The sequence below is a fragment of the Pinus tabuliformis genome, chromosome 4_2 (assembly GCF_031772625.1).
Source record: "Pinus tabuliformis cultivar Carrire ecotype Pingquan chromosome 4_2, CPIR1, whole genome shotgun sequence".
NCBI classification, from domain to species: Eukaryota; Viridiplantae; Streptophyta; class Pinopsida; order Pinales; family Pinaceae; genus Pinus; species Pinus tabuliformis.
In genome coordinates, this window is record NC_142304.1 from 322,423,324 (window position 1) to 322,495,412 (window position 72,089).

Genomic DNA, 72,089 nt, shown 5'->3' on the forward strand with positions numbered 1-72,089 from the left:
ATAAATCTAATTTATTTGAAAATATAACAACTATACCTAAAAAATAATATTAATGTAAACTAATTATATATCATTTCAAAAAATATTAATTTAATATTAAAAAAAACCATTAAAATCGAGAACTGCCCGCAAAGTATGACTCCAGGCAAATCTAATGTGATCTACTAAAGACCTTTGTACCGTGGATACAAATATTTTATGTGTGGGAATTTAAATTGAGCATTAAAAACAAAAAATGAACATTTACTTTCATTCCGTAGTTTAATTAATTCATTCCGTGAAAGGGACAATAAGGTGTTTTCTATTAATAATATCTCTGAGACGGAGACACAAAGATCGGGCAAAGAGAAACATTTGGAAAATAAATTAAAGAACATCGAATTCCGACAATTGACGTGATTTATCGTTCGTCTAGTCTCGTCCTTCTTCTGCTTTGTGTGGATTGAGCCAATCAGTGTTGTTGGTCGATCCCATAGATCAAAGTACATATTATCATTATAGAATAAGACTCTAACCAATCAGAATGTAGAAAAATTAGATTTAAAAATAATAATAATAATAATAATAATTTTTTCAAAGGTAAACATTAGATAACATCATTTAATTTTTGATAAATTTAAAATTAATGTCAACATCAATGTTTTTTGAATAAGTTATTACCCTACTGTGACAGAGAATAATAATAAAATAAAGGGAAAGAGAGTATGCCGAAACAAAAATATAAAGATTTATGACCATAAGATTTGGTGTACAAGAAAAGTTAAGTTGATCCAGGTGGATATTGATGGCCACCCGCCAATTCCACTTGGACCCCCACCATTGCTTCTTTCAGTTTTTTTTTATTTTCCTTTAGTCGTAGCACAATTTACTATTTTTAGTAGTTTTTCGGGTCCTAAACTTCCGGAGCCGTTTTGAGGCCCTAAACGATGTTTTTTTGGAAATCTACTGTTAGCGGTTTTATGTTTAAAAACATCTTTTCTGTCGTAGTCCTCAAAGAGATCTTTCCAACGGGTTATCATGCACGTCAAAGAAAGATGATATGACCGAGTCGCGACCTCGGGAAGTTGGCTGCCCAACTCACCCCAACGGGGCCTATAAACTCTTGGTGTTACATCTCCTCTGGTTAGGGTTTTGGTTGTTTAGGGTTTGCTCTTATTGTTCAATAATAAAAAGGACCTTGAGCCTCATTTTAAGGTAGTTCAGAGGCATGTAGCCACCACATCTCTTCTAAGAGATAAGCTACCATCGCCTGAGCTAGTTTATTTCCATTTCTATTTGTAAGCATATTTCAATATTCTCCATTAATGAAATGAAGTATTATTTTTGTTGTATCTCTGTATTTGTGTTTATTTTTGTACTTTATTGTGTTCCTGTTTAAATCTGAATCAGTGGTATCAGAGCGGTTTTCTCTTTCTCGGTTTTTCCTTGCATGTCCCAAACGAGGTCGGGATATAAGGAGTTAGGGCTTGAACTAATCGAACCTTTGTAAGACCAACCTCGCAAATCCCGACGGCCTCCCATGGCGGATGAAAAGAAAGATGAGGAGGCAGGAGATCCTATCAAAATCTTGCTCGAAGAGGCCCTCGAGCGACAAAGGAACACGATGATGGACAACTTTGCCCAGATCCTTCAGCGGCTACCCAAGGGTGACACATCTACTTCCAGCAGCTACTCTGGAAGCGCCACACCCTTTAAGGTACAAGTTAACTTTGACATTCCCATATTTGAGGGTCAGATAGATGTAGACGTTGTAGATAAATGGTTAAATCTACTAGAAGGGTATTTTTCTATTCATGATTTTTTCGGCCGGGAAAAGATTACTTTTTCTCTTCTCAAAACCGCCTCCCACGTCAAGGACTAGTGGGAAACCTACTGCGAGCAGAAGGATGAAAGTACAACCTCACTGTTTTCAGCCACACCCACTTGGAATTCATTCTGGACTGCCATGAAGGAGCAGTACTACCCTTTCGGAAGCTATGAGGATCAATACATAAAGTGGACCACGCTGCGGTAGGGAAGGGACCAAGACGTTCCAGATTTTACCAATATTTTTCATACTCTTCGCACAAAGTTGGGTATCAAGGATTCGGAGCAGCATTTGGTACTCAAATACCGTGGCTGCCTACACAGGTACATCCAGGACGAAATATAATTCCTGAACATCTCCTCGCTCGACATGGCATACTAATATGTCGTCAAGATCGAGCAGAAGTTTAAACAGAAGAAGCGAGACTTTGGATATGCGAATTTGAAGCAGGGGAAAGGTGCCCCCAAACTGCAAAACAAAGGACAAAGCCAAGGCGGGGCGACTGAGGGAAACCCGCCAAAGCCGTAAGCAAAGAACAGCGCCGCAAAGCAGAAAAAGGACATGGGGAAGTGGTGTGAGTTCCATAAGAGCTCCACTCACAACACAAGTGAGTGTCGGGCCAAGCAATCACTGGTGGCCAAGCCAAAGGCTTCAGAATTAGATGCATGTTTTGACTCTGAGTTAGAACCTGAAAAAGGGAATGACAAAGGGAATCATATTATCGATGCGGAGCTCAACGCCATCATTGCCACCACGAAGATCCAGAGGAGGAGGAGTGCCTCTTCCACTCCCAGATGTGGGTAAAGGGCTCCCCGCTACAGTTCATTGTCGACAACGAGAGCCAAAAGAACCTCATTTCGGTAGAGGCCATGAAGCAACTAGGCTTACCGACCACAACACGTCCACAACCGTACACCATCGGGTGGCTTCACCAAGGACAGGATCTTCGCATGAGCCAGTAGTGTCGCCTTCCATACAACAACAAGCCCTTCACGAATGAGGTATTGTGTGACATTGCTCCCCTTGATGTTTGTGATGTATTATTAGGCCAGCCATACTTGTGGAAGCGACATGCTGTGTATGAATCAAGGCCTCATGTTATTATTGTTACTTTGGGAAATAAGTTGTACAGGATACAGGAGGTAGCACCGCCTACCGCCATCTCTTTGGTTATTGCAAAGAAATGCAGTAAGCTCATTTCCAAAATAGGGAAATTTGTTTTCCTGATGATACGTCCTTAAGGAAAGAAGAATATGGTGGCCACAACCTCTAGACATGGCCCCTCCGCACGACAACTACAGATGGACAAGGTCGTGGAGGAGTACGAGGACATCTTCCCCTCCCTCGCAGGGGTTCCTCTGCACTGTCAGGTCAAGCACTCCATCGACCTAACCTCAGGTGCGTCATTGCCCAATGGACCAATCTATCGACGCTTTGTTATGGAGAACGATGAAATCAAGAGATAGATTCAGGAGTTGTCGCAGAAAGGTTACATTCGACCAAGTTCATCACCTTGTGGTAGTCCGATCGTGTTGGTACAGAAGAATAACAGGACTTGGAGAATTTGTATTGACTATTGGGCGTTGAACAAGATCATTGTTCGAAATAGGTACCCAATCCGACGGATTGATGACCTTTTGGACCAACTGAAGGGGGCAAGATATTTCAGCAAGATCGATTTTAAGTCGGGATATCACCAGCTACTAATCGAACCCTCTGATGTGTGGAAGACTGCCTTCAAAGCCAAGGAGGGCCTTTTCGAATGGTTGGTTATGCATTTTGGGTTGACAAATGATCCTGCAACCTTCATGAGGCTAATGGATGACATATTGTGGCCATTCACCAACTCATTTGTAGTGGTATACTTGGATGACATCCTGATATTTAGCTAGAGTTGGGAAGAGAACCTCCACCACATCCGACAGGTTCTCCAAACACTGCAACAACACAAGTTATGTTCTAATTTGGAGAAATGCACTTTTGGCATGACCCAGGTTCAATATCTGGTATACATTATTGATGAATGGGGGGTGCATCTAGATCCAGCCAAGATCGAAGTCATTCGGGATTCACCATCTCCAACCACTTTGACAGAGCTTCGCAGTTTTTTGGGTCTCGCCAACTTCTACCACAGGGTCGTGTTGGGATTTTCTCATATCACTTGGCCCTTGAGTCAAGTCACCAAGGGAGGAGAGAAAGCAAAATTCTTTTGGTCTGAGCCTCAACAGAAGGAATTCACAGAGTTGAAACATCGCCTCTACTTAGCACTAGTGCTCGCATTACCAGACTTGCAACAACCATTTGAGATCGAGACAAATGCCTCTAACTATGCTATTGGGGCAGTCCTTACTCAACACAGGCATCTAGTGGCATATCATAGTGAGACACATTCAAACACAGCCTGGAAGTATCCCACTTATGAAAAAGAGATGTATTCCATTGTGCAGGTCTGCCGACAATGGACGCATTACATTTTGGGGAAGGAAATGGTCATCCACACAGACCACCGACTCCTGCAGTTCATACAGACCCAAGGGAAGTTGTAGAATGATCGCCACCAGAAGTGGTCAACATACCTGCAACAGTTCCATTTGAATATCAAGTATAAGAAGGGCAACACCAATAATGTTGCAGATTGCCTCAGTCGACCATCGATCATGGTGTTAACCATCGTGCTCAACTCTTGTGGGCACAAGACTTCTAGTTGGCCACTTCTCTACTAAAGTGACCCAGATTCGACCACACACACCAGACACTCTTGGAGGGTCAGCATGTTCCAGATTTTCACCTCCAGGATGCCCTGTTATGCCACCTGGGTCACCTTTGTGTTCCTTCAAGCAAGCGTGCCAAGATGATTTGGGAAGCACACTACAGTGAGGCTGTCAGGCATTTGGCAATACTGCAGAAGTATTTCTACTGGCCGAATCTTCAACAGGATGTCGAGAAGTACATCAGATCCTGCACTGCCTGCGCCATTGCCAAAGCGACCATCAAGAGGCAAGGCTTATATACCATTCTGCGTACCCTAGTCGACCTTGGGAATCCATTTCCATGGATTACATGTCGGGCCTTTCTTCTACTAAGCATGGAAACAATTGTGTTTTTGGGGTCATCGACAGGTTCTCGAAGATGGCCATTATGGCGGCCTGCAAGAAGAATATCACAGCAGAAGCCACTGCTAAACTCTTCTTTGAACGAGTGTGGGTACACTTTGGGATCCCAAAGTCTATCATCTCAGATCGGGACAACATACTCCTCAGGTCTAGTCTCTAGTTGATGTTGGACACCAAACTCACTAAGTCCACAACCTTCCATCCCCAAACTGATGGCCAAACAGAGGTTGTCAATAGGATGATCGTACATATTCTGCGCATGTACAACTCAAAGCATCCACGCACATGGGATGAGAGCCTCCCCTATGTTCAGCACAACTATAACCGGGCTCTCCACAGCTCGACTGGCCACAAACCTTTTCAAGTGGGCTTGGGATTTCAATCACTATGTACCATTGGTGTGCCCATGCCATTTGCAGCTACTCAGGCAAATTCGACTCATGTCTAGTCCGAAATAGATAAGGCAAACAACTTCATTGAGCACATCCAACATATTCGCTAGCAGGTCCACGACATTGTGGAGAAATCAAATGCCAAGTACAAGTAGCGACATGATCAACATCGGGTGCCACACAAGTTTTAGGTGGGCAACAAAGTCTGGTTGCATTTGCAAAAGGAACGCCTTACCGGAGCCTATCGGAAACTTAGACCACTCCGATATGGTCCTTTGTTATGAAAATAATTCATAGCAATTAGATAAATAAAATAAATATAAATATTAAAATAATTAAATATTATTTAGTTTAATTAGTCATTAAATTAAGTGAAAAGGCATGTCTAAAAGACATGCCCATTCACGAAAGGTCATCTGCTGAGGTATAAAAGCAGGGTCCTCATTGTAACTTTCAAATCATCTTATATCTTATACAATTATATATATATATATATATATACAAATACCTGTGTGTATTTTTACATTCAAGTCTACAAGCTATTAGTCTTTTGTGCTTCAGCATAGTTTTTATGCTACAGTGGTATCAGAGCCATGGCACACGATATAATCATGCAGGCCTTTGAATGCAGTTCGCCTCACAATGTGCCATTACATTCACATCGTGAACACGTTGAACATTTTAGTGAAATTCAAGAAGCATTTCAGCATTTGAAAAAATCAATTGCAGAAGTTACAAATGGAGATTATCATGAGCAGGAAGATGACTTGCATCCATCTGAAAACTTTAAAGAGAAGGAGCGTGTGGAAGAAGTCCAAACAACAGATGGTCCAGAAGGAATGGAGTCAGTTAAAATGGGAATACTGATTCAAGATTCGGAGCATGAACCTTCAGTAGCCAAAACTGTACAACTTGATGAGGTTGCTGGTCATTGATTTGTCAGGTAGCTTATCAGTGGTATCGGAGCCATGGCACACGATATAATCATGCGGGCCTTTGAACGTAGTTCGTCACACAATGTATCGTTATGTTCACGTCCTAATTATGTTGAACATTTTAGTATTCAATAAGCATTTCAGCATTTAAAAAAAACAATTGCAGAAGTTAAAGCATGTCAAGAGGAAAATGCGAAAGAAGAAGAATTCGATCAAAATGTTTTTAGTGTTGAATATGACAATGATATAAATAAAGTTGATGATATGAATATGGAAAATTTTGAAGAGGGGGTTATGTCAAATACAGATTATGATCCTAAAAACAAAGATCCACATGAATATGATGATGATCGCAACCATAAACATAGAAAGATAGTCACTCAGTTTCAATCTTTTTGGGATGGTAAAGAGGATGATGAGACAAGACCTATCAAGAAGCGAGGCGGGCTTCCAGGTAATGGTCAGTCATTGCAGGAAAGCGATAACCATAATAGTCCCTCATCTGAACCCGAGATTGATCTAGCGGTTAGAAAACTAGAAGCACAATTTAAGAGAGGACGCAATACGCGAGCAGAAGAGAACCACCTGCTGAAACAGATAAAAAAACTAGAGAAATCAAGAGGACAAGTTTTGAGCGTTGAAAATTGGAATTTGAAGAGGAAATTGAAAGATATTTGGAACGAAAGGCTTGCTTTTATATCAGATACTACTCGTATTCGAGTGAAGGCAGGAGAAACCAATCTTCTACGCGTTATCAATGCTGCAATGAACAATGACCTATTCTTCGCGGTGGCAAATCATTCAATGACCGTTGTAGCTGTGGATGCTTTGTATACAAAGCCTGTTCAGACCAATTTTCTGATGCTCGGCCCTGGGCAGACTACAGACGTACTTGTTACTGCTGATCAATGTATAGGCAGTTACTACATGGCTGCGCGCGCATATTCCAGTGGGCAAGGAGTTGCCTTCGATAACACCACAACCACTGCCATTTTGGAATACGTTGGAGTTAACTCCACTTCCTCATCTCCACAGATGCCCGATCTACCGTTCTTTAACGACACTAAATCTATGACACAGTTCAACGCGGCTCTGAGAAGCTTGGCCTCGCCCCAGCACCCAGTCTCTGTCCCTCAGACCGTTAAAGAGAATCTGCTCTACACTGTGGGAATTGGGTTGTTCAATGGAACAAGATTGGAAGCAAGTATGAATAAATTTTCTTTTGTTCTGCCATCAACAGTGTCAATGCTTCAAGCACACTATTTCGGCATAAAAGGCGTATTCACCGACAACTTCCCGGATAACCCTCTGGTGCAATTCGATTATACCGCAGAGAACATAAGCACAAGCCTGTGGTCTCCTGTAAAAGACACGAGAGTGAAAGTGCTGAAATACAACACAACGGTGCAAGTGATACTTCAGGGAACGAATATCGTTGCAGGTGAAAGCCACCCCATTCATCTCCATGGCTATGACTTCTACATCGTAGGAACAGGATTTGGCAATTATAATCCAAGAAGAGACCCAAAACACTTCAACCTGGTTGATCCCCCAAAGCGCAACACTGTAAACGTTCCGGTCAATGGATGGACGGCTATAAGATTTGTAGCCGACAACCCTGGTGTCTGGATGTTCCATTGCCATCTGGATGTACACATAACATGGGGTTTGGCCATGGCCTTTGTAGTTGAGAATGGACCAGATTATGGATCAAGCCTTCAGCGGCCTCCGCGAGATCTTCCACGGTGCTCAGAAATTGACCAGCAACTTATCTTACCCAACGTCGACAGCGGCACAACGAGTTAATTGCTTTATTCGAGTCACATTAAACTATTTGTTTAGGACTTTTCAAAGCCATTCGTACACCATATACTTTTCCTTTCCCGTCGAAATAAAGATTTTGCAAAGCCATTCGTCCTCATCGTTTTTATTCATTCAGGAGAAGATAAATTCTTTTCCTTTGGAAATGAATGCTCCATTTTATGTTCTTTAAAATAACAACTATTATGCCCACGGTCAAAACGCTGGGTCATACCTACATGACCCTCGGTGATACGACGGGTCCGCTAAAAATGGTCCAAAGCATAGTCAATCGTTGCACCGTTCAGGCCACCATATGCACAACCATTTTTAAAACAACCGTATGGACTTACGAGGTTAGTTGGATTAGTTGATTATAAAGTTAATCATTATATTGTATAGTTTATAATTATAAAATTTTATAATTATTAATTATATGATATAATTCATTAATAAAAAAAGAAGCTATATAAAATAATAATAATTATTATATTGAAAAAATAATTATTATTAAAAAGAAATATATAAAAAAAAATTGAAGTTATAAAAAAATAAAATAAAATAAAAGAGTTAAAAAAAATAGACTTGTAAAAAAAAAATTGAGTATTAATTAAAAAAAATAAAAAATTCCTAGGTAATATTATTGATAAAAAAATAAAATAAAAAAAATAATAATAAATAAAAAATTTAAGGAAATATTACCGATGAGCTATAAGAAGAGGATGGCCAGACTATATATATCGAAGACGACATACACTAAGTGAAGAAAAACCCAAGCATTAAAGCTTTGAGGACAAAGCTTCCGAAGGAAGAGGCTATGTTATGAATATAATTCATAACAATTAGATAAATAAAATAAATATAAATATTAAAATAATTAAATATTATTTAGGTTAATTAGTCATTAAATTAAGTGAAAAGGCATGTCTAAAAGACATGCCCATTCACGAAAGGTCACCTGTTGAGGTATAAAAGCAGATTCCTCATTGTAACTTTCAAATCATCTTATATCTTATACAATTATATATGTAATAATAAATTATTATTACAAATACCTGTGTGTATTTTTACATTCAAGTCTACAAGCTATCACTCTTTTGTGCTTCAGCATAGTTTTTATGCTACATCCTTACACCATTACCAAGGTTGTGGGGGACAATGCATTTAAGCTCAACATTCCCCCATTCCTTGGCCTGCACCAAATGTTCAATGTGGATCGCCTTCGGCCATACTTTCCACCATTACTAGACACATCCGACATCGCAAAACAACTCACACCAAAAGAGTTAAATCCATATTGCATGGAACAAGCTGCAACTGATTGGAGCATGGACACGCAGGTCAAGCACACTCGCTAGCAGAAGATCCAATTGTATCGAGTTGTCAAAGCAGGCCAACTCCTTCACCAGGGCAAGTGGCTCATCAGGGACCAAGTTCAGCAGAAGTTTCCTCATCTCATGGAGGAACTCAACGCAATGAGGACCATTGCTTCCTAAGGGGGAGAGGAATGATCGAGGTGGATATTGGTGGCCACCTGTCAATTCCACTTGGACCCCCACCGTTGCTTCTTTCAGCTTTTCAATTTCCTTAATTGTAGCACAATTTACTATTTTTAGCGGTTTTTTTGGGTCCTAAACTTCCGGATCCGTTTTGAGGCCCTAGACAACGTTTTTTTTGAAATCTACCACTAGTGGTTTTTTTTTTTGTTTAAAATCATTTTTTTCGTCGTAGTCCTCGAAGAGATCTTTCCAATAGGTTATCATGCACATCAAACGAAGATAATATGACCAAGTTGCTACCTCGGGAAGTTGGTTGTCCAACTCACCCCAACCAGGCCCATAAACTCTTGGTGTTACATCTCCTCGGGTTTGGGTTTTGGTTATTTATGGTTTGCTCTTATTGTTCAATAATAAAAAGGCCCTTGAGCCTCATTGTAAGGCAGTTCAGAGGCATGTAGCCGCCACATCTCTCTAAGAGATAAGCTACCATCGCCCGAACTAGTTTATTTCGATTTCTGTTTGTAAGCATATTTCAGTGTTCTCCATTAATGAAATGAAGTATTATTTCTGTTGTATCTCTGTATTTGTGTTTATTTCTGTACTTTATTGCGTTCCTGTTTAAATCTGGATCATAAACTGCAACGTTTAATCAAACGCTTATAAATGCAAATATATTTTTACGTTCCCGATGAGGTTTCACTTTACCCTAATTTAAAAAGGCTCATACATGTAATACATAATGACCAATACCTATGTTTTCTGGATGCTTTTCAGAGGCTTGTTAACAGAACTAAAAGCGAGGAGTACATGCCATTCTTACATTCATTATTCAACTTTCTAAATGCAATGGCCTGGCTTGCATACTCTATGGTCACACGAGATATCTTCATAGTTGTAATATTTTTTTTGCCTGTTTTGGTTCAGTACCGATCTATGTATAAAATTATCTTCTCTTATTTTGGCTTCTTTCTGACATTGTAGGTACCCAATGGTATTGGGTCTGTTATGGGAATGATCCAACTCATCGTGTACTTCATCTATCAAAATTCAAGGGTGGTTTCACCTGCATCTGCTGAACTTTCTGAAACCAAACAAGACAACCACGCAACACTGGTTGTTGCGGCAGATGAGAAAAAGGTGGTGGTCGAGAAATTAAATGTGAGCACGATGGAGATTGTTATGGAAGGCCAAGTGTGAATTTAGTCTCGTCATTTTTATATGTCACCACGGATCCAATTGTATGTGTTTGTGTTCGAACATTTGTAACCACAAAATATTGAATGGCGACTGCTTACCAATAAATCGCACCAACGAAATTTCGGTCGAAGGAAGAGCATGCAAGACATTTGCACGTGTCGCCTCTTGCAACTGTAACCCTATTAATTGTTTAATAATTGAGCATATTGCAGTAAAATTTGTTTCATAAACGAGCGTAAATCCGTTTAGTTTTTCTTTTTGGTGGTTGAATTGGAACTTTACCATACATATACCCAAACATAAATAAATAAAGACGTAAACATAGGCGTGGTTGGCATCGCTTAAATTTGATGGAAATGGTAGTTATACGGTAGTCCATCCTGAACTTTTAATGAATAAAGCGTAACTTTGGACTGGCCGATGGAGGGATATTAAAAACTTAACAAAAAAGAAATTGGATATTAAAAACTTAAAAAATAAGAATTACGTAATTTATTTGTGGTGTCTCTTCCCACTGTAACTAAAGTTAACTAAGCTCGATGCTGGCTTCTGTACATTGCTATTAATATGTCAAAGTACATATTATCATTATAGAATAAGACTCTAACCAATCAAAATGTAGAAAAATAAGATTTTTTTTTTTTTTTTCAAAAGTAAACATTAGATAACATCATTTTATTTTTGGTGAATTTAAAATTAATGTCAACATCAATGTTTTCTGAATACGTTATTAACCTATTGTGGCAGGGAATAATAACATATTTATTTTATTTGTTTCTTATAAATATAATTTTTACATAGCTATTTATAATTGCAATGAGTAATTGTTTATCTTAATTTTGAATTTATAAGGTATCATGAAAAATCAAATCTATCAAGGTGTAAATTTGTGGAGATTTAATCCCTCTTGACACATGATAGATTTAGAGTTAATATAGATACACTTTTTTTGCACTTGTATACAAGTTTACATCTTAATGATCCCTTTAAACATATGATAACTTTGAAGTTAAGATGAATCTAAGTTTATTTATAAATGTTAAAGGTTAAAACATGTGTTAAGTCTCTTCAATGACGAAGTGAAATGTTTGTGAAATGTCTTTCATGATGAAGGAAACTGATTCCAAAAGTTAAATACCTTTCTTTAGGGAAACAAACCAAGGCTATCCATCCACTTAGAGTTTGAAATTAAATTGTTTATACTAACCTAACTAACAAAGGCTTTACATTGAACCGGAGTTTGAAACTACGCTTTTAACATTGACATAGTTGACAAAGGCTCTACACTAAATCAAAGTTTAAAAATATGTAGTTTAAACTAATTCAATCTAACCGCGAAATAATATTACAATGGAATTTACCTATGAAGTCTAGATCATTTAATTTGTGTAGAATTTAGTCTTCATCAAATCACTAATTCAAATCTCACGATAAAAATTCAAACTATCCATACAAAATTTGAACTTGAACCTGTCAAAATTATAATAACACCATCTCACAAATCATTCTTTTATACATGACAAAATCACAATAACACCATCTCACAAATCATTCTTCTATAAGTGACAAAATCATAATGACATCATCTCACGAATCATTTTTCTATCTCACCTTAAAAGTAACCCAAACTAAATTTCACCTAAGCTAAAATAAATAGAGATTGCCTTAGTGTTTAGATAAAAGCGTGGTCCGAGATGTCGTCTTCAAAATCGCTACCTGCCTTAATTACTTTCAGGGAAAAGATGGAATCAATCCGAAAGGTAACAAAAGAGTGGCAGTTCCAAAAGAGACAAGCGAATAAAAAAGATCTTCGGGAAATTCAAATGGAGCTTGACAGTGCTGCGGATTCCATGGCTAACGACTCATTAACTTTTGAAATGAGATGTCGAATTAAGGATCTGTATAAGAAAAAATTGGTGATAATGAAACAAGAGGAAACCTTCTGGAGGTTAAAAAGTAGAGCGACATGGATGAAAGATGGAGATAGAAATTCAAAATTTTTCCATAATTATGCTAATTTCAGAAGGGAAAAAAATTCGATATGGAAAATCAGCGATGGTAAAGGGGGCTTTCTTTATTCTCAGCAGGATATAACAGACGAGGCGGTGGCTTACTTCAAAAATCAGTATAAAAGATCGGAAAAATGCAAAATCCAGGACATTTTATGGGGAATTGAACTATTCCCTCGCATGTTTGATGAGGTTTCAAACGAACAAATATTCAAGCCAGTTTCAGAGGATGAGTTGCTTACTACTATGAAATCCTTCAAAAAGGACAAGAGTCCTGGTCCAGACGGCTGGACGGTAGAATTCCTCATTCATTTCTTCGACATCATAAAAGCTGATCTGTTGCGGATGGTCGAGGGCACCAGAATGGCGGGCAGCATTAATCAAAAACTCACCTCTACCTACATAGCGCTTATTCCCAAGAAGGGGGATGCTCAAACTTTTAAGGACTTTAGACCGATCTCGCTATGTAATATTTCTTACAAGATTGTTTCGAAGATTATAGCTGAGAGGATCAAAGGAGTTTTATCAGAGTTTTTAACAAAGGAGCAGCACGGTTTCCTGAAAGGAAGAAACATACATGATGCTGTGGCAAGTACTCAAGAGGGTCTGTACGCCATTCATTCAAAAAAATGTGATGCGGTTATTCTCAAAATCGACCTCTGGAAGGCATACGATTGCCTGGATTGGGGCTTCATCAGGTGTTTGCTGGCAAAGATCAGTCTGAATTCCAATATGATCAACTGGATCATGGCATGTGTTGAGCCAGTGGACCATGCAATTATCATCAACGGGATTCCATCCCCATTCTTTCGTGCGGAAAGGGGTCTTCGTCAGGGATGTTCACTCTCCCCGCTGTTATTTATTTTGGCAATGAATTCTCTTAGCCTGCACATCAATAAGGCTGTCAATGAAAACATGTGTCGCCCCCTTAAAATATGCAGAAACATTTCAATCTCACACAATTTATTTGTTGATGATATCATATTATTTGGCTTGCTTTGGAGGGTCACCTGGATATGCTACTATGAAATCATAAAAAACTTCCAGATGGCTACGGGTTTGATAGTTAACAATGAGAAATCTGCAATCTATCACAATGAAACAAATCAAGAAGCTGTTGAATGGTTATCTGATCTTTTCGGAATAAAAGTGCAATCTATCAGCTGTGGTATGAAGTATTTGGGTTTCCAGATCAAAGCTAATGGTTACTCAAAATCTGATTGGGGTTGGATCCTGGACAGATTTTACAGGAGGATATCAGCTTGGGAATTCAGGTGTCTATCCCTGGCGGGAAGAGTGGTTCTTGTGCAATCAATATTGAACTAACTCACGGTTTACTGGGCACATTTATTTTCTATCCCTGCAAGTATTTTTAAAAGCATGAATAGACTGTCAGCTAATTTCATCTGGGGAGGACAAGCAGACAAGAGGAAATTCCATCTCACAAAGTTAGCCAGTATCTCTTTACCAAAGAGCATGGGGGGTTGGTGTTTACTTGATATGCACCCTTTCGGAAGGGCCCTGTTGTGTAAATCGCTGTGGAGAGCTGTTCATGGTGAAGGTCCATGGAGTAACATGATTCAGAAGGAATACTTAAGAAGGAAGAGCTTAACTTTCTGGCACAGAAAATGAATGATCAGGGCTTCATATGGTTCCTCAATTTGGCTTAGCCTTCGTAAGATTGAAGCTTATTTTCTAAAGAACTTAATCTGGCATTTTCAAAATGGTAACAAAATTCTTATTGGTAAGGACCAGTTTAAGAGTAGCATCGGGGAGATTAATATCCCTGAACCTCTTTTGAATTTCCTTCACAGAAGAGGATATTTCTATTGGGATAAGCTGATAGATGATTGGCAGGGACCTATTCCTCTGTGGAAAGATGCAACCGCACTACAGATGCCTCAGAAGATCGCATTTCAGTGGGATTTTATAAGGGCGGGCCTTAGAAACTGTGGTATATTTCGCACTGTGGACTCTGATTACCTAATATGGAACCACTCGAAGGAGATGAATGTAATAAGAGTCAAAGAAGTATATCAGCACATTGTTGACTCAAAGCGATCTCCACACAATCCTATCTTCCCACTAGTTTTATGGAAGGATGGCTGCCCATCGAAAATGATTCATTTTGCATGGCTTACCTTTCATAATAGGAATTTAATCTGGGAGAATTTGATGAAGCGAGGATGGCACAGACCGAGCTTATGTCCACTATGCAGATTAGAAGGGGAAAATAATGTTCACCTGTTTTTAAATTGCTATAGATCTTAACAAATTTGGCAGACTCTGGAGAATTGCTATGGAGTCCAACTCAAGGCGCATGCTTCAATTAATGAAATGATCGTTTGGTGCAGCGTATAGAAATTAACTTGGAGAAGGTTCTTCATCCTTTCCCTGTGGAACATTTGGAAATGGCGTAACAACATCATTTTCAACGGTACAAAAATATCCAGCTCAGAAATCATCTTTAAAATTGTTGCTGCTTTCGCAGCGCTCCCACAGAAATCTATCAATCATAAAAGGGTCGATTCCTCTGACCAATCTATGGAGCGCTCTCCCTTCCCTAAGGCGTTCTTTGACGGTGCTGAACAACAAGGCACATGCGGCTGTGGGATCCTGATCATGATAAATGAAAATACACAGTTCGCCATTCACTGGAACTGGGGGAGAGGTTCCAATAGTAAAGCGGAGGCCATGGCTCTCGCTGGGTTATTAAAATTTTTCCTCTTCCTTGATCTTTAGCATGTTTCGATATTTGGAGATTCGAAGGTTATGGTTGACTTCATCTCAAGAAAAAATCATATTTCAGTGCCACATTTGATTGGCTGGATGGATAGGATCAATTTCTTCTGGGACTCTATGGTCGGAGGTTCTATTCACTATATCCGCAGGGACAAGAATATTCAGGCCGATTCACTGTCTAAAATGGGTCTTCATGCTGCTACAGGTTTATGGTTTCTGCAGATTTTCTCTGAGGGGGAAAGCTATCATATCCAGGAGTTTAATCTGCCAGATTTCTAGGTACATTTTTGTTCTTCACAGGTTTCCCTTGGCGCATTATGATCATATGCGACTGCTTTTGCATATCTTGTGTATATGAGTGGTGTTATGATGCTATTGAACATGCTTATGTTTCCTGTTCTCTATGATCAACTGGTTTTTATTCATAGGAGGTCCCCCAGATCATTTTGTCACAGCTTGATAATCTTATCATATAACTGGATTTCTCCCATGCTGATTCCATTTTAACTAAATTCAATAGGTCTTTTTTCGATGTAAATATTTAAACTCTTATATCTCTCATATAATATAATATAATATAATATCAGCTTTTCTTACTGAAAAAAAAAAATGTCGTCTATCTCCTAATACGGAAGCCATTATACTTTTTAATGTTAGAAGTCGCTTAAGGAAGCCATTATACTTTTTAATGTTAGAAGTCCCAGAAAAAGCGATATCTTCTGCCGCCGATCCAAAATTTAGGTGTAGCGTAACATGCTATTCGACTCGTATTCATTTGGTTTCTTTCGTCTGGATTGATATGAAAGACTAACAGATCGAGGAAAGCCGAAACATACTGTGGGAATTGCAGAAGCGCGGCGTAGGCAGGCGTGAAGGGCATTGGAGACTCTGAAGGACGAGCATAAATGCGATAGCATCGCCGATTGAATTGAATTATAATGGATGCGAATAAGAAGAGAATTGGGTCGCTGGGATGGCTGACAGAGTCGGGGGTTATGCCCAAGAAACAGAAGGCCATAGAAGGGGTGGGCGTGTCTTCGCTTTTAGAACTGAGGGCTCAGCTTTACAAAACCCAAGAGGAAGCCAAGCGCAACAAGGACGCCGCCCCTGACGTTGATTTGCACCGCGCAAGGAAGAGGAATAATGCCCCTCACGATATCTTCTCCAACAAGAACTCCGGCGTTGAAGATCGAGCTCACAGGTACCGAATTATTTCTTTCTAAAATTACTTTTCAATCCTTTGCTGTTACAGGGTTTCTTATGGTCCTTCAACATGCCATCTGATTCACCGTTCTGATTTTCAAACTATTTTATTTATTTTTAATTAAGCATACTTGGGTGCTTGGATGTCCAAAGATTTCATCACGTATCGTTCTTCTGCCACAGTAACCCTAAAGCCACAAGAGTTCATGGACATTTGATTAAGAGTTGATACTAAATACCATATAGCATATGACCCAAGTCTATCTCACCAGTCACCGCACGAGTTATTAAATACTCTCATATAGAGAGATTAAATTAGAGTAATCACCTCTGAAAGCCCTAGAGTAAAGTGTCAGGTACTTTGAGAAGAGGGGGAATGATAAGATGGTTAGGTATTTTAAGAAGAGGGGAAAATATAAGGTTTTTCTCCTTTGGCTTCAGTAAACCCGTTTGACTGGACAGGGTAGCACTCCTAGTTTATAAACTTGGTACTGAGGCCACTCAGCTTGCTCATGATTTTATCTACAAAGATTTCATTAGCATGGTTGAATACCATTAACACCTTCTCTGCCTTAGAAGTTAGCACAGAGCCAGTGTTGCTGGGTTAACATGACCGACACCTGTGAAGGTTTTGGTCAATTGCTTTAACTTGATGAGAATGCCCACTAGGTTTTGAATCTGGGTCATCATAGTGGCAAGCATTCTAACTTGCCACTAGAATACAGCCCAGAAGATTGGTTTTGGTCGGTTTAGTTAAAGTGATTACATAAAAAATACACAGCACACACTCATTAAGAGTTTGTCATACTAGTGATATGTATAATAAAATTACATATGCTAAAAAAATATTAAAAGAACTGAACATAGTTAGAGTCATTTAAAAAATGGCCTCCAAGAAAGCCACAATCTTCACACGAACTTCTTTGAAACCGGCAAAGCAAGCAAAGGTTTCCATTAGGCACAAGCGATCAAGTATTGGAGCTGAATTCCTATAGTACTGTCAAGAAACAGTCTGGATATAGTAGACGGTAATGAGTCCTGTTGAGGTTGAGTGTGATCTGACGAAGATGCCGACCAAAGAGAAATAGCTGCATGCTTTTTGAACAAGAGGGTCTAAAGTCTGAACAAGAGTTTGTTAATTTTAGGTATGTTCTATGCTTAGCGCAATTTGTTTCAATTTTCACAATTAGCTCAATATCTTTTCCAGATTAGCAATCACATCAATATTAAAGTAAACTGCAGATAGAACATAAACATAAATTGCACAAGACAAGCCAAGACAAGAGGACACAAGATGTGGCGCCAGCCAGGGACAAACCCCAATGTGGGGAAACCCTTGATCAATTCTTCTTATATGTTCTCCAATAGTTCAACAGAGAGAGATAGAGAGATAGTACATTTACAACAGAAGTCAACGCTTTGACTTATCTAAGTAAGAGCATAGATCATCTCTAAGTAGATGATACATGAGGTAGCTGAACTCAGTTGAAGACATGTTGCTTCAACTAATTCTCCAGGTGACTCCTTCACCATGCGACACCTATCATTGTGCTTCTCCTCATCATCATGCTGCACTTCACTGTGCTGCACCCATCATTACTATGCTGCATCTTATCATGCTTTACCAATCATGACTGTAGCCATCGCTGTATTGCATGATGTGCCATTGCTGCACCATGTTTGCCATACTGTTCCATGTGCTTGCTGCACCATGCTTGCCACCATGTGTTTACTGCACCTTGGTTACCATACTATTGTTTCATTGTTAGCATGCCTTTGCTGCTGTCCCATTGTGACATTGCTGTCCCATGCCATCATTGTAACATTGTTGCTATCATTCTGTCATTGTAACATTGCTGTACCATGCCATCATTGCTATGCTGCCCATGCATCTTGCTTATCGTACTGCTGTCCCAATTGTATTGCTGCTGTCCCATCACTGCTGTTGCTATACTGTAACTGCTGTCCCAATTGTGTGCTTTCACTGCTGTTTATACTGTGCTGCAATAGCCCTTACAAACCCATCTAACAGTCCACAAACAACTCAAAAAGACTGTGGCAAGCCTTCATGAGACTCCACACTTAGTACATTGCTGTTCTGGGCATATACTAGCCCTTAATCCTCCCTACGCAGACCCTAACTGTGGTGCTATGGCCTGTGGCCTAGCACACAGTCCACCTGTAGCATACGACCAACACCATACAAGAATTCTGTCCACAAAACAGTGCCCAAACAGACCTGCGAGAGAGGTCTCCTAATTCGGTCTTCCTAGCAAGCAATTTGGCCTTCCTTTCAGCAACTCGGTACCCTATTTAACCCACAAACTAGGGCTTGCTAGGACTGCGGCTAGGGCTTGCTAAGGCCTCCTCCATAGCAACATTAAACTTCATCCATGACAAAGGTAAGGGGTCCTTTAGGTCAACGTATAGATCCCTTCCATAGCTTCGCTGACTTGTCTTCTTTGCTGCGGCTAGGGCAACCTCCTTTCCTCCAATGTCTAGGGCTTCCACTCCTAGATTTTTCTTCCACTAAAACCCAAAGCGAGTGGAGAGAAATCAAACGAGAAGTGTGTGTGAAATGACTCTCAAGTCATCTCCTTTTATACTAAAACGTTGAGCACATGTGGGTGTTATTTAGTTGCTGGCCGACCTTGACAAATTGTCTTATAACACAAATAAATTCATAACTCCATGAATACACTTCTCAATGGGAGGAGTCCAAGAAAAATATCAGCTGCCATAAATAAGATGACCCACATGGAGTTTGGACCTAGTTGCCAATTTTAACACTTCCTCTCAACTAGGGAGAACTCCATCCGCTGATCCATCGGCCAGACTGTACTATCTCTGCCAACAATGACTTGCATTGCTTGGCTTTGCTGAACCATGAAGAAGACGAATTGATCGAGAATGTCTCATACCATTCTCTACTGACCCGAAGTCAGTTCTGTATGAAGAGTGTGTCATACCACTCTTATTGATCCCAGATCTGTTCCAAGAGAGTGAGCCTTACCACTCTTACTGACCCGAAGTCAGTTCCAATTGATCTCAGATCAATATCAAAAGAGAGTGTCTCAAACCACTCATACTGATCCCAGATCAATGGAGGTCATCCTAGCATAGGGAGTACGGTAGATACAACGATGCACCCATCGATAGTACTATTATGGTCCCTAACCCCATTTCCCTACTCATTGGCCAGATGAGAGGTACTTCCCATGAGTCCCAGACTGCATGGGTAGGATGCCTTGACAGGAGAACCACTCATCCTGTCCATAAGTCACCACGGGGTATCACAGGGGAAGGCTGAACCATTCACCCTGTACACAGCGCACCATTACGGGAGGGTGAGGCGCCCTATGGTCGCTTGTTGCTCCAAGAAGTACCCCAAGCCCCCCGGAGCTCCCAGAGCTCAATGCATGCATTATGCAGGACCCTCATAAGAGGGTCTCTCAACAACTCCAAGTTGTTCGGGAAAGTCACAAATTTGACCTTTCCCTGGGGCTACGACAAAATGTCTGTGACCTGTACATCCGTCTCAATGCGATGGAGCCTTCTTGCTCATCAATGTACCATATCCCAGATAAGGTAGTATTTGATGTCTATATGCTGGAGCAATCATTGAATACAAGTTTCCTTAACAATCGAATCCCCCCCCTGCCACCCCTGGTTGACACAGAAGATCATAGTGGTATCCATCATGTGTACAAACAGCTCATTGTAGAGCTTCCACAACCATGCAGCTTCACACGAGATCATACTTGTAGCTATGTATTCGGTCTCAGCGGTGCTCAAAGCAACCATCTTCTGCTTCTTGCTTATCCAGGATATCAAGCAGAATCCAAAGAGAGTCAGCGCCCAAAAGTGCTCTCGCGATCCTCCACACTGCCTGCCTAATCATCATCAGAATAATCATGCAGCTTCACATTTCCGGCAGTGTATCTCAATTCATGAGAGATCGTGCCCTGAAGATATCTCAGAAGATTCTTGGCATCAATCTAGTGAGGCTCAACTGTATATGAGCTCATCATGCTAACTGCAAAACATATATCCAGATGGAAGTTCTCCAAGAACATCAATGCGAATGAGTTTATGAAACTCAGAGGCATTTCCCAAATCTGGTTTGGCATCACTACCACATAACTTTTGAAAGTTAAACTCCATTGAGGTAGTCACGGGCTTGCAGTTCACTATTCCAAATCCAGAATCCAACTCCTTGGCTCTTACTTTTGCAAATGAGAGGGTTTGCACCTGTCAGAAAGAAGTCGTCCTCATAAGGTGCTAGTATGAGAGGTCTATCATCCACAACCTTCAAGCAATGGTTTGGATCGACTTCACTCCTAGTGAATCTCAACTTCATCAGACATATATCAATCCTCTCATTCTAAGCCTGGGGTGTTTTGCCTCAAGCCATAGAGGGCTTTCTTCCATCTACATACATGAGATTCCCAATCATGAATCTCAAAACCCTCGGGTTGTTCCAAACCAGTGGACCTGCTACATTAGGGGAATGGTCCCCTTGTAAGATTTTCCTCTAATACATCTCAGACATGTACCTTCGTGCTATTTTTGAATTTAGGTATCCCTGTCACCATCTGACTCACATCAGGTAGGGTCCCATAATAAGTAGACTCTGGTGTTATAGATGAGATGTGACAACTGACATGATCCCCAATGGATCATCCTGCAACTCAATACAAATTGCCAACCCTGAACCCATGAGTAAAAGCATCTTTGAAAATTCTATTTTCAAACATCTACCTTTCCATCGATGAATGCCACCCTGAAACCTTTGACTTCCATTGCCGAAATGGACGCCAGGTTCTTCTTGCGATCAGGTACATAAAGAACTTCTTTTAAATGAATCGAGTTACCTTCATTCAATTGAGAGGTAACATTCCCTACACCCTTTCCGGGATAGGTGGCATCAACTCCAAGTATAATTCCACGATTATTTCCATCTCTACCAAATGAGAGAGAGCACCCTTCTATCTGTTGAAGTGTTTTGAAGCACTACAATCAATAAGCTAGATTCCCAAAGACTCTGAAGGAGAGGGCCACTACAAGATAACGCTTCTTTATCTTATTAGAAACAACATTTGATTCTTCATACATGGGGTTCCTTGCTTTCTTTGAAGAGTCAGCTGTTTCCTTGATGACTTGCATTACCTGTCATTCCTCCGATTATTGAAGATGCCCCTAGAATGATTGTTATCATCATCAAGTGATGTGCCCCTATCTCGGACACTCCTTTGCATAATGGCCGAACTTATTACAAACAAGGCATCAGCCTTTCCTTCCACCCTTAGATCCGTACTTCCCATTGAGCCTTTTGTCCTTTCCCAACTGTCTTCGGTGATTGCTCTTTCACTCTTGCTTCGGATTTGTCTTCACCTCAGCTTTGATACCATGTTAATTTTAGATATGTCCTATGCTTAGAGCGATTTATTTCAATTTTCACAATTAGATCAATATCTTTTCCAGATTAGCAATCACATCAACATTAAAGTAAACTGCAGATAGAACATAAACATAAATTGCAGAAGACAAGCCAAGACAAGAGGACACAAGATGTGGCACTAGTCAGGGACAAACACCAATGTGGGGAAACCCTTGATCAATTCTTTTTATATATTCTTCAATAGTTCAATAGAGAGAGAGAGAGATAGTACATTTACAACAAAAGTCAACACTTTGACTTATCTAAGTAAGAGCATAGATCATCTCTAAGTAGATGATACATGAGGTAGCTGAACTCAGTGGAAGACATGCTGCTTCAACTGATTCTCCCAGGTGACTCCTTTACCATGCGGCACCTATCATTGCGCTGCTCCTCATCATCATGCTGCACCCATCATTACTATGCTGCATCTCATCATACTTCACTAATCATGACTATACCCATCGCTGTACTGCATCATGTGCACCATGTTTGCCATACTGTCCCATGTGCTTGCTGCACCATGCTTGCCACCATGTGCTTACTGCACCTTGCTTACCATACTGCTGCTTCATTGTTAGCATGCCTTTGCTGCTGTCCCATTGTGACATTGCTGTCCCATGCCATCATTGTAACATTGCTGCTATCATGCTGTCATTGTAACATTGCTGTACGATGCCATCATTGCTATCATGCTGCCATGCATATTGCTTACCGTACTGCTGTCCCAATTGGCTATTGCTGCTGTCCCATCACAGCTGCTATCCCAATTGAGCCATGCCATAGCTGCTGTCCCAATTGTGTGCTTTCACTGCTGTTTATACTGTGATTGGTTAGGGCATCTGGTCATGCTGCAACAGCCCTTACAAACCCATCTAACAGTCCACAAACAACCCTCAAAGACTGGCACACCTTCATGAGACTCCACACTTAGTACGCTGCTGTTCTGGGCATATACTAGCCCTTAATCCTCCCGATGCAGATCGTAACTGTGGTGCTATGGCCTGCGGTACACAGTCCACCTGTAGCATATGACCAAAACGATACAAGAATTCTGTCCACAAAACAGTGCCCAAACAGACCTGCGAGAGGTCTCCTAATTCGGTCTTCCCAGCAAGCAACTTGGCCTTCCTTTCAGCAACTCGGTGCCCTGTTTAACCCACAAACTAGGGCTTGCTAGGACTGCGACTAGGGCTTGCTAAGGCCTCCTCCATAGCTGCGTTAAACTTCATCCATGACAAAGGTAAGGGCTTCTTTAGGTCAACGTATAGATCCCTTCGATAGCTCTGCTGGCCTGTCTTCTTTGCTGTGGTTAGGGCTGCCTTGTTGTGTATAGATTAGGGCAACGTATAGGAGCAGTTATGGGCAGTGTATAGGAGCAGTTATGGGCAGCATATAGGAGCAGTTTTTGACTTTGTATATGACCCTCTTTACTGCGGCCAGGGCATCCCTTTTGCTGTGCCTAAGGGTTGTCTCAAACCCTTCCAAAACAGTGTATGGATTAGGGCATGACTGCGTTTAGCTAGGGCTTGATATGACCTGCGTTTAGGGCATGATAGGACTGCGTTAGTCTATGAATAGACTGCGGCTAGGGCTCCAAGATTAGGGCTATTGAAGCTCCCTTAAATAGTGGACAGATCTCCCTTTGAACTGCGGCCAAACCTTCACAAGACCTGCAGCTAGGGCTCCAAGATGACAGCGGTTAGGGCATCCTTCTTTGCTTTGTATAGGGTCTCCTTCTAGACCTGCATTTTTCCCTTAGAGATTCTTCTTTCCACTAAAACCAAAAACAAGTGGAGAAGAAGAAATCTCAAGAGAGTTGTGTGTACAAATGACTTGCAAGGCACTTGTATTTATACCAAAACGTGGAGCATAAGTGGGGGCAGTTTAGTTGCTGGCCGACCTTGACAAATTGTCTTATAACACAAATAAATTCATAACTCCATGAATACTTATCGGAATCGGATGATCTTAGATCAATCCTACACCTCTCGATGAGAGAAGTCCAAGAAAAATATCAGCTACCATAAATAAGATGACCCACATGGAGTTTGGCCCTAGTTGCCAATTTTAACAGAGCTCCAACATCTAGTTGGTCTTCCCATCATGAATTGTCTTTTTCTTGCACACATGCAAAAAGGGAACAACAATCAACGGTACTATCAAAGTTGTCAAATGCAGAAACTGTTGCGATGACCAATCAATCAAAGACAGCAGTGAGGATTGCATGGTTGTAAAATTGAAGAAAAAAGATGATTTGAAGTCCTCAAACAAGTGCTCAACTGTTGCCATTACCAGTCATCAATCGAACCACAATAAAACCTGATAGTAGGCACCGATACAAGATTGTGCCTTTATGCCTCTTCACTTTACAGTGGCTTGCTTTGGTATTGATATGTAAATACCAGCTTATGTACACTGTACAAGACACAATATCAACAATGAAAACCATACTTGAACAATATTATACAGCTTTGAACAATCTCTAAAGAGAAGTTCAAGACTTCATGATAGTAGCTTCTGGCTATGTAGAAAAATTGTTGAACTCAAGAAATCAACGCCTACTAGGAATTCTCATAACAGAAAAATTAAAATTTAGACCAAAAAAATTACCTTGCCAGTGCCCATAACTATTTAATAAAATGATTGATTTGAGGAGGTGTTAAATCTATTCATTTTTTCAACATTATCTATTTTGTAACTTGACATGGTTTACTCTGAAAAATATGAAGGTTTTGTTTTTGGGCACTATGTCTCCCCTATATCATGAAGGAGCAGCCTAAAAACACTTTATTACTGTCATTCCAAAACAGAGGGAATATGAGTTTTGACTAAAAAATGTTCAAAAACAACAAATGAGAGCTTGAGGACAGCAATCTTATTCAAGATCAGTGGACAACGGTGTTAAGGAGCCTGTCCATGATGAACGAGAAAGTGCCTCCGAGCCAGGGCCATTTGGAATTTTCCTTTTATTGTCCATGAGCAATGATACACATCTCTGTATAGCTCACTGCTCTGCATTTATTTCCTGAGCTTAATAAAATGCCCATTAATGTGGAAATCTATGTAATCAGATTTTGATCTATACCCGTAGAGTTCCTGTGAAATGCAATGCATTGTTCGGCCTGCAACTACAGTGTCTGAATGATTACTTTTATCCGGTGATTTCCCTCATCCTTCTTTCCTTTTGCTCCTTCCTCGCTGTTTCAATTTCATGACTCTTATGTGGGTCATTAGTTTATTGTGTGCTTGACCATTCAGGGCTATGGATATTTTCATGAAAGCTACAAGAATATTAGCCTTGTAAACACAGTGTAGGCACCCTGCCTTTTTCATTGGTTTGAGAGAACGCTGGTTTGTCTCATTTCCTGAGTTGAATTGGTATTGCTTTGCAGTTTTCCTTTTCCCACAGGCTGTCCACAACATTTTATTGCTTGCTGGGCATTTTCCCTCTTCCACAGAGCCGTGCAATCAAATCTACACTTTGCTGAATTTACATATCTTTGGGCATTTTATCCATTGCCTGGGTGAATTTATACTGCCATGGGCATTTTATTCACTGCCTTGGTGAATTTTCATCCCCTTGGGTGTTTTATTCACTGCCTTGGTGACGCTATTCACTTACTTGGCTGATTTTACCTTGCTGGATGATTTCCTTTCATTGCTGGTTTGACTTCTGTTTGTTGATGTTGTGGATGGGCAGAGTTATAGTTGGTTGGTTGGTAGAATTTACCTTCAACAAGCAAAAATAATTAGCAAAGGAAGAGGCTATGGAAGCTGTTGCTATTGTAGCTCTTGAAGACGAATTGTATTCAAATTACACAAACAAGCAACAAACCAGATGTGGATCCATCTTGAAATATAAGGATAAAAATTTTCATTCCACAGGCCAGACAGGCTATAGTCTCTTTTATGGATCATATGGTATCAGAGTAGGGTCATCTGAAACCTTGAAGCAATTACCATGGGCAGAGCCTTGAAGAGGGAGAAGTTGGCAAAACTGAGAGATTTCAATAGCCAGATCCAAGACGAAAGTTGTTATTGGAGGCACAGAGCGGATGAGTTGGAAGAAGAGCTTGCCAAACACCAAGGATCCTTCACCAGCATGAGGGCATAATTAGATGAAAGCAAGTTGCAGCTCTTTCAGTTGGGGGAGAAATTTACTGGGCTGTCTAATTGGCAAGAAGAGAGGTTCATTGTACAATGCAGTGTTATACCAGGATTTGGCAGTGAAGGAAGAGGCCTTGATGATGGTACAAGAAATTGTCGACAAGACCAAGTAAGCTCCTTCTGTTGCCACCATGGAAGCCAGCACCATGGGCACATTAAGCATGGTAACTCACCTTCGAAGACCCTTCATCAAGTGATCTTTGGTGACTCTAAGAAGCACAATAGAGGCATTGGTTCAAAGCTCATGAGGGAAATGGGATATGATGGCCAAGGGTCAGTCATGTAAGGCCAAGGGATTTTGATCCCCATAGTAGCTCAACAGGGGCCCAAGCATGAAGGCCAAGGATTTGTTGGACAAGAAGTTGGCACAATTTCAGCTCAAACAACCTTTGTCAAGGCAAGAAGAATCAGAAAAGAAGCCATTCACATGGATGAAAAGGCAATTGGAAAAGGAGTGTGCAAGCCACTTAAATTTGCTTGTAGAGGCTTGGAAGAGGGTAGTGAAGAGATGATTCCCCTCGTCCAAACTTGCTCCAATTCTTGAGAGTCCAACCAACCAAATTGGCAAACATCACCACAAACCAAAAATGTATGGCATAAATTGTCTCTATTTTAAGAAAAGGGGTCATAAGTCTAGCAGTTGTTGGCACTTCAGAAGGTCAAGCAGTCCATGCAGGAACTATTGATAGTACCATAGATTGATTAAACATTAGGAGGCCAAATATTGGAGGCTTCACCTAGAATTCCATCCTAAGAATCAAACAGCCAAGAAGAAAGCTCAGAGAGTCATGGTTAATGGTAAGGATGAGTTGCTTTCACTTGCAACCTAAGGAGTAGCGACTGTCCAACGACTTATTGCAGTAGTGAATGCCATCTCAAGCCATCCGATAGACAATAGGATTATGTGAAAAGGCATCCTTTCTTGGATATTTGTCAAAGTCTACTTGATGATCGAAGAAGAAGATTGAAGGGAGTTGAAGCTTTTGGAGACCAAAGGCCCACAAATGGGAAGGTGTGATCTGAATTGGGTTCTTGCTAAACTTTGTAATAAGCACCTAGTTGCTTTACATTTTGCAAATTTTGTAACTATATCCTGTTTTATTTTTTGTTTTTTTTGGGAAAATTGGAAGTGGAAATGAATCATTGTGTTGGTTGGCATTTTAAAGGTAGCCCATCAAAACAATAAAGGCTATAGTGAGGACATCAACAAGGGAGATGCAAGGAGGGCAGTAACAGAAATGAGAGCTCAAAGTGGGCAGTTGCTTGAAGATTGATGGACGAAGGAGTAAAGGAGCTTGCCCATGGTGAGTGAAGGTGCCTCTAAGCCATGGGCATATACAATATTTTAGTTGTTTGTGAGTAACAATACACATTTCTGTATAGCTCACGGTTCACCCCTCTGTAATTATCTCTTCAGCTTAGTGAAATGCCCATTAATGTGGAAATTTGTGTGTAATTTTCCTGTTTCATGGCTCTTGTGTGGGTTCATTAGTTTATTGTGTGCTTGAGCACTTTTGGTTATGGATGTTTTCATGAATGCTACAACAGTCTTAGTCTTGTAAACACAGTGTAGGTACGCTACTTCGTTCATCTTTGGTTTAAGAGAACATTGGTTTGGCTCACTCCTTGAGTCGAATGGGTATTGTTTGTCGTTTTTCCTTTGCCCACAAGTCATCCACAACACTTTATTGCTTGTTGGGCATTTTCCCCCTTCCACAGAGCTGTATGTTCAATTCTACACTTGGGTGAATTTACATACCCATTATTCATTGCTTGGGTGAATTTTCATACCCTTGGGCCAATTAATTTTCCTGGGTGAATTTACACCCCCTGGGCATTCTTTTCACTGCCTAGGAGAATTTACATCCCTATGGGCGTTTTGTTCACTACTTGGGCAACCATATTCACTTACCCAGCTGATTTTGTTTTGCTGGTTGATTTGCTTTCATTGCTAGGCTGATTTTTGCTTGCTGGTGTTGTGAATGGCCAAAGTTATAGCTAGTTGGTGGGCAGAATTTACCTTTGACAAGCAAAAATAATTAGCAAAATAAGAGGCTACAGAAATTGTTGAAAAGGCAGTTAATTCAAATTACACAACCAAACAACAAACCAATTCTGAATCCATCTTGAAATACAAAGATAAAAAAATTGATTCTGCAGGGGATTCATTTTGACAAAACAGACAGACCGTAGGCCCACAGATCATCTAAGGCTAGTTAGCAGGTACATGCGTGCATGCACCCTCTCTATAAGTCAAGAGTGATGTGCCTCCTCCTTGAGAATTGTGATGCACCCTCACTAGCTTCTACATGACACAATATTGTAAAACTACTAAACTATTATAAAACAGGTGCCTAGATCTATTACTGTTGACGAATATTTGAGGTACTTTCACCAACACTCCCTCTTACCGAGGAAAGTGTTCTCCACCACACCAGGTTGCACTCTTAACAATTTGAATTTCCCTTTTGCAACTGTCTTGGTCAAGATACCAATGATTTACTGATTTGTTGAAATGTATTGCAGAACCCACAACTTTTTCTGTCTTTGAAGAAATAGTACTGGGTCTCAATCATAGTTTTTAAAACCGGAACTGGTGACCGGACCGGTCCACCTAATGAACCGGTTTACCGACCGGAACCGGTCTAACCGGGACTGGTCTAACCGGGACTGGTTTGGTCTAAACGAACCGGTTTTAAAAAAACATTAAATAATTAATTTTTAATGAAACAAAACTATTTTTAAGATGTAAAACCATGATTCCAAGCCAATAGAGACAAAATATGCAAAGTTTGCTCATTTATATACCATGTAAAGGTGAATATATCAAAATGGCACCGAGTGCAATACATATCATCGACAAAATAGCAAAATACATAAGAAATGAGGCTCTAAATGGCCTATAAAGTCCAAAAACAATGGTGCAAGCTATGAGGCCATTGGCCTACAGTCCTTCCAATTTCACAAGTTCCTTTTTCACACCCAAATGTCAAAACCCTAGAGCCTTTGCTCATGTGATGAAGTCCATCACTGCTTCCAAATCACTGTAGCAACATTTTGTGCAAATAATGATCTTCATTATTCAGGCCTTAGCATTAGATTTCAGAACCTAAGTGTTCATAGTAGTAAATGCATATGGCATCAATCTTCAATCCAACATGTCCTTTATGTCTTTGGCCTGCTGCAAAAGATTTGACCTTTTCAAGGGAGGACCTTTGATTTCTCAAGTTTCAACTGAAGAAGTACTTGGTCTCATTTCCACTGTGATAGAACTCCCTTTACCACAATGTGCTTTCTCCAAAGGCATGCTAGTGAAAGTGGTCCATTTTCTATTTCAAGGGTGAGCATCACAGATACAGTTCTTCAAATACCCATCAGTAATCATATGCAATGCAAGATTCACAGTATAATATTTCCACACTTCAGTCTTTCAGTATATGAGTAAAGATCTCACATTTCTTATATGTGGCTATGACTTGCTTTGAGCCACAATCCATATTGTACTTCTTGTCATTTCTTCTTGCTTTAGCACTATTTCATTTGGCATGATTGAAGACTGTTCATCGTTGTCCTTAAGGATTTAAGGATACCTTACAGTCCCTGATTAATCTATAATGAGTCTTCAAGTTCAAACTTCAAGATATACTGAGACCAATAGTTCTGATTTTCTGCAGACCTATACCGGTCCACGGACAGTCTACAAGAATGAAAAATCACTGATATTAAATTCAGTGATTGCTTCATATGTTTTACTTTGCAGACACATACTGTTGATGTAGATTAGGCCTCATATTCATCATAGAACTGTAGAACTGCATGTACATCTTGTAAACCTTGACAGCCTTCTAACCAGTCACCAGTGGTATTTTATATGATCAGTAAACTGTTTCGTTTGAAGAGCATGCCTAAAACCGGCCGGTTTGATACAAACCGGCCGGTTCCGTCCTAAACCAGCCGGTTTTCCACCGGTTAGGGCAAAAACTGGGCGAAGGGGGCCTTCCAACCGGGTTTTTTGGCCGGTCTAGACCGGCGGCCTTGCTAACCGGCCGGTTAGACCGGTAACCGGTTTTTTAAAACGGTTTTGAAAACTATGGTCTCAATATGCTTGGATCGATCATGATATATTGGAATTTTAGAGAGTTTGATACAACTTCGATTGTCACAATAAATCATGGTAGCATCCAAAGTCTTATTTGTTAGTTCTGCTAGTAACTTGCAAAATCAATGGCTTCACAACTAGCAGAGGTAGTTGCCATAGGGTTTGCCTCTGTTGATCTAAGTGTTACAAAATTTTGTTTCTTGCTGAACTAGGAAACCATGTCTGGGCTTCAACTGAAGCAACACCTTGAAGTGCTCCTCCTATCACTAGCACTTCCTGCCCAATCAAAATATGAAAAACCTTGTTAGCACCACCTCTCCATCACTGACATATCTTAGTCCAAAATGCAGTGTGCCATAAGTATCAAAATACATGTTTTATAGCAATGTTGTTAAAAGCGCGATCGGGATTAAATCGGCGCCGGGAAAAAAGCGGAAAAAATCGGCAAAAGCGGGAAAAAAGCGGAAAAAAGCGGGAAAAAAGCGTTTGGCACAAAAATATTCATTTTTTTTCATTTTTTTTCAATTTTTTTAATATCCAAACCATCTACAACATAAAATAAATACATTGACACATAAATATGATAAAAAAACTAACATATAAGATGTTTAATATCATTTCTAGCGCTAAAATCACACATAACATTGAATCATGTCCTGAATAGTAAGTCCTGACTCCTGAGTCCTAACTTAGCCTCAAAATATCAACAAAAAATATGATAATGTATCTCATCATGTCATAATGTCATATACAATAAAATGAAAGTCTAATCCTATTGATTTCCTCTGCCCCTCTTGCGAGAAAATGCCACAGCTTTCCCTTTCCCTCTAGATGTAGATGCTGGTGCCCGTGCAGGTGGAAATGGCAGTGGAGTCTGATGCGCTCTAGACGTTGAAGAACTAGAAGTAGGAGCTATAGGAGGTAGACCACGTCCTCTACTGGTGGCAGGGGTAGCCCGGGCAGGTGGTGTCACCTGGAAACATTACAATCTCCCAATCCTGAAAAACTGATAAGTCTGCTGGATTTTAAATGAAATCTAAAATTCTACTTTCTCCATATGAAATCCAATGAGGCTGGAACCACTCTCAAACATCCTGAGTCATTTCATGGTAATGTTAAAAATTTAAGTAAAAGGATGAAAATAAAGATTAAGGAGAATGTCACTTTTACTTTAAGAATTTAACATTACCATGAATAGCATATCCATACTAGGGCCTAGACTTGATCATTAAGCTACCCCACTCAAAAATTATTTGTTTCTTTCAAAAAACATTGCATGAAAAAACCCAAAAAAAGTTATAAAACTATGTTGTCCTGAGCCCCCACGATTTTTTCGTTAAAAATCGCGCTTTTTTCGAAAAAATCGCGATTTTTTGAAAAAAGCACGATTTTTTCAGTAAAAATCGGCAAAAAAAAAGTAGGCGATTTTTTCGTATAAAAATCGCGATTTGATCGGCAAGATGAAAAAATCGCGATTTTTTCAAAAAGTTGCGATTTTATCGCGATTTTAACAACACTGTTTTATAGCAACCTAATGAACTTTCTTGGGGTGCACCATGTATTGACTCAAGGTGATGACCCCAAAACAAATGTCAGGTCTCGTGTTTATTGAGTAATGAGGAAACCTATCAATATCCTGTACATAGTTGGACCAATAAAACCAGAATCAGAACCATCAAAGGACTTTAGAATTGCTACCATAGGAGTAGCAATGGTCTTGCAGTCCATCATCTGAAGTTCCTTGAGAATCTCAACTATGTGCTTATCCTGTTCAAAGAAAACTTCACCTAGGCCTTCCCACACTTCAAGACCCAGAAAGTAGTGTGTCAAGCCCATAGTTTTCAAAACCGTTTTAAAAAACCGGTTACCGGTCTAACCGGCCGGTTAGCAAGGCCGCCGGTCTAGACCGGCCAAAAAACCCGGTTGGAAGGCCCCCTTCGCCCAGTTTTTGCCCTAACCGGTGGAAAACCGGCCGGTTTAGGACGGAACCGGCCGGTTTTAGGCATGCTCTTCAAACGAAACAGTTTACTGATCATATAAAATACCACTGGTGATTGGTTAGAAGGCTGTCAAGGTTTACAAGATGTACATGCAGTTCTACAGTTCTATGATGAATATGAGGCCTGATCTACATCAACAGTATGTGTCTGCAAAGTAAAACATATGAAGCAATCACTGAATTTGCTATCAGTGATTTTTCATTCTTGTAGACTGTCCGTGGACCGGTATAGGTCTGCAGAAAATCAGAACTATTGGTCTCAGTATATCTTGAAGTTTGAACTTGAAGACTCATTATAGATTAATCAGGGACTGTAAGGTATCCTTAAATCCTTAAGGACAACGATGAACAATCTTCAATCATGCCAAATGAAATAGTGCCAAAGCAAGAAGAAATGACAAGAAGTACAATATGGATTGTGGCTCAAAGCAAGTCATAGCCACATATAAGAAATGTGAGATCTTTACTCATATACTGAAAGACTGAAGTGTGGAAATATTATACTGTGAATCTTGCATTGCATATGATTACTGATGGGTATTTGAAGAACTGTATCTGTGATGCTCACCCTTGAAATAGAAAATGGACCACTTTCACTAGCATGCCTTTGGAGAAAGCACATTGTGGTAAAGGGAGTTCTATCACAGTGGAAATGAGACCAAGTACTTCTTCAGTTGAAACTTGAGAAATCAAAGGTCCTCCCTTGAAAAGGTCAAATCTTTTGCAGCAGGCCAAAGACATAAAGGACATGTTGGATTGAAGATTGATGCCATATGCATTTACTACTATGAACACTTAGCTTCTGAAATCTAATGCTAAGGCCTGAATAATGAAGATCATTATTTGCACAAAATGTTGCTACAGTGATTTGGAAGCAGTGATGGACTTCATCACATGAGCAAAGGCTCTAGGGTTTTGACATTTGGGTGTGAAAAAGGAACTTGTGAAATTGGAAGGACTGTAGGCCAATGGCCTCATAGCTTGCACCATTGTTTTTGGACTTTATAGGCCATTTAGAGCCTCATTTCTTATGTATTTTGCTATTTTGTCGATGATATGTATTGCACTCGGTGCCATTTTGATATATTCACCTTTACATGGTATATAAATGAGCAAACTTTGCATATTTTGTCTCTATTGGCTTGGAATCATGGTTTTACATCTTAAAAATAGTTTTGTTTCATTAAAAATTAATTATTTAATGTTTTTTTTAAAACCGGTTCGTTTAGACCAAACCAGTCCCGGTTAGACCGGTTCCGGTCGGTAAACCGGTTCATTAGGTGGACCGGTCCGGTCACCAGTTCCGGTTTTAAAAACTATGGTCAAGCCAATATCCTTCATGTCACATTTGCTTACCAACTCTACCTTGCACCATTCTATGAGTTTCTCTGAACTTATTATAAGATTGTCTACACCAGACTACAATAAGCAGATTAAACTGGTCAACCAAATAGTAAAAATTAGAAACTGTGTTTGTTTTAGTGAATGTGAAGCCTAAAATATACTCATTGATCCTGGAGTACCATTCACGTGGTGCCTATTTTAACGTATAAAGGGTCCTTTTCAACTCGCGAACATGGGTCTCATGGCCATGCACCCCAAAACCTCTTGGCTGGTTTATGTATATCTTCTCCTCAATCAACCCATTAAGAAATGCTTTCTTTACATCCCTTTGATATGAATTCCAATCAAAGATAGCCGCTAAAGACATTAATCTGATAATACCTAGCAACAGGACCAAAAGTCTCCTCATAGTCAACTCCCTCTTTATCAGAATACCCTCTAGCCACAAACTATGCTACATGCTTAACCTTGTACAACCACCTAGAATCAATTGCTGACTTACCCTTTGGTATAGGCACTATCTCCAACAGCTCCAAACGCCATGTCCAAGGGTGATCAAGTGTCAAAGATGGTGTAGGAGCATGTCAAGTCCATGGTTTGAGGTTTGGTCCTCGACTTCACCTCATTGCCTCTGTGGGGTCCTAAGATCCAATTGGGGCACCACAAAGTGGTCTCTATGGGTCCCCAACTGCTAAAAGTGGCTTCCTATGCTCCAATGTTGAGGGCGTCTTAGGTGCAACAAGCCCTCCTCCCTAGTCTCTCAATGTGAGACCATCCTCCTCTGGGCTTTGAATTAGTTGCCACCCATCAAACTGTGTCAAGGTTGGTTTGGGCGCATGCTGGGCCCAACTGTGTCATCTTGAAGAATCATCAAATATTGAACAAAGTCCACCAACGTCATGGGTGTTGGAGGTGCTCTAGGACACGTGACATCCAATATTGTTGTTTGGAGGCCCAAGAGTCTTAATGGTTCATTTGTTTGTGCCACTATACTTCTTTGAAAGGCATGGGTACCTGTGGAGTAGGTGCCCAAAACTTGCGTGGTTGAACCACTTGACAAGAACACCATGTATTCTAGTGAAAGCAACCAATCATTAGGGACAATGATCATTAATGCGTCTAAATGAACCAAACTTGAACGTTAAGGTCATTTTAATACTTCAAACAAGGATCCCCTTCCAAAATCAAGACCTTGGTCTCACAATATTCTCCATAGGTAGGGGTGCCTAATGGTCAACTCTATTAGGTGTTTCCGGCCACTAAGAGAAAGTAGTATTTCCTTGGTCCACCCTTCAGTTGATAGGTGTTAGTGAATGGTAATGATGGTAGCAAAGGGGATAAGACTTCATGGCCAAATGTTATGGCCAAAGGGACCAGCTGATGGATGTGTCCAAATTCTGTGTGTATAGATGTGAGGAGGGAGCATTTGTTAATGCATGAGTTACCAACTCGACCTTTGTTTTTCCATCCCTCTTGTGCACCTTTGATTTCTTCTTGATTTTTCTTTGTATTACTGCTTATAGCTCAAGGGTTAGAGTTTGCTTTGTATGATGTAGCAATTTAATACCCCTTTAAGATGAGTCAGTTTATTGCTCATTGGGGTTGGGACATGCAAGGATTCTTTCTTTTGATGTGGTGGAGCAATAAGTGCCCAGGAACCAGGTGATGACCATATGGGTAAGGTAGAGCTCATGCTAGGCTTTTGCCTACGTGCTAATCTTTACATCCCTGGCCATCTTTTGCATTTTGATTTTCCTTTTTTTTCATTCTGATTTTTATTTTGTTGTGGCCATGATATACCGTTTTTGTTTTTTTAGCTGCATCAACCTCCTAGGGCAATGTTTCCGAGCCCTACCCAAGTATGTAGACACATGAGTGCCAAATGCCGAAGAACCAATGACAAGTTGCACCCGAAGAATGGAGGTGAGATGTGGGCTTGTAATGTAAGATGGAAGGTGTTAAGTATGACATATGGGAAGATGGAACCAATGTTTTAAAACTCCGACTCCGACTTAGAAACAACCGAGGGTCGACTCTGACTCCGACTTGGCCAGTTTGATTTCAATGACTTGGTTGTTGTAAAAAATACATTAAATATTTGTTTTTTATTTATAAAAAAACATTATTTTAAAGATTTTCGTTCATGTTTCCAAACACAAAGCTTTAGAATATAGAGAGAAGACAACATATATGATCAAAGTAGGCTGTAACATAAAAACTATGGCTGAAGCACGAAGACTGATAGCTTGTAGATTTGAATGTAAAAATAAACGAGGTATTTAATAATAATAATTTATTATATATAAAAAGTTGTATAAGATGATATAAGATTACAATGAGGACCTCGTTTTTATACCTCAACAGGTGACCTTTTGTGAATGGGCATGTCTTTTAGACATGCGTTTTCACTTAACTTAAAGACTATTTAACCTAATTAATATTTAATTATTTAATCTTTATATTTATTTTATTTTATTATTTGTTAACATAGCCCCTTACTTCAGAAGCTTTGTCCTCAAAGCTATATTGCTAGGAATTGTCTTTGCGGTTGTCGTCTCGGCATATGGAAGGCGGAAAGTTGGCTTAGTGTCTATAATTCACTAATAACTCTAGTTTGAGTCGAAGTTTTATTTTTTTTTTTTTTCAACTATATATATATAATTTAATTTAATTTATTTTTTAAATAATAATTTAATTAATTAAATTATGTCATTATAAGATCATTATTAATGTCCATTTTACATTAACCTCGGCATATATATATATATATATATATATATATATCTATGTTACTTGGGAGCGGGAGTGACATTTTCAGAAGCTCCCGGTTTGGGAGCGAATCCCGGAGCGATTTTTTAAATATATATATTTTATATTTTTTAATTTTTGATACATATATGTCAACAAAAACATGTAGAATGATGAATTAGATATAAAAAACATAGATTGATCATTGAACCATATCACATCAATCATCTAGAAGTTATAATTTTCATCAACCATGTCTACAAGTTAGTAAAATACATATTACAACTGCAACATATTGAGTCTCGTGAATCATGATTCATGAAATTCAATCTTAAAGTTTCAACTTCAAGCTTTCAGAATTGAAAATTCAATATATAACATTTATCATCATTGATCACCAAAGTTGTAAGCTAAGTTTAACCATTACAAGAAATAATATCTTAGATATTTCTAAGTCCTAACTTCTAAGTGCTAACATGAAATGAAATGTTATAAAATGAAACATGAATAATGAAATGAAATGAAACAACTTTAGTCTTTCACGAAGCATCATATTCATAATTCACAATCATTACCAATGAGTTATAATTGCCAACTTCAAACTTCAAATTTTCATTGTCACAGTCATATATTGTTTACAAAAAATATCATTATGATATGAAAGAGTCAAGAGTCAAGGACTCTAGACTCAACAATTATGAAAACTAATAGAAACTAGAAAAGACAAGTAAACTGTAAATCTACATGTGGCCCTTGCCACGAGAGTCTCCAGGAGTATAAGCAGGTCGTGGTGGTCTTCTAGGAGTCTCCCGCACAGATCGATGACCAGAACTAGAAGGCACATGCCCTCCACGTGAGGGTGTAGATGGAGGTGGCGACAACAAAAGAACAAGACTCGGAACTCGAGCATTGCTACTGGATGGTGGAGGTGGCATGGCTGCTGCAACTGCTTCATCTTCATCCCTTATAAGTTCCTCATCCAGTTCTTCAAGATGTATAGTGCCATCCTCCAGATTGTCATCCTCTGGGTGATTGTCCCAAATTTTATATGTGGGATTCTCATAAGCCCGATCGTAGTAATGACTCAACAACCTCAAGTTGTAGTGCACATAAACCAAGATTTCTACTTGGTTTTCATTGAGTCTGTTTCTTTTCACATTATGTATGACGCTGTAGGTGCTCCAACACCTCTCTGCAGAAGAAGTATTTACAACTTGTGATAGAACTTTTTTTGCCAATTTTGGCAAAAGTCCCTGGCCGCCATATGTTTCCCACCATGTGAGAGAATCAAATTTGTCTTTGCCTTCCATTGCATGGAAGTTACCAAACAAACCAGTGCCACTGAAGTATTTGTCTATTTCAAGGTGCACAACTGCACATTTCTCCTTGTCAGGTATCAACTTTTCTAATGCTTGCAAATATCCACTAGTTACCTCTGCATCTAAATGGGGTTGGGTCCTAATCCCACCCCTTGGTGCAGGTTGGCCCAACCAAGATGTAGAGTAGTATTTTGGCGTAAGGATATACGCCAAGCAATGTAGTGGAAGATTAAGTCTATTCCACCGTTCACACACACAATCATGAATCAGTTTGTACAAGTCGGGATCTCTGTTATGAACAGTATCTTTTATTTGCCCCAACATGATATCCATCTGCTCATACACCTCGCCAATCACTGGTTTATCTATATCTGCAAACTGAATCATGTGATAAATGGGCTTGGTGAAATCCAATACTTGCCTCACACTTGTTCAAAACTGACCATCAAGAGCGGCCTCCTCCACCAGTTCAAAACCTCACCTGTCAGCTGCATTTGTAGACCTTTCCTTTAAAACCTGCCAATGTGGACTTGAGACCATGCTAGCCAATGACTCTCTTACCTTCAAAAGGCGCCTGAAGGTGAGGTAATAGCTTTCAAATCTGGTCTTTGCAATCTTCAGCAACTCCAATCTCGAGTGACTGCGGAAAAGGCCATGGGTATTGCTATGATTTGTAATAAATTTTATCATTTGTTTGCCTTTCTTGTACAAATCACCAATCCATTTGTATTGTGCATTTTTGTTCTTGACAACATCATGCATCAGAAGGTTCAGTGTGTGAACCAAACATCCAGACCAAAATATGTTAGGGTATTTATCCTCAATAATTGCTCCCGTTGCCTTACAATTAGGAGCATTATCAGTGATGACTTGGATGACATTGTATGGTCCAATACGGTCAATTGTTTCAAGTAATGCTTCTGTAATGTTGATGGCGGTCCTGAACTTGTCTGAGTAATCATGTGCAGTTAGAAAGATGGCACTACTAACAGACACAGCAAGAACATTTATCAATGGCTTGCTTTTTACATTTGTCCATCCATCAGATACAATGGACACCCCATGGTCAGTCCAAGAACTTTTCATTTTATTCAAAGAATGTGATATTTTTGCTTTTTCATGATCAAGTCCAACGGTTCTTACCTTGTCATACCCAGGGCTCTTGTATCCTTTAGGGGCATCATTTATGGCAGAAACCATTTCGTGCCAATAAGGTGGCGAAGAACATTGAATGGTATCCCACATGCATAGAGAAACCTATAAACCTTTGAATCCACATCATTCCTACACCCCTAATCAAGGAAATCTGATATGGTTCTACGCCTTGAAGCTGATGACCCTGTGCCTCCATATCCACTGCCTTGGGAGGATGCTGAAGGAGTTCTTTGTGCTTGTGATTGTGAGCTTGGTTCAAAGAAACCCCTTGATTTTTTAGATTTGTATTGCGCTTCCTCCTCTTCCCTTATGTATTTGGCTCTATCCGCTGCTGACACCGCTGGACAAGTTTTGATTCCTATTTGTTTATCTCCATCCCATGGCCTTTTCCCGCAGAGGTGTTTTCTGGCACGGTGTATGAACCTGTGTAATTATTGTTGCAATGGGGGCAATGAAATTTAGTGGTTCCACCCCCTCTCCCTGCTTCAGGCCTGTCAACATATTTCCACAATGGGGTTTGGTCTTGTTTAGTTTTTTGAGAGTCATGTTCACCCTCCTCCAGCTCCTCCTCACCAGGGTTTTCATCAAATCCACTTTCTCCAGCTTCTTCATCCCCCTCTTCATTTTGGCCCCTCCGTTTCCTACTCTCCAGCACCATAATAACCATAAAAGGGACCAAGAAGAGGAAAATGCCAAGAAATATAGCCAGGTCCATGATGTTTGATATTTGTAGGCTTTTGAATCTGCAAAATTTAATGGGAATGGGAATGGGAATATGAATGAGAAAATTAATTTAATTAATTTAGATTAATTAATTTAATTTAGATTCATGATTTTTTTTACTAAATAGTTAACTAAACTAACTAAAGTTATTAAACTAAACTAAATTACTACCTAACTAAGGTTTAAAATACTAAATTACTAAGTTACTAACCTCTTTGCAGGCTTGCTCCTTGCTCCTCGGCGCTTGCTCCTTGCTTCTCCTCGCTCCTTTGCTCTTGCTCTCCAGCTTCTACTCAACTCATTCAAGTGATAATGATTTTTTTTAACCCCCAACTTATTTTAAAACCTTTTTTTTTTGAAAGTTGGGGTTCGCGTCCGCGATTTGTTTTCCTCGCGGAACGCTCCCGGCGTTAGTCGAATCGCTCCTGGAGCGAAAATTTAACGCTCGGGAGCGATCACTCCCGAGTTGTAATTTTTGCTTTGGGAGCGACGCTCTTGATATCGCTCCCGATTTTGGCAGGGAGCACAAATTTTTTTTATCGGGAGCGCGCTCCCGACCCGCTCCCGCCCGGAGCGCGGATTGGGAGCGAGTTCGAAGAGGGGGGGGAGCGCTCCCCGGCAACTCTGATATATATATATAACCACTTTTATATGATACGTTCATGAAAAAAACAAGTGACGGAAATCGTTTTAATTTTTTTAAACGGTGTGATGGTGAACCCTAAATGACACGTCTCTTGACAACCACAACACCTCCTTCGCACATTAGAGCCTTTCAATTTTCTCCTTCGCACATTAGAGCCCAGTGGATTTGTATAAGAGAAATTAACTTTGAGAGTACTTTCAGTATTATCACTGCAAGTTAACCCATCATTCATAGGGACTGTTTGAGGAATATTATTACGAATTACTCCATCATTCTCAGAGACCATTTGTCGAAGATAAAATAGCATATACACGTTTTTTTGTTCATTCAAAACGTCTTCTATTGTTGCAGGGGACACATTTTGGTCGTCACATTTAAACCAATAGTTATCAACATCTTTCACATAAGCAAAATAATGCCCAGAGGACATTCTTATGCCGCGATGAACAATAATGGCGTAGAGGCGATACACATAGTGTTCACCTTTATCTGGGGAAGTTAAATATTGAGTTAATGGCAGGGATTCCGGAAACGGTACGAAGCTGGTAATCTTCTTGGAATTCAAAAAATTGTTCATGTCCACCCAGAATCTCTGCAGTGTGAGTAGAAGAACAATTGGAGGCTTAGAAATGGAGCGCTCAATGGAAATCGGTGAGATATGCTTACACTTGTCGCATGGAGTGGAACCCTTTAGGTATTCTATATTGAAGTACCTTCTTAAGCTTTCTTTGAGATTGATAACGACGCCAACTGCAGTAAATGAGCTGTCAGGTTGGGAAAGCGGAATAGGGAAATAGTTCACTATTTCGTTGGATTCCGACGAATTTCCGCACTGACCACACCGGTTAATTGTTTTCTGCACGGATTCAAAAATCTTATTCGAAATTTTGGTCTTTGGCGAATTGCTGGATTTCTCAGACTCCTCGCATGCATTTTTGACACAATCAAGAAACTCCAACATTTCTTCCTCGTGTCTTTTGGCTGCTTCGCTATCCACTACTTTGCTTGTCACCTCGAAGCCTACCTCCGATAAACCGAGCATCTTGCAAGCAACTTGGATTAAAGCAAACAAGTAGGATGACACGCCTTTAATCAGCCACATCCTCTGTTCGTTCCACCAACTCTTAAACGAACCCCCGATGCACATAAACTCTATCAGACTGTACCCATATGCAGATGCTGCTAATGAGACAAAGAGGATGAACCATGGATTTGAAACCTTGGGAAATAATGATAGGCCGTTAAGCATGGCGAGGGCAGGAAGTAAAACGTAGCAAAGTATGTATAAAGAAGAGGGAGCCCATAGACACAACACACCATAACACATACACTGAGCTGTACTTGTCCGTTGAATCCCATAAACATATGGGCAAAACCTACTCAAGAAAAACTCAAGGTATCCGACACTCCATCTTTTGATTTGAATGAGTGTGTCATTCATGTTCACTGGTGACAGTTTAATTCCATCTGCTGCTTTATCTATAGCAGATACTTCAGATGGAGGACGGATCGAAAACTTTAAACTACAATTATCTTCGCTGGTGACAATTGCAACTGCAAGAGAGCTTGATTCATTACCAAGAGTTTCTGGCAAGGAGTTTGTCTTTCCATCAAGAACTTGAACTGGAGCCCGAGTGGTTTCTGAAGCTTGTGGGAATGGTTTCAATATATCCAACACCTCACCAGAATGGATCGTAGCCAGTTTATTTTGTCCTGTTAAGGGGCGTGAATCATTTGATATGCCGGTTTTTGTCTTTAAAGGTTGATGAAAAGTAGATGAAATGTTACTATATGACCCAGCTGGCATCGATGAGTAGAAATTCATTGGGCATGAACCACTTAAAGAAACAGAACCTGAAAGTGGAGGTCTATGCGAACAGCTTGATGTACTATCTCCCTTCAACCCTTTGAGCAAAATGTGGTAAAAGGAAAAAAAAGCCATGCCATGGACCGACCCCATCGTCTCCACCCTGTAGGAACTACGAGATCACCCCAAGGGTGCCAAAGACATCCAGGGGTCACAGATCGACCATATACCCACAGTGGAGAACGCATTAGCTGTCCGCTCCAGTTGGACAGGAAGGGTCGGAGAAGGGCAATCATTCTTAGGACCAAAGAGTCGGGTGGAAAAAGGGGAGAGCTCTCCGTTCCTGGTTCTCTTGTAGCTGGATAGCCTAGAACTACAAGAATCCCTAAAATGTATGTAGGCAATATTGCTGATGGAGGAATGGAATCTTTAATTGATGACACAACATTATTGTCTGTTTGTGAATCTGACTTCATACCTTTTGGACCAAACTTCAGCTCTTCATGAGTCTCAGGGTGAGTGATTTTGACAGCCATATTGGTCTGTTGGGGAATATACTGACTTGTTGGTGGAGCAGGCATATAGGTTGATAGACGAGTTCCAACTGAACCACCTAATTGGGGATTTATTTGATAAGGAATCTGATTTCTTATATCCCCATATGTCATATCGGCATCACTTTCAACAGATTTCTGATTATGCACGGGAGAAGATTCCTTATTATCCTTTTGGTCCTCTTGGTTAGCTACACTCTTTTCTTGTGTGTTACCTTCAGTCGGATTTCTTATATCCCCATCTGTCATAATGACATCACTTTCAATAGATTTCTGATTATGCACGGGAGAAGATTCCTTATTATCAATTTCTGCATAAGTCTCCTTAAAACATGTTGTAGCTTTGACACATGATTTTTCTAAATGCTGAAATACTTCTTGAATTTTATTAAACTGTTCAACGTAATCAGGATGTGAACGTAATGGCACATTGTGCGGCGAACTATGTTCAAAGGCCCGCATGATTATATCGTGTGCCATGGCTCTGATACCACTGTAACATAAAAACTATCGCTGAAGCACGAAGACTGATAGCTTGTAGACTTGAATGTAAGAACACACTAGGTATTTAATAATAATAATTTATTATATATAAAAAATTGTATAAGATGATATAAGATTACAATGAGGACCCCGCATTTATACCCCAGCAGGTGACCTTTCGTGAATGGGCATGTCTTTTAGACATGCCTTTTCACTTAACTTAAAGACTATTTAACCTAATTAATATTTAATGATTTAATCTTTATATTTATTTTATTTTATTATTTGTTATGAATTATATTCATAACACAGGCCCATAAATATATCCATTATATCAAAATGGCACCCAGTGCATTGTCCAATACAATCAGAGGTAAATATTTATTTATTAGTCCAATGCCAGAACGTTTGCCTTTTTAAAAACATTGTATGGCTCGATGCATTGTTTCAGTTTTCTAATTCATGCCACTAGGATAACCATACTTCGGCCTTGTAATTTTCAAAACTTTCTCATAGTGGTAGATTACTTTAGGGCTATATAAATATGCAATAAACAACAACCCAACCATTGATATGTAGGAGGCGGAACAACTTTTGACAAATGTGCTTCAGGATTTTTGTCAAAGAACCGAGTCGGCTGAGTTGTTATTGAGTTGACCGAGTCAATGACTAGCTCGGTAACAACCGGGCCAGCCATTCCGTTTTGGCCATCGAGCTGACCCGACCAGGGTTGGCTCAGTCTGACTCGGCCGTTTTTTAAAACAATAGATGGAACTACACTATCTCAATCATGGCTTCCCAAGTAGTGCCCTTCCTATAGATCCACAGGGCCTTAAGGGAGGTCCCACTGGACTAAGATCAAAGATTAACCCCCCAAGTAAGGTGAGAGGACAAGATCGGGGTTGAAGACCTATTGAGTAATCTGTATCTCGACCCTCTCTTATAGATCTTAGAAGGGTGTACTAGGCTTTACAAATAAGGTTTGCATGTGACTAAAACTGAGAAATAGAATTTGATTTATCCTAGGTCAAACTCAGAAATATAACTTACTAAAAAATAAAACGTAATTGACTTTTATTTTTATTGACTCATAGTCTATCCTTAACTGGTGGTGCATGCCTCAAAGATTAGCTGGTAGTGGCACATGCCTTGTCCAATGCAATCTGGCTTGCATACATGCATGTGTCCTATCTTTCTGTAACTCAAGATTGAGGTGCCTCCTCCTTGAGAACTGTGATGTGCCCTCACCAGCTTTCACAGAACACGATACAATGCAGCTCAACAGGTGCCCAGATCTACTACTGTAGAATACTGTTCAAGATACTTTTACCGACAGTTTTTGGATCTGAAACATAATTTGAAATAAATAAAGATGACGCACAAACAGAAATGTTATATATGAAAGTGTTGCAAAGATAATGATGCATTACTAACTAATATCTTCTGAGTTGTGAAATTAATTATTTCTCAATCTTTCCCGATGCTTATGCTTTCTATAGCTTCAATTATCCACAAATTCCTTATTCGACTATTAAAGACAATTAATGGCAGAGCATTCTTTATATTTTCTACATCTGATGTAAAATATTTCGAAAGCTTCAGCAAGTTCACAAGAACAACAAATTATTGACATTTAGTGGGAGTTCTTCTGCCCCAAAGATCACAAATTTTGCACAGTGATGCTACCAAGAATAGCTTGGAAAAGCTATCTGTCTGAAATGTATGGCTCTGATGCTTGTATTACATTGCAAATTTATTGTTATTCAAAATGTTGAAAAGTTCTAACTAGCAGTGAAATCAAAATTGAAAACTTAATTCTGTAACTTGATTTAATTTTGAGATTTAAGAGTCACTAGCAAAAAGGGACGTTGTTAAATATGTAAGATTAAATTGATAGTCTCACATGGAAAAGTTGAAAAAACTCGAGTAAGAGAACTGCTGTTAAAGATATAATCAAACTTTGAATCAGTAATCATTTAAAGGCTAATCTCATTGCTCGCAAAATATTGAAATGCGTGATTGAAACTCTTCAGAGTTGATGGACACCAGGGTAATAGTCTAATAGACGACAATTTAAAAATGAGCAGTAATCAATTGTGTTGAGAATGTTTCTCTTTTTAATTGTGTTAAACGGTTTCATATATCTCACAGCAGTTCAAACTGGACAAGTTCATATATTTTACAATGTTTCCAAAGTTTTCCTTTTGAATGTGATGCTGATTGGTGTCTATGGCCTTTTGAATTGACATTGAACAGTGTAAACTGAAAACAAATAGTGTTGTTCTTTCTTGTTGTCTGTGTGAATATTTAATTATGCTATCTATAAGTTCATGTTTGATAGGTGATTTTGCTTATATTGTTTGTTATGCCAACTCACTTTAACTTTTGCAATTTTCAACAGGGATAAACTTCAACTAAAAGCCGAGAATGACGGATCAGTTAGCTATGCTGCATTGGAGAAGAAAGCAGAACTCTATGCAAAACTTGTGCGTGGAGAACTTCCGGATGATGAAGAAAATGAGAAATACTGTGTGGATTTCCTTCGGAAGGGTACTTTAGAGGATGATCTTGAAAGCTTGGAAGGGAACAATAAAACTGGAATCCTGGACAATGACAGTAAAATGGACAGTGATATGTCCTTTTCATATTCAGATGGAAACCATGCAGGCATTGGATGGACTGGTTTTTCTGGAGTTGGCAATGAGCATAAGAGACTAGTAAGGTATGTGTTTTTGTAAGGAATGTAAAGGCTGTATTGTTTCATAGTTCTCTTTTTACCAAATAAGAATGTTTCTATTTATAAATCCCGCTCTGACGAGAGATCCATACGGTCCAGTTGGCATATTGATAGATCATACTGCCATCACGGTGAAGAACGAAAATTTTAAATTACACTTTGTCCAAGGATATTCAAATGTTCACGTGACAAGTACTGTGGCAATTTGTGAGATTTTATTTTGGTCTCTTCTCATCTGAGAAGTTTTATGACAGAGACTGAATTCCTGTCCTCATCTTTAAGCCATTGAACTCTTAACTTCTGCCTCAGAACACTTCTTTTTATATACATCATCCAGGTTTAGATCTTCCTCATCTACGAAATCTTGATTTGAACAATTCACTTCATGTTCAGTCTAAAGATGAACTATTTCTGCCTTTAGCTCATGTTTTCTTTTAAAAGTGTTTCCAAAGACCTTGCTGTTCCATTCAACTTTCCTGTCAGATGTTGAAGTGTGCTATAAAAGATGAGCAGTTTGTTCCTCTGATCTGTCTAGTTGCTCCATAACAAAGGCTTGCCGTTTTGTTTAGGTAAAATTTCAATTTTTAGGTTCAACGTTCATCAAGGAATTCAAGCTTTAAATATCTGCTACTATAGAGTTGAATGTTTCATTGTTCTTTTAGATTTCATATTTGTCATGTTTTCCTATGCAGGGAAGTAAACCAAGAAACCACTGAAGCTAGGGAAAAGGCCTCTGGTTTAAAGCAACGACGGCAAATTCAAGCTGAAAAGAATCGAGAGAAATTGCGGCAAGCATATTTGAGGAAACAGATTGAAAAATTAAAATCCTCCAAACTAGAGCATACACAACCTCCCTGTTCTCCATGCCCAGACAGTCAGTCTGTGCCTAGTGATGTGATCAGCAATGGAGTTGGTGCAGATTAAAATTTTGCACCTTTTGTATGAAGACCTTGTACTATGAATCCTTAAAAATATGTGTTCATTGTATGCTCCTAACGAGGAATATAAAACTGACCATTGAAGATTCTGGAAGGAAAACAGACAAAGAAGATTCTGAACAACGTTTTTGGATAGGGGATGCCGCTTCCAGTTTGTAATAGACCTTTCCAAAGACTTTGTTTTCTACACTGCGGTTCCAGAGATAACATGTAATGCCCTAAACTCTAAATGATATTGAAGTTTGCTTATCCTGTTTCCAATATTCACAAGAATTGTCTTCTCAAAGCAGGAAGAACCTAAAATAATTCTCAATTTGATGCTCTGAAGCAGTGATATTCATTTTCTTTTGTGTCAGTTTAAATCCTCAGCAACAAATATTATCTTGCCATTTGCACTGGATTCACGAGGCAAGTATGCATTTCACTGTTGTAACAGGATGTACCAAAACTTCTCATGAATTTCTTTATAACCTGTAAGAAGATTATTTTCGTTTTTTGGTTGTAAACATTATCAGAGGAGAAAAAATTACGTTGTACAAAAAAAGTGGGACATCAATAGGGATACGATCCAACATCATCTTCTAGTCTATGATGTGCATCCAATGAACAAAATGGTCATGAAGACTATTAAGGTCTAAAGTCTTCAGTTTATGCCATAGAAGAAACATGGGAGGAGGTTCTTGGTCATCTTTCTTCTTAAATTTTGAGTGCTCAGCATCTTCCAATCATCCCCCTTTGGTTCTTTTCAATGCCTTCTTTTGCTGACCACCTTTTGTCATGGTTAGGTGGGGACTAATTTTGCTAGTTATGTTACATGTTCAAATTTGGTGAAATGAAGTTTGGGAAAAAAATTGCTAGTGCTAGTGCATAAAAGTTAGTGGTAAAATGAACATTCCACCAAGTTTATAGGATGGGGAAGTGTGGGAACCGGGAGATGCACATGGGGGATGTGTGAGAGCACCCCCAAATTTTAGGGAAATTGATATGATATTCACCCTATGAGTGCCATCAGTTAAAGGTTTATTAAACTAAGGTATTACAGACTCATGTGCTAGTGTGTGTTTTGTGTTATTGAAACAACGGATCAATTAGATTGCCAATACATAGACAATAAAATGGAGAGACAACAGAGAAATGCAGTAAGCAACACAAAGGCACAAACAATTTTAATAAGGAGTTCACCCTATTCTCCAAGGCTACGTCTCCAGTCCAGCTTCAGTGGTGGCTTTGTTTTATTGTGTTTTTCAGCAGAGAAATTACAATACAGGGACTTAATATGAGTTCTCCTGAAGCAGATTTTGCTTGGCAGGGTGGTTCTTGGATTCACCAAGCCACTTGGAGTACACAGACTTATCTTCTTCCTACCAGCTCTGTGACCCTTGGTCTACTGTGGAAAGAGCCAAATGTGATGCTCAGTTTGGACATATTCTTCTATGGGAAGGTCTGAATCTTCAAGCTCTTTGGTGTTCGACGCTGCCTGTGGTCAGCTCGGCCCTCTGTCTCTTCTGCTTGGCTTTACTGTTCTCTATGTTCAGTCCTCCTCTCAGGGTTCACTGTTCACTGTCTCTCTTGGTCGCTTGGACTCCTCTCAATTCTGACTCCAAATCAACTCTGACTGATTCGACTGTCTTTGTTCATGGCTTTAGCCATTCGATCCCTATGCCTGTTCGGTTCCTCTTCCGCCTGTGTCGATTCGCCTTCTGCAGCTGCGCTTGGAGTTCCTTGCGTTCAGCGTCATCATGAACACTCAGGGAGTGGCCACTTGTCCTCCTCTAAATGGCGCCAGCATGCTTCGTCGGTTCGTTTCTTCAGTTACGCTGTGGATGAATCTTTCCTCCACCGTGGCAGTCAAATGGATTCCAAATCCCTTCTAGAACGCGGCTTAATTCCCTGTCGATTCCGCTTCCTCCGTCGGGCGCAATCTCAGCCGTCTGATCTGAGCCCTCCAGATTCGACGTCATACGCATGTTTCGCGCGGTTGACTTGCTTGATCGATAGCGTGTGATCAACGACGGTTTTCTCTCACCTCCGCTTGCCATGCATCGATTGATGTATGGAATCGCTCCGCTCTCGTCCAAAACCTCTTACCGTTCAAGGGCGCCCCGATCAATACCGATGTTACAGAGACAATTTCACAAGGAGTCCAACATAATACATGAAACCATGACAAAGCATGGATCTCATGAGAGAAGACATGATTATAGAGGGTTTAAGCACTTGAGGAGTATTAGTACGCATCATCACTCACCTAGACATTTAGCTAGATCACATGTGCAGTTAAAGAGTAGTGCAAGTTTGTTTCTTGTAAGACATCAAAGGTGAAGATCTAAGTTGGATTGCTTGCAAAGAGTGTTGCTTAGGATGCTAAAGCCAATTATAGATTTGATGGAGAGTCACATTAGGGGAATTTTGAGGTTTAAAATGGACTTAAAACAAAAAATGCACAATCAAGTGTTACAAAAACAAATCGCATGATAGAAGATGACATCATCACCTTGGATGAGTTGAAATTGGTTGAGTTAAAAATACTATTTTGTTATATTATAAGTAGTGGATGAAAATCCATAATGAAATATAGTAGTGCTTTTAAAAAAAAATTTAAAATGAAAAAATATTTATAAACTAGTTTTAAATACAACCCATAAAATGAAAGTACTAGTCCTTTAAATAGATACAAAATAAAGGGTTCATGTCACTTCAATTCAAAATTCAAATAATAAAATATATCACTTCACTTTTTATTATATATATAGTTACGCTAATTCAAAATCCAAATAATAAATAATATATACCACTTCATCTAAAACAAAACATTTTATTTTATTTTTCTATATTTTATAATATATTAGTTTAAGTGTTATGCGTGTGTGAGAATTAAAAATGGTATTACTTTATGAACCACTAATTACATGAACACAATTGAAAATTGTATTACTTTCTGAACCACTAATTACATGAACACTGAGAAATTTGGATTGGTCGGTCTTAGGGGAAAACCAACCAAATCCAATATTGAAAGACAAGCTAACTTGGGATTACATGAACACCAAGGAATTTGCATTGGTTGGTCCCAGGGGAAATCCAGCTAAATCCAAACTCAAAAGACAAGCTAACTTGAAATTGACATTGCTAATACATTTACTACGGTCATAGTCTTTGATTCCATAAATGATCATGGGTTTTTCTAAAGGTCCTCTCTTTTTTTTTCTCTTGTGAATGTCAATATATTTCGTTGAGTTTTCAAGAACATATGTACAGGAGACAATGGTTGCATTTCCTTGAGACAATGCCATTTCTAGGGGGCCTGCAATGTTGGTTGCTTCTTTATCACTATTCATGTGATTTGATTAATGGAAACATTTATGCCGACTCATTAACAAAGCCAAGATCATGGTTCTCTTTCATTTCCATTTGAGGGGTAGATTGCAATGTTTAGAGGGATGTGATGGCATTGCACGCCGTTGAGTTGATGCTGAAGGACTTGATTTAGTTGTACATGTATTTTGTCGTTGCATGTTGTCTTGCTTGTCAACTGAAGAATTCTTAGATCCTTTTGGATCTTTCGGGTTTTTCTATCCTTGGATTTTTTTCTTGGCATTTGGGGGAGGAGAGAGCCCTTTCGAAGAAGGGCAAGCATTTCGGAGATGATCAAGATATTGACAGATCTTGCAACAAAATGTTGTGTTTTCATAGTCCACCGGTTGCGAATAAATGAGGCCATTCCAATTGACGAGGATTTTGTCAGGTAACCCTTTGCTAAGATCTATTTCAACACATGTGAGCAAAGGTTACAATACCCCTTCAACTAGAGTATGCCTACCTTAATAAAATGGCCGAGTGAGTTTCCTACATCAACAAAGATATCGAGATGGAGGAGATGAAGGGGCATATTAGGGTGTCTTACCCAAATTGGAGTGGCTAGAGCTGTGATGGACAATGGGTTAAAATAACGGAACTATGGCTCAAAGAAGATCCCAAAGCGACCCTAAAACTAGGGTTCTTGATTAAAAACCCTTTGACGATTCTTTAGATTTTTGCAATATACCACGAAGAAACACTTTGAATAAAAAAACAATTCCATATTTGGGGACCAGGGTTGGTACACCCATTCTCAAAGCATCGTTGGCCAAAACCGATTAAAGAGACAAATAATGGCATGTCGCAGATAATCTATGCAAGAAGTGTTGGATTGAGGATGATCCACTTCAATAGTTGGAATATCTTCTACCTGATCTACACTGAAGACTGACCTTGAGAAATATTTGGGAGTCGGATGTGAGAGCCCTAGATTTAGGGCATTCTTAATGGATCTAAACTGAGAGGAATAGGTTGCAACACAGCCTTTGGCTCCACCGCTTAACCTTGAAACTAGAAAGATTGAAGTGTCCTTCGTTACGCCGTAATCTTTGAGCATATTCCTTTCCTGACGCTGCCTACCTCCATGTAGGAGCCACATAAAGACGAAGAGGATTCTTGTTCGATTTTGTTTTTTGGTTGCAAGTGAAGAGACAAGATCAACGACTTTCACTTGCATGGAGAAAGTACCCCCTGAGATTGGTGCCAAGAAGTATGAAAAGTTGAAGAGTTTTGGAGTGATGGCCTCAACTTGGACGCAGGAAGAACCCTACTGCAAAAAAGTTATCCCTGATTTATTAGATTGAAGGCCCAACAATGTAACATGTAAACATTGTACATGAAAATCAATAAACTGAAATACATTAGCAGTTGCAAGATGGACACAAATAGAGTCATAGAGGGCTATGATTCGACAATAAAGGGGGGTTGAATGGGTGTTTAAGTGAAAATCCACATGTCTATAATCCCATATCATTTTTCGTAAAACAATTATCATTAACTTCAATACATTTTGACTTATTGAAAGACAATCATTGAATATTTATGTGAGGTTGGTATAAGAGTCACCTCAACTAGTTAATGAAACACAAAGGTAAGTACATTCATGCCATTAGAAAATTTTGAAGTAATGAATCTCAAAATAAAATAAATAAATTATCAAAATCAACTTTACAAGAACCAATAACATTTTAGAAAAATAACATTATTCCTAGTGGATGTCTTGATGTTGCTAGTTAAAAGTGTTTATTTGTTACATTTTAAATGATGAATAACAACTCATAGTTAGCTTTGATAGTGTTGCAAAATAAAATAACCATAATGAAAAAAATATTCATAAATTACTTTCAAATATTAAAAATGAAATACCTATTCAAAATAAAAAAAATTACCTAAATTATTATATATTATTTATACTTTATACTCTAAATTAATAATTTTTTTTTTGTAATCTAATCTAATAAAATATAATTATTAATAAATATCAAAATAATTCTATCCATTTATAACATATTTTTTCTAATATTATATAAAAATAAATATAAAATTTACATATACTAATTTAATTAATATAATACATGTAAGCTCCAAATGTTAACTAAAGTGGTTTAGAGCTAGATGTGAAGTTCTTTGATATTGCTGCTAGTTGTTGTTGATCATGGGCTTGACTGATGTAGGTGCATAGATGGGGCACAAAGTTCGATGAACACTGGACCGAAGCTTGCCAGTGTGATGGGATGGTCACATGATAGCGCTGGGAGAAATTTTAAATGTTTTGTAGGAGATTGTAGATATTTATATCAGGTTGTGAGTTTGTTTTTAAAATAAGTTGGAGGAAATATTTCCTAATGTAAATGTAATTTCAGTTTTCCTTATTTTGTGAGAAGGGGAAATGAATCATCTCTTGTGACTCTTGGTTTTTCAGTTTCCCTTATTTTGTGAGAAGGGGAAATGAATCATCTCTTGTGACTCTTGGTTGTTCCATGTTAGCTTCATTTTTAAAGAGAAAGAGTGTTTGAGAAGAGGGAGTGCAACGAAGGTAGAAGAAGAGAAGCTCCAATGCGAGGAGAAGAGGCAGAGGTCGAGAGGCTTGGGATGCACATGCCCAAATTGTATATTTGACAAGTTTAATGTATGTCAAATTTGATATGAGAAGTTTATTTATATGCCTTTGTATTTGTTACCTCTCTGTCTATATATGATTAATGAAGTGTTGGCCTTTGGGGAAAATCGATTTCTGTTCGTAAATTGTTGCAATCACCTTTTTATTCCTGTTCGTAAACTGTTGCAATCACCTTTTTATTCCTGTTCGTTATTGTCTTTAGAAATCTGCACTTGTAAAGTCAGTGTGTGTTAAAGAATATTAATATTGGAACCATAGGTCGTTGGGGTTCATTAATACCTTTTGTGTTCTTGTTGAAATGGTTTCAATGCCCCGTGATGGAGTATTTGTTGTGTTCTAGTAGACCACCAACATCTGACCTAGCATCCGAACCAGACCCATATTTATTAGTTCAAGAATATGCATCACCTATAGTTCCAATTGATCGAGATCGAGAAGTACGTTTTATAGCATATAGATCGGAATGAAGCATAGGTTTTTTCACGTAGAGATGCGCACATGTAGGTAATAGTCAAAGGAATAAGTAGAGGCAGATCTAGTTGTACCAAAAGTGTCTCCTCGCTATAGTACAATAGGACGAGCCATAGGATTTTTTGGCAACTATAGTCCTAGTCAACACCATATGTAATTTGAGCGCTGTTAGAGAAAAAAAAGTACCCTGCATTAATGCCTCTTTGATTGTTTCGATTGGTGAAGTTGTATGATGAGATTTCCCATTTGCCTTTGTGGGATTCCTATTGTAAAGTATGTAGAAGAATGTGTGTCTGTGCCCTGGAATAGTGGTTGCATGTTTTATGTTGGTGATTGATGCGCTATTACAAGAGAAAACCAGAGGACCCTGTTTGAATGCTGTCAAGACCATTTCAGATTTGTTGCTACTTGGTAAGTTTGAGTTAGAGTTTTAAATCCCCATGAAGGAGGGCATATGAAGTCGTGTGTAATTTTAGGAAGCAAGTATAAGGCACGTAGAATCAATTGGTAGAAAAGCCAAGTCATTTCACCTTCCAAGAATTCGAAAAGACAATTTTTTTGTAGCGCTACGAAATCAACTCATTGTGCCTACAAGATTTTTACTACGCTATGAAATTACTTCACAACACCTACAACAAAAAGTTTTTAGGGCTAAGTGTTGGGGTTTTAAATTCCCGTGGACTTGCCCGTTACATTGTTGGATAAGTATGTCAAATTTGATTAATGAGAAGTTTATTTATATGCCTGTCTATTTGTTACCTCTTTGTCTATATATGATTAATGAAGTGTTGGTCTTTGGGGCAAATCGATCTCTGTTCGTAAATTGTTGCAATCGCCTTTTTATCTCTGTTCATAAACTGTTGCAATCACGTTTTTATCACTGTTCATTATTGTCTTTAGAAACCTGCATTTGTAAAGTCAGTTTGTGTTAAAGAATATTAATATTGGAACCATAGATCGTTGGGGTTCGTTAATACCTTTTGTGTTCTTGTTGAAATGGTTTAAACACCCTGTGGTGGAGTATTTGTTGTGTTCTGGTAGACCACGAACCTCTGAGCTAGCATCCGAACCAGAACCATATTTATTAGTTCAAGAATAAGCATCAATCGTAGTTCCAATTGATCGAGATCGAGAAGTACATTTTATAGCATATAGATCGGAATGAAGCATAGGTTTTTTCATGTAGAGATGCATACATGTAGGTAATAGTCAAAGGAATAAGCAGAGGCAGATCTAGTTGTACCAAAAGTGTCTCCTCGCTATAGTACAATAGGTCGGGGCATAGGATTTTTTGGCAACTATAGTCCTAGCCAACACCATATGTAATTTGAGTGCTGTTAGAGAAAAAAAGTACCTTGTGTTAATGCCTCTTTGATTGTTTCGACTGGTGAAGTTGTATGATGAGATTTCCCATTTGCCTTTGTGGGATTCCTATTGTAAAGTATGTAGAAGAATGTGTGTCTGTGCCCTGGAATAGTGGTTGTATGTTTTATGTTGGTGATTGATGCGCTATTACAAGAGAAAACTAGAGGAACCTGTTTGAACGCTGTCACTTAGACCATTTCAGATTTGTTCCTACTTGGTAAGTTTGAGTTAGAGTTGTAAATCCTCATGAAGGAGGGCATATGAAGTCACATGTAATTTTAGGAAGCAAGTCTAGGGCATGTAGAATCAATTGGTAGAAAATCCGAGTCATTTCACCTTCCATGTATTCGAAAAGACAGTTTTTTTGTAGCGCTACGAAATCAACTCATAGTGCCTACAAGATTTTTACTGCGCTATGAAATTACTTCACAACACCTACAACAAAAAGTTTTTAGGGCTAAGTGTTGGGGTTTCAAATTCCCGTGGACTTGCCCGTTACATCGTTGGATAAGTACGTCACATTTGATTAATGAGAAGTTTATTTATATGCCTCTGTATTTGTTACCTCTCTGTCTATATATGATTAATGAAGTGTTGGTCTTTGGGGCAAATCGATTTCTGTTCGTAAACTGTTGGCATCACCTTTTTATTCCTGTTCATAAACTATTGCAATCACCTTTTTATTCATGTTCGTTATTGTCTTTAGAAATCTGCATTTGTAAACTCAGTTTGTGTTAAATAATGTTAATATTGGAACCATAGATCGTTGGGGTTCATTAATACCTTTTGTGTTCTTGTTGAAATGGTTTCAACACCTTGTGATGGAGTATTTGTTGTGTTCTGGTAGACCACCAACATCTGAGCTAGCATCCGAACCAAAACCATATTTATTAGTTCAAGAATAAGCATCACCCGTAGTTCTAATTGACCGAGATCGAGAAGTACATTTTATAGCATATAGATCGAAATGAAGCATAGGTTTTTTCACGTAGAGATGCACACATGTAGGTAATAGTCAAAGGAATAAGCAGAGGTAGATCCAGTTGTACCAAAAGTGTCTCCTCGCTATAGTATAATAGGTCGGGGCATAGGATTTTTTGGCAAGTATAGTCCTAGCCAACACCATATGTAATTTGAGTGCTGTTAGAGAAAAAAAAGTACCCTGCGTTAATGCCTCTTTGATTGTTTCGATTGGTGAAGTTGTATGATGAGATTTCCCATTTTCCTTTGTGGGATTCCTATTGTAAAGTATGTAGAAGAATGTGTGTCTGTGCCCTGGAATATTGGTTGCGTGTTTTATGTTGGTGATTGATGTGCTATTACAAGAGAAAACTAGAGGACCCTGTTTGAATACTGTCAAGACCATTTCAGATTTGTTCCTACTTGGTAAGTTTGAGTTGGAGTTGTAAATCCCCATGAAGGAGGGCATATGAAATCGTGTGTAATTTTAGGAAACAAGTCTAGGGCATGTAGAATCAATTGGTAGAAAAGCCGAGTCATTTCACCTTCCACGAATTCGAAAAGACAGCGTTTTTGTAGCGCTACGTAATCAACTCATAGTGCCTATAAGATTTTTATTGCGCTATGAAATTACTTCACAATGCCTACAATAGAAAGTTTTTAGGGCTAAGTGTTGGGGTTTTAAATTCCCGTGGACTTGCCCGTTACATCGTTGGATAAGTGAATCCTATGTAGTGAATGAGGTGAGGAAGAGATCAGAAGATGAGAGAAAGATATCTCATGGACTTTATCCAAGTATATCCAAGTTCTTGAGATGAGTGCATATTTAAATTTGGTTTGAATTTAGAGTTGCGTGTGGTGTTTCCTGGGTTATTGGCATCTAGGGTCACCCGGTCTGTTGATTAAGTCATATCAGAGGTGGAAAAACTCTTTAATTGATAGATCTTAGTGGAGGATACAAGACACATTGGAAGAAAAGAACAAACAAGGAACGCTGCTTGAACACTAAAGCTACAAGAAGGCTAGACTAACAGAGAGTCTGAAAAAGGTAAAAATAGTTTGTTTTTCAATTTTGAAGATTTTTGATCACAAAAGATTGCAAATTGGACTTGCTGGAGAAGTAAAAAATTAGGAAGTAAGTGAGATGATTGCAGGGATACGTGATTTATAATTCTATCATGAAAGAGACGACATTTGAAGAGTGTGCATGCCATCAATAAGTTAAGGACACGCAAAGAGAAAGAAGCTCGCTTGAAGAGGCTTTAGTGGAAGAAACACATGGACCTTGAAATAATTAATGAAGAATTACATCATAAAAATGATAGAACTTGCAAAACCCTAGAGGAAGTCTTGTATTAGGGTTTGAACTATTGGATCAATGATCTCATTTGAATTTACATCTTGAGGAAGTGCACTTTTGGATGAGAATTTTCAAGGAAGAGGAACAAAGGCATAAAGGATAGGAGAAGGAAAGACACCAAGCAAAGAAATTGGTATTGAGGCAAGAAACACACTTGTCACAAAGAGCTAGGGAAGAAGAACCTTACACCAAGAAGGGGACAAGATGAATTCTTAGCATGACTGAATTGGTAGCAACTACCATAGTAAATAAGCTACGTCAAAGAAGGAGGAGCAGGAAAAGATCTTGGATGAAGAAATGGTGACAAAACCCAACAAAAAAACTAAGAAGCGTGAGCAGTTGAAGATGCGACAACCAACAACTTTGAAAGCAAAGGAACAAGAGTGCTCAAGAAGAAGTTCTACTGCAGAGAACCTAGAGAAGAGAAGATACCAAGAGGATCACTTGGTATGGGTGACAAGTAGCAAACTTGTTACATAGAAAAAATGGCTTGTTGCAGCTCACTAGTAGAAAAAGAGACTTCAATAGAGGAAGGGATGAAGATGAAAATTATTAGTCATAGCAGGGGTTCAGAGGAAAGTCACAAGAAAAAGAAGAAAGTGCCAAAACAATTGGACTCAATGATGAAGAATTCGATAAGGAGATGGTTGAGTTAGGAGCAAAACTCAATCATGTGAAACAATTGCTACAAGAAAATCAAGATGACTAGAAATGGTTGGATAATGAGCAATCAAGAGGAATAATGGCGTTGATTTAAAGAATAGGAAGGTGTGCAACAACAAAGGGATGACAACAATAAGAATAATAATGCAACAACAATTGTGTGCTCGAGTGAAGATTGAACAAGGAGGTAATGCTATTTTGTTTTTAGTTAATAATGGATTAATTGTTGATTCCAAGTAGCAGCGATGAATGTTTGCAGTTGAGGATGATGGCAAGGAACCTTGTAGTAGAAAGTGAGGAAGAACAACAAAGTTCTCAAATGAAGATGGTGAGTAAATTTCATACGTAATCTAGAAGAGCAGAGAGTGCTCAGATGAAGATTCTAGAGGAAGGAGTCAACAGAAATACTAGGAGAAGAATAGGCATGGAAGAGCTTAGTATGGTATTTACAAACATGTTGATGGAGTTGGCTTGTTGTAGTTGCTTGTGTGAAGCTCATAGTGAGTATGGAGGATCTCATAGAAGAAGGGGATTTGTGACTGCTCAGAGTCATAGTAAAGGTTCTATTATAGCTGCTGCAACAACCCCTCCAAAATGTTAGATCCTTCAAAATTTGGAGCCCCTATATTATTCCCATAGTTGTCACCGATTCTCAGAGTCTGTTCGGAAGCCTTAATCCTCCTTCATCCCACGAACCTAACTCCCGAAAGGCTTCAATATCCACAATCTTTGCCTCATAAGCCAAAGAAGTGACCTTACGACCTAACCAAAATTTATGATGAAGTCTAGTCACAAAGTTGTAGTGAAAATTTGTGACTTATTGCTTCTCATGCGATCTTTGCCACTATGTAACTGTTTGGTCAATTTAGTGTGTCATAAATTGCTATTTAAAATGTCAATCCGGGAGTCGTAAACTGCTGAAGTGAAGTGCACTGTATATGTAAGATAACCGATTTCTTAGTTCTTTTTCGTTTTTTGATTTGTTTTTGGGTTTATCTTCTGTGGATTCCCTAGTGTGAGATGGCGAAATTGAAAGTCAAGTATGGATGGTAATGGTGATTTCTACAATGATTCAAGTATGGATGGTAATGATGATTTCTACAATGATTTTCCAAACTTTAAAGTTCTCAAAAAGAAGGTTTCAAACTGACTGTGATGAAATCAATTCTCAAAAGGAAATAAATGTACCAAAACAGTGAACTAGTGACAATGGCCCAGTATCCTTACTGCTGTATGAAAAGAAAATAAAAAACTGAACTCAAAGCAACTCAAAGACTGAAAGCAAAGCAAACTAAATCACACTACTTCAACCCACATTCTGACCCTTCACCTTTCGACTCGCTCCGGCTATAGGAAGTAATCATAAACAAGCTGAGTAATATGATATCTAAGTTGCAGGAAATCAAATTGCATAAAAGGAAACTAAGATTTAACTACTCATTCATATTTCAATTCTTGAAAATGATATAAGTAATTTAATCTCTAACTTGCAGGAAAGCAAACTAAATAATACTACATCAAATAATATTATGATTCCTCACTAATTGAGTCGCTTGGCTATAGGAAGGAGATCATAAACAGATGAGTAATATGATATCTAAGTGGCAGAAAAGTAAATAAGCAAAGCAAAATTGAAAGAAATGACAATGCTGGAATTAAAACTCAGTAAATGAATCAGCAGAAAGGACAAGATGATCTCATGTCAGTAGTCATTAAAACTATGTAATTTGCCCGGGTTGCCTACAAGAACCTGAAAGAAAAAGACTGATCAGCTAGCAACCATAAGAAAGCATAAAAGGAAAAGATGAACAACAGTTAGTTATAAACATTAGGAAATATATATACAGGCAACTAATTATAAAAGCAGTAACATAATGAAAGAAGGCGAGAAATTATACAGTAGATACAAGGCTTTGGTGTACAGGGGCCCTTTGCAACCTCAGCCAATCAATACTCAGTCACAAATGGAACTCAAGAATGTTGTCTTCTCATATATTAAAGTGCAGTAAAAACATAGAAATATAGCACGGTATAGTGGCTCGTAAAACACAGTGAATATTACATATGAAAAGCTAACTGTTAAGCGTTTGATAACGCGTTATTTATAAGTGAAAATACTATAACTAATTCCTAGATTCTACGCTGCCAAACAGACACGTAAATCTCCATGGCTTGAGATCTAGCGGTATGGTAATTATGACAGTTAAATCCATGGAGTGGTGGCTGCTCGATTTAGTTCACGGATTGATCCACAGGTGTTGGCACACCTCCGGAAATTGAGGATCTTGCCATGTAAACCTTCACGTGGGCAAAACAGAGCCGTGCCACCGCAAAACTCTTGGTTTGACCCCTCCTTTGACCGTCTTTGACCATGGCTGTTTGTGAGTGATTCGGCTGAACTGAGGGGACACGCTCCATGTACATGTCATTTGCAGCTTTCCCATGTGGCCGGATTCTCCATTGGACACCTGTAACATAGTCTTTAACAAAATGGCTGCGGAAACTTGAGCTGGCTGCGGAAAGTGACAAGTTTCCGCCGCTGCTTGAACAAAAATCTAAATCAAACAGCAGTCATAAACATAGTTAGGAAACCATTTTATAAGCTCTTTTTAGACTAATATACAATGATTTGACAGCTTGGTGGATCAAATAAATGGAAAAGAAGGCTGAAAAGGTATATAGGGAAGATGCAGGTTTGGGGCTCAACATACCCCCACTGTGAAGGTGTTGCATGTCCTCATGCAACCAAAATTTAGTCATTCCCCTTTAATCCATATGTTCTGAAGCCTCTGCTAGGACATCTAGCCCTCTTTTCTTCTTATTTGGTGCTACCACCATCCTGGGTTTCCTTATTAGACATCTGAATTTGAGATTGATCAATTCTCTGCTCAACTTTCTGCACTTTTTCTTTAGTTTCTTGTTTTTCTTTTGCCATAGTCCCAAATGAAGCATAGTGTTATCATGAATAATTTTATCTACTTTGCTCTGCTCCTTGAGTGCTTCATTTTCTTGCTTGATATGTCTGTTTAGAACCTCTAATTCAAATACCTCCTGCTTTAAGGATTGAATTTGTGCATCTGGTGTCATGTGGGGCAGAGTGGTACTCGGACCTGCAGCTGATTTTTCTAAAGATTCAAGGTAGTCATATACCTCCTGTTGACTGGGATCTATTTCAGGTGTCTTTCTTGCACTGAGTTCAAAATCTTGTGGAGGAGGAGGACTGCTCTCTAGCTCTGGCCGAGAAGGGCTTTCATCAATATGTGGAGGACTAGTTTCAATACTTGGCTAAGGACGAGGTGGACTACGACTAGCTGGAGGTTTCTCGGGTGTTTCCCCACCCAAGTCAATGAAGTGGGGCCGTTTTACTTGTGTTTTACTCCCCTTTCCTCTTAGCCTGGTGCTTCTCCTTAAGTATGGTGGACTAGTACTCCCTTCTTGTATGCTCTGTTTTCCTTTTTCCTTTTTCTTTGCTATAGCAGCATGTTCTTGAAGATGCACTAATCTCTCCGACAATGTTTGATAATCTTCCTCTATAGATGGCTCAGGTGATTGGTAGACTTCTTGTATGTTTCTTTTGCCTTTCACTTTTTTCTGTTTCTTGTCCTTAGTTCTGTTCTCTTTTTCTTTTTGACCAACTTCTTGAGTTTCTGTAGTAGGAGAGTCTTGGACTATGGCACTCTTTTCTTTTCTCCTACTCTTTCTTGGTGTCTTTGGTGTACTACTTTCAGATGCCTCATATGGCTCTTGAAAGTAGTTTCTTATCAAGAATTTTTCCCAGGTATCTTTGTTTTTCTTTAGTTGGTCCTTAATGAGAATCTTTATAAGTCCATGATGATATAGATGAGGTTCTATATTTCCTATGTGTTTTTGGACTGTAATACTCATCATTTTCAAACTCAACAGTAAGAAATAAGGCAAATTAAGAGTTTGACTCTCTAAGAAATTTATCAACAGTCTAGCATGGTACATGTACATTGAACCAAAGCGTCCTTCACAAGTGATAAATTTTTGGATAACTAACAATAGATTGGCCCATTCTTCTTTCAATGCATGAACATGAATTCCTTTCATAAACACAATGGTGTCCATACCTGGGTTTCTTTACATAATTTTCCATGCATGTTCGTCCACGCTTTTGTTTTTGAACCATCGCTCACCTTCCTGGGGTAAGCCTGTGGCAGCTGCTACTGTTGTTTCAGTCACCGTGAGCTTCAAGTCTCCAATCTCCACCATTTGGCCATCGAAAGACCGTGCAAAAGCTTTGGTTACCTCTTTATTATAGCCCTTAAATTTTTGGATGAAGCGTAACCATTTGGCTTTCTTCATCAAATATTTTGCTTGAGGGTAACCTTCTAAATATTTCGGTCCTTCTGGTTCTTCCCTTAGTAATTTTCCCATTCCTTCCTCTGTTTTAAATTTCAGCTGAAAATTCAATTGCGTGTGAGGGTTTAACAGAGGGAAGGTGGCTTGGTTGCAGGGTTTATGGTAAAATGCAGTGGCTGCAATCAGTAGATGGATAGCAGGTAACGGGAATGCTTCAGGATTACAGGCGGAACAGAGGATGAGCAGCGGCAATTGAGTTCACAAGATGAAATGCGAATGTATGTGAAGAGGATGGTCTTAATATAACAGTAAGGGAATGGAGTGAGGTCGAGATTTTTGAATTAAACGGCTGCGTACGAAATATTACACGTTTCAATGGATGGCTGTGGAAAATGCGGTGGAGAGGAGCCGTAATGGGATAGGTCACATCTCATGAGTACAGGTGGTAAATGAAAGTGCAGTCGACTATGAGTTCAAACCCAAAAATCAATCATGAGACCGTTAAGAAATGAATGCATGGTGTGCAGAATAATATCGTGGAATGGGAGTGGGTAATGGAGCTATCGTACTGATCATTGCACATAGTAGAGCTTTTATGGTTTGATAACTATGCATAATCATGACTTTAATTGCTATTTGATTAAAATTTTTTTCTCATACCTTTGGAAACCTTGTCATTTCTTGCTCATAGCTTTTAACCAACTGCTCTTCCTTGATGTCTTGGATATGCTCCATGTCTTCATAGCATATTCTCAATTACACTTGCATTTTCATGATTATTGCACTAACATTTTGACTGTGAATTTGAAAAACAGAGTGGTGGTTGCGGAAACTGCTTCTGGCTGCGGAAACTGCTACCAGCTGCGGAAACTGCACAACACCCTCTTAGCTGAACAAAGATAGTTAGATAATAACTAACTGAGTGAAAATAGTCCTGAAAGGGACTTTTATTGATGAAATGAAAATGAAATGAGTGGAATGGAGTGAAAGTGAAGCGGAGTGAAGTGAAATGAAAATGAGATGGAGATGGAGTGGAATGGCAAATGAGGTGGAGTGAATATGGAAAAAGAAGGAGAGAAGAGATTTTTTTTTTTTTTGGAAAATATAGAGTGTCAGGTATCCCTGATTTTCACTCTACATTTTCTGTATAAGACCGCCAATCTATGATTGGTTTTCAGTTTTATACAAGTTATTATTTTTTTTTTAACTGAAAGAAACAAAGGCTATGCTGGTGGGGAAGAAGGATTCTTCTTCACCAGCCTTATTGCAGAATTCTCTTGAAACATTTTGACAAATTCCTCTTTTGAGAGTGGCAGAGGTCGAGAGGCTTGGGATGCACATGCCCAAATTGTATATTTGACAAGTTTAATGTATGTCAAATTTGATATGAGAAGTTTATTTATATGCCTTTGTATTTGTTACCTCTCTGTCTAGTTTCTGGAACACCTATAATTTTTGAATTTGGAGGTCATTCCCCCCCTCAAAAGTTGAATCTCCCAAGACTGCTTCTGTGTGTCCAAAAAGAGGCAGAAAGGTCATTTTTTGGTAGTTTTTGGACCTTTTTGTGAACCAAATCTGCTCCAAAACTCTTGAAAATTACTAGGGTGCATGTCCTCATCATTATGAATCCAAAAATGTCAACCTCTTCTCTAATGGATGCCTCAAGAAAAATTCGGCGCTGCGCTTCTGGGAAAATTTTTTGTGTTAAGAATTTCAAAATTTCAAAAATGCAAAAACTCCTCAAAATTTGCCCAAATTTGGCATGGAGCACCACCATCAAGTGATTTGGTTGGCCAAGGAGGCTTCAGACAACATATTCAACCTATCTTGCTCTTTCTTTCCCTCTAAGGCTCCCCTCAACCTAGCTTTTAACTTCCTGATCCTCATGTTACAAATTTTGTTACGAGCCATGTAATGGTATGCCATGCATCGAAACATTTTATTATCCCTATTGGCCTTGTCAATGAGCCCTTAAAGATGTAGGTTGAGTCTTTCAAGCCAAGTTTCCCTATCTTGTTCAATTTCTTGCTCAATGGGAGTCAAAATGACATGAGCCTCTTTGTCACTTTGCCTCTTTATCTTCAGTAGCTCAAGTTCCATGAGGACCTATTTATGACTTAGTTGTTTGTTTTCTTGCTCCAGTTAAGTGATGACAAACCTAGCTCTCTCTAATTTTTTCATCAAAGCTTGTATTTTGGCTTCTTTCTCCTGAATAATGACATCTTTGACATTTTCCCTCTCTTGAGCCTCTAGATCAATGATCTCAGTGTCATGCTGCTTGGGCTCATCATCATGCTTAACCAACTGAAATTCCCTTTCTTGGTCATCATCCAAGTCATCTTCTTGTACCTTTTCCTTGCCTTTTCTCAGCTGCTCAACCTGTACCTGTTTTGTCGATGTAGAAGGCAAAGCCCCTTCCACACCTTGTGGAGATAAAATTTTCCTGTGGACTGATGAAGAAGGCAAGGTCCCTTCCACTTCTCGTGGAGCAAACACTTGCCTAGCAGCTGCAAATAACTTCCTTGACTCTCTCTGATATGTCAAGAACACAGGTATCTCAACAGTTCTAGTCTCTTTGGCCTTCTCATCTGTCTTCACCTGAGCACTGCTGGAAGGTCTTCCTTGTCCATGTTTGCTAAGTTTTGAAGTTATGTACCCCTAGAGAAGGTATGGAAGGAGTGAGTATGGGTGATTTAGGAGTGAGGGGATGGGAGATGACCTTATGGGCTGGAAAATGAATGAGGGAGTAGGAATGATAAAATGAAAGAGAGGGCTTGTTTTTTTTGAGAAATTTCCCTTTGGGAAGAACTATGAGGGTTTAGGGTTTTAGGCATACTAGGGGAAAATTTAGGGTTTCATATTTACCATGGGAAATGATGCTTAAAAGTTTGAGTTGCAAACAAAAACTAAAGTGAGGGCGGTCAAATTACTTGCAATGAAGGTAAGATATAGAAATTTTGAAATTTCTTGAAGTTTTGAGGGTTTTTAAGCTCTCCTGCCAAAAGCGTAGTGCAACGCCACCCTGCCAAAAGCGTAGTGCCACCTTCAAGACAACTTTTGACTACCTTCCCGGAGTCCAAATTAGGCGTGGGATAGCTCGTTGGAAATCTTGTCGAGTCTACTTTCAAGAACATCTTGAATTTGTTAATTTGGAGTTTATTTTCCCTATCAAAAGCTTAATCTCTCAAGACTGGTCAAAATGTGCAGAATGAGGCTACCAAAATGCATAGTGCTGTTGCAGTCAACGTTTGAAGGTCTTCCTCAACTCCAAATTGAGCTTATGATAGTTCATTGGAAATATATTTGTGTCTTCTTATCATTTGACTCATCAATCAAGTCATTTGGTTATTCCATCTAGGATAAAAATTGATTTTAGCAAGGTCACTCCAGAGGTGCATTAACCCTCCTGAGGCAAATGATGTTTTCAACATTTCTCCCAAACCATGAAACCTGTGTAAAAAATGAAAGAGGTTTTTCTTCGTGGGTCAATTATGGACAAAAACCTTTCTCACTTTTGTCAAATTCATCTTTTCTTGATCAGAAACACAGTTTGAAGAAAAACAGTCCCTTATGTGTGGTGAATGGCTTGTTCCTTGGAATGACTTCTCAACAAATGATGGATACCTGATGCTTGATGATATGAAATGGCCTCATGCCTTCTGATATCTCTCATGCCTCCTCTGCTCCCATAGCCAACCCTAGCTTAGTGGGAGAGGAATTTAGGGTTTTAGTGCTTGCTTCTCTTTTGCTTTTGCAGGTGAATTGGTGCTCATGATGACTTGATTTTTGTAGTGGCAGGTGCTTGGCAACATCACAAGATGCTTAGGAGCAGATGGAAACCAATATTACATATGAAAAGATAAAATTACATCATAAATGAAGATAAAAACAATAATACTCTGTTTTCACCTCAAAACAAGTTTTGAGGTGAGAACTACATTAGGCTTTCAAAATGATAAATTATTGCTTTGCTAATCATTATTGGCCTCCTCATGTCCTTGCTGATCATTATTGGAATGTAGTTATTAGATTTGACCATGGTGGGACCCTAAAACCTAATGAGACCAAGCCCTAAGACCTAATGAAATGAATTGCAAAGTGAACATGATCCATGACTAAAATATATGAAAGAGGATCAACAAGTACATTTTTGAGGGAAAAATTTGAAGAAAACCCTAATATCAGTGAATCCATGACCTAATGGAATGCAAACTCATCAGTATGGGATTCCTACTATGAAATGAAAAATATCAAATTTTGATCACTGATGGCAGTGTGAAACACTGACACTAACATTGGCTCCAATGGGGATGGTAGCTCCTTGGAGGTGCCAAGAACACCGTAGACCTAGTAGCCTTATCCATTGGGTATGGAGTAAGAAAAACTCAATCTAAAATACATGACTGAATACTGGTGACTCAAAGACATCAAATAACTTGACACTGACTCAATACTAAAACACAACTAACAAAATGGAAAAGACGCTCAAAATGGAGCTTATTCAACTCTAACTGTTCCATTCATCACCTGATCAAGTGAAATGAAATAACCAATGCAACCAAGTAAGCATTCTTGGTGCTATTTGAATTCTCTGCAAGTGCTTGTTTATGAGCGAGAAGAGAGAACTATTGAAATGCAGCTCCCATTAAAACTTGTAAACAGATCCAAATTATCCTAGATTGAATAATACGGATTCTCTATCTGACTCCAAAAATACTGCATAAGGATCTTGAAATTCATGTGCACTGGGACTTAGCTCATCCAATGAATGCAAACTTTCGTTTGAGCTTTGTTACGAGATTCCTGCTGATAATGAAAAAGAAACTGGCTGCCAGATCAAGTTTGTATCAATACTTTTTTCAAGCACAAAGTCAACTAATGGAGAAGGACTTTGACTGCAAATATCATCCAACACATCAGCTATTGGATCGTGAAAAACTTGAAAAGACTATTTCAACCCATTTTCCATTGGTTCCAATGAGATTGCATGATTTTCTACAGGCTTCTCATTTGAAGATATACTATGCAAAATTCCCTTCAAAAGCTGAAATGATTCAAAACATAATGGTACTGAATCATCTTGCATCATTTGATCATATGTTCCAGCTTCCATGTCTTCATCTGTAACTTGACATTCAATGGCATTCAGAGGTTGCAAATCTAGATATGAGAAATCTTGAACAAGGATTTCATTCTCCTCAATATGGTCCAGATCAAAACTTGTCGACAGTTGATTTCTAATTGCATGAAAGTTGTTTCTGATAAATTGAAACGAAGTAAAACAAAAAGGCAAATATCCTGCAATTACTTCAAAATTTTCCGCACTTTCCTCCTCATTTCCATAGCTGATATGCATCAGCTGATCACTGTATTCGAGCTGCTCAAAGTGAACTTTCTCCTTCCACAAACGAGCTGCTAATTCGTCTGCAAGATTAGATTTTGTTTGGAGAACATAATCATCATCATACTGATCAAACTTAGGGAAAGCATCAGTATAAATCACATCATCAAGCATACATGTCAGGTCAACAAATCTCTCTTCTCCAAGACAGTCTATAAAACAATCATTATCATATCTATGAAAACTGGGATAAGAAACAAAATGTTTTGGATCAGCCACTTGTTCTTGTTCAATCAGTGAGCCATGGTCTTGAACATCATACTCATTCCTTGTGGTCATCTTTTGCATCATCTCTTCCACTGCACTTACCAAAATGTCGAGCTTTACCTCTAAAGATGTCGATTCCTCTAGATCTATGTTCTTCATCTCTTTTTCCTTCAACTTTGCGCTTCTGATCAGCAGATTAGCCTCTACATTTACTGCACTGTTTTGCATCTCTTCAAGTGTTGCAAGGTTCCTTTCTCTCAGTTGAAACTCCATTTCCGGATCAAAGGCATCCGGATAATTCAAGAGAGCAGATCTAGGAGGAAGTCTTATATTAGCAGGCATCAAAAAATAGACTTGGTTAAACTTAGCATAAAACTGTTGTACCGTCTCCCCTGACTGTCTTTTCAGACCACTCACTTCTCGAGGAACACTTTGACGAACTGTTGGAAATCTGAGATGCTTGCATCAGGCAGGGTTTTGAACCAACACTTAACTTTGCCTTACAAAGAAAGAGAAAAAATGACATCCTCTTCATCAACTTCAAAAAGGTCAAGAAAAGACTCAAAATTCAGTACATGTCTCTCAACAGTGATGTTGTCACATTCACCATCAAATCTTGGTAGGTATAGGTAATGATTTTTAGGGAAATCATGGGATATAGGAGGTAAAATCAGAGGCTTGTATCTATCTGGAATTTTACAAGGTATAGGAGCATATACAAAAGGTGTAGAATCAGTCTTGGTCTCTTGAGGCTCATTAGTTTGAAGACGGTCATCATAAGATTCAGAAGAAGGGTCTTGATCAAGATCAAAGGCATGCAAATATTTTGTATTGCAATCTTCAAAGGGAAAGAATCAAATGCATGTCTAGGATCTTTTCTCAAAACAGTATACTTCGTAAAGCCTTCTTGACATTCTCGAGAAAAGAGAAGAAATAATTTATAACAAAGAACATAATATCTTGGATGAAATTCCAACTTGAATATATGATCTTTCCATATTTTCCTTTCATGTTTCTACTGGTCAGGTTCATCCTCCATTGGAGTCCTTGGATTTGATCTCGAAACTGATTTAGAGTCGCCAGGTGAATGATTTCAGCCTTCTGGTGTCTGATCATTGTCCACCATCAACAATCAGATCTAAACTTGATACATTTTACTGAGGAACATAAAACTACGTTCCCCAGTATGGTCACCACTATGTTACCCTAGAATTACCTCCCTTCAGCCTGAGGTTAATTTAGGCTCTAACAATCCCCAGTATGAAGTCCCATTTAGACCTCACACCATTTGGAGTAGGAAACCCTTCTGAAATACTACCCGGTTGTTGAAATATTGGGTTTTAGTTATATGCCTTGGCTGCGATGACAAATATAATTATATACTCATGAATTTGGTGAAACAAGTGTATAACTATGTGAAGAGTCAAGTGAGCCCCTTAAAATATTGTAATAGTGTGCAACTTGAAAGGAACACACGAGCATTAAAGGAATCATACATTAGCATGCAAAATAGTTCTCAAGATAACCATGATAGAAATACATAACAACACTCATTCAACAAAATTCATACTAATGCAAACGAATTAGTTCATAATATTTATCATAAATTAAATAACATATATTGCAAACATAACAAGAATAGTTGATGCAGGAAAATTCAATTTTCCCAAAAATTCACCTTCTCTAGATCAAACAAGAAATCACTTCATCATCAAGCCCTTAATTTGTTCTGCAAAAATATTTCATATAAAAAATCCTACTTCACTTACAATTCTAGAGCATGCACAAACTAAATTTTTCCATTCATACAATGACAATTAGTGAGTACCACATATATATGAAACTCTATTTCATTAAATAAAATATGTGCATACACATACACTTAGAAAACTCTCATTTCTCTCCATTCACTCTCTATGGCACGCTTCTATATATTTTTTTCCATTATCTTTACCCTTTAGGCTTACATTGGATAAATACAACTTTTGAAGAAAAATAGATAATTTTTAGATCCCTAAATCACTCCTTGATTTAGTCCCTAAAGCTCTTATGATTTATTCCATAAATATCTCATGATTTTCAAGGAAACTTAAATGAAACTAAGAATATTTACAATTAAGGAATTATAATTCCTTTACAATATTGAAACCCCTTTTGGAGTTTTTCTTCAAAAATCTTGATGGCTTGGAAGCTCTAATGCTCCTACATACTACCAAGGTTGAAAAAATTCATGACCTCTTGGTCATGTGCCATTAATGCCTAAATCCTCATGGATCCCAAACTTTGTATTGTAAATGATCACCTACTTCTTCATGTTGTTGCTCTATTTTTTTTTATCGTTGTCTTCTTTAACCTTCCAGGTTTAGAAACTTTATGTTGTAGTTGCTCACTCTCTTTTCTGATGTACTGTTTTATAGTTATTTTCCTCCTATAATTGACTTCTCTTCTTACATTAGTTTGCAACTTCTCATGCACTTTCATCAATATTATTCTCATTTTTCCAATTTCCATGTCCAAAATTTTCTCTTGTTGGTACATGTTACTATCACCACTCACTTCTAATTGGATCTTTGAATTTAAATTTTTTATGACCTCAATTGTCATTTCATTGTTTTCATAACTTCTCTACTCACACTCTTCATCTTCGTGCATCTTTTCCAAGATGTTTAAGACACTTGAATGTATTCTCCCTTTCTATTCCACAACTAATAGACTATTGTCTTCTTCAAAATTATCAATTTTGACTTCATCTTTATTATTGTCTTCAAAGAAAATTCCCTACTTTATATCTTATTGCTGAAAATGAAATAAAATTTTATTTTTATGAGACAAACTTGTCCCACCTTCCATCATCTTATATTATTTTGTCACAATCAACTACTCTTTTTCATCTCGCTTTATATCTGTGGCTGTAATCTCAAGTTCTTTCAACCATCTTTCCAATAATTTGATTTCCTCCTCAAATTTCATAAGAATTGAATCTGAATGTTGTTCTTGGTCATCTACTTGATCCCTCTTTTGGATTTATGCATAAGCCAATTTTCTCTTACTTGTTACACTAACAGGTTATTGTTATTATGCACCATAAACTTCATTTATCCATTGTGTATAATTTCCACTTTGATTACCTGCATGAAAAAATGTTGTCTTATCTTCTTTCATAACAAAACATTTCTTATGTTCTTCCCTTATGCCTTTGGAAATCATATAACCACCTTGTATGATAGTTTTAAATGACTGCCCAACTTCTTCAACACCTGCAACCATACACAAATTATCAGATTTAAAAACATAAGGCTTCTTAGCCTCATTTGATGTTTCAAACATCAAATCTCCATCAACATTATCACAACCCTTTCCAATATTGTCTCCTTGCTTAGGTTCACATATCTAAACTGCCTCCTCATACTCAGCTACTTTGAGTTCTTCTTTCAACTTGTATCTCTATTTTTGTATCAACTTTCTTGCAAATAACTTCTCAATAGGACATTTGACACTTTTTCTCATATTCCACCCACTTCTCTGGTTCTCATCATCTTTTTGTAGTAACTATGTTGGGTCCCTATAATACTAGTGATTACCCCATTACTATTGTAGTTATACCCCTTATTAATATTTTTGTGCCCCTATTTCCCCCATATTGTTATTACTGTGCCGCATAGAATCCCTCTATTGTTATTTTTGTGGCTTTATATTATTATTGTTGGGTCGGCTGGGTTATATTGTGACTCCTTAGACTCCTATATATAGAAAGGAGGTTTTGTCATTTGAATCATCCAAGAATTGTTCATTTATGTAATGTAAAGGAGGTTGCCCCCTCGAAGAGGCTGAATTCTAAGGCGTTGATCTATCTTTTCTATCTTTTCTTGAGCTGGTTTCATAACATTTGGTATCAGAGCTTTGGATTCTAGGGTTTCGCTGCTCCAAACAGGTCATCGTGGAATTTTCACTATAACTTTTTTTTCTGTGATGTTTCAGAAGTTGCAAAAAAAACCCATTTGAGAAGAAATCGCGCTGAACCTTGGGTTCGAATTTCAGAGCTGTTCGCGCTATATTTGCGGAGATATGATCTGAGCAAGTTGGTCTTTTTGTAGACTCCTGAATTACATTCCAAACAGGTGACCTGGGGAAAATCGTCATAACTTTATTTCTGGGGATTGGATTGAAATTTCATAAGAAGGTACAGAAAGAGGACGGACTTTAGTTTCTTGTATGCATTTTTCAGATCCAAAGGTCGAAATAGTGACTCGTGGCACGTCGTACAAGTTCGCTCTACTGAACTAGTCTATAATCAAGTCACTGTGGGAGATTTCACATAACTCTTCCTTGGAGAATCCAATTTGGGTCAGACTTGTAGCATTGGAAAGAGGACACAGAGGGCTACTGCAGGTCACAAATTTAGAACTAGATGATCGGAAAGCACAGAGATACATTAGAGGCAAGATCAAGCTCCTGCAAAGTGAAAAAAGGTGTGTAGATTTTCTTAAATTTTTGCTTAAGCTT

General features: G+C 38.8%; 1 protein-coding gene, 1 long non-coding RNA gene and 1 pseudogene across 2 annotated transcripts; all 3 read left to right on the forward strand.

Moving 5' to 3' along the window:
- Positions 1–5,905: 5,905 nt before the first annotated feature.
- Positions 5,906–8,126, forward strand: LOC149169254 (laccase-12 pseudogene; annotated as a pseudogene).
- Positions 8,127–16,167: 8,041 nt separating this feature from the next.
- LOC149169255 (uncharacterized protein At4g18257-like) lies at positions 16,168–47,199 on the forward strand. Its single transcript, XM_089428618.1, has 3 exons — positions 16,168–16,695; positions 45,586–45,906; positions 46,614–47,199. The coding sequence occupies exons 1-3, from the start codon at positions 16,433–16,435 to the stop codon at positions 46,843–46,845; spliced, it is 816 nt and encodes a 271-aa protein (XP_089284744.1). The 5' UTR covers positions 16,168–16,432; the 3' UTR covers positions 46,846–47,199.
- LOC149169256 (uncharacterized) lies at positions 46,933–52,899 on the forward strand. The gene is made up of 3 exons (XR_016259782.1): positions 46,933–47,069; positions 47,216–47,267; positions 52,391–52,899. It is a non-coding gene; the product is annotated as an uncharacterized LOC149169256 (long non-coding RNA).
- The last annotated feature ends 19,190 nt before the right edge of the window (positions 52,900–72,089 follow it).

What these genes read in the sequence shown, in the direction of transcription:
- LOC149169255 (XM_089428618.1), top strand. Translation starts at nt 16,433, where the DNA reads ATGGATGCGAATAAGAAGAGAATTGGGTCGCTGGGATGGCTGACAGAG. An exon ending in GTTGAAGATCGAGCTCACAG is followed by an intron (nt 16,696 to 45,585) that starts GTACCGAATTAT and finishes AATTTTCAACAG; the next exon opens with GGATAAACTTCAACTAAAAG. An exon ending in GAGCATAAGAGACTAGTAAG is followed by an intron (nt 45,907 to 46,613) that starts GTATGTGTTTTT and finishes TTTCCTATGCAG; the next exon opens with GGAAGTAAACCAAGAAACCA.